We start from the raw sequence: 72089 nt of genomic DNA, 5'->3' as shown, positions 1-72089 counted from the left end.
GTAAAGTGGAACAATTTTCAGCTTGTGTGATTGGAGGATATCTGGATGCATATTATAAGACTGTCCTACATAAATGAGGAAAAGTTGAGGTGCCTTTATTATTCTTTTGTTCCACTCTTTCTTTCTATGGGGAATTTGCCAATGCAATATCACTGTCTTCCTTTTAAACAAACAAACAAAAAGGCAATGGCTGTTGAAAATAGCAATTCCAGTCCTAATAACCACTGGGAAGCATTTCTTGCTCGATTTTATCCTACTTTTTCTACAGCAAGTTACAGTGGATCAGTATATTTGATTTGGGAGAAATGAAGTAACAGCTGCCCAAACTGAGCTTGAGCACTGCTGAATTTTGAGGTGTCCAAATCTGGAAGGCAGGTGCTGGGGGGGCCTGTGGCTCCGCAGGGGAGCACGGCAGCATGTATGCAGCAGTGTGTCTGGCGCTGCGTGGAGCCAGACATGCTGGTCTGAGTGGCACGGTAAGGGGGCTGGGGGGTTGGATGGGGCGGAGATTCGGGGGGGCAGTCAGGGGCAGGGAGAAGGGGGGGTTAGATGGGTCAGGGGTTGGGGGGGCAGTCAGGGGACAGGCAGTGGTTGGATAGGCATGGGAGTCAGGGGATTTGTCAGGGGACAGGTAGGGGGTGGGGTCCTGGGGGGAAGTTGGGGCGGTCTCAGGAGGGGGTACTTGGGGACAAGGAGAAGGGAGGCTTAGATAGGGGGTTGGGTCCTGGGGGGCAGTTAGGGGCAGGGGTCCTGGGAGGGGGTGATCAGGGGACAGGGAGCAAGGGGGTTGGATGGGTCGGGGTTTCTGTGGGGGGCAGTCAGAGGGAGTGGATGGTGGCAGGGCGGGGCTACCCTCCCTCCCTGTGGAGTGTCCTATTTTTTGAATGTTAAAATATGGTATCCCTACCCTTCAGAGTGCAGCTCTCCATGCATAGCAGGCTGCAGCATGAGGTCTCAGCTACCTCACTCCCTCTCCCTCTTTCCTGTTGGTAGTGGCCAAGGGAATGCTGGGAAATGTAGTTCTTTTCCTGCTCCAGGGCTGGCTCTTTAGGCAGGGAGCTAACCAAGGAACTACAGCTCCCAGGACCCCCTGTTGGTTCTCAGCTCCCATGCTGGATCCCTGCTGCCCCTGCAAATGGGCTGCCCCAAAAGCATGTGCTTGCTTTGCTGGTGCCTAGAGCCGCCCCTGTCCCCAGCCATTTCTGTCCCAAGGAGATGGTGAAACTGAGAATCAGATCCCAGTTCCAGTGTTCCCAAGTATTTGGGTACCCTTGGACTTAATGAGTGCACTAACAAAAATGATAAATGGTTTAGAAAACTTGACCTATGAGGAAAGGTTAAGAAAACCTGGTCTGTTTGTTCTTCAAAAAAGAGGACTGTGGGGAGGGGAGAGAACCTGCCAACAGACTTGAAATATGTTATGGACTGTTATAAAGAGGACAGTGATCAATTGTTCTCCATGTCCACTGAAGATAGGACAAGAAGGAATGGGCTTAATCTGCAACAAGGGAGATTTAGGTTAGATATTAGGAAACACTTTCTAACGACAAGGGTAGTTAAGCTCTGGAATAGTCTTCCAAAGGAGGTCGGGGAGTCCCCATCATCAGAACATTTTAAAAACAAGTTGGACAAACACCTGTCAGGGATGGTCTAGGTCAGTAGTTCTCAAACGTTTGTACTGGTGACCCCTTTCATGTAGCAAGCCTGAGTGTGACCCTCCCCCCAATAAATTAAACACTTTTAAATATATTTAACATAATTATAAATGCTGGAGGCAAAGCGGGGTTTGGGGTGGAGGCTGACAGCTTGTGACCCCCATGTAATAACCTCGTGACCCCCTGAGGGGTCCTGACCCCCAGTTTGAGAACCCCTATCTAGACCAATGTCCTGTCTCTGACAGTGGCAGATGCTTCTGGCAGTTACAGGTTTAGGGACAGCCAGAGCATGGGGTTGCATCCCTGACCATGTTGTCTAATAGCCATTGATGGACCTGTCCTCCATGAATTTGTCTAATTCTTTTTTGAACCCCTGAGGGTAGTTTTTATTTGATGCACATCATGGATTTGTCCATCCCCAGCCTCCAGTCTAACTTTCCCCACCGCCGTGCAGGGTCCAAGCCAGCAGGAGACCCTTGCTGCCCCCTGCTGAGAAAGCACTTTGCTGCTGCTGCTGACTGAACAGTGACTAGGAGGGTTCTGGAGTGTGAAAGAAAAAAAAGTGTCCCAGCAATAAGTCCTTTTATTTCTAGTCAGCACTTAAGTATGTCACACAACCAAATCCTTCTGCTATTTAAGCCTATGTTTCACTCAGAGCAGGCATGACTGCCCCGCACTTATTAAGGATAGTTTCCTTCTCTGTGGGATGCTGGGAAACCCAGAATCCCCCTGCAGGCAGCACCTCACTATACTGTGCTGCTAGGCACTTTTTGGGGCTACGCTCTGGCTTGGAAGTGACTGTGAATGTGTAGAGGACAGGGAGTTAGAATTAGACAAGTTTATGGAGGTTAAGTCCCTCAATGGCTATTAGCCAAGATGCTCAGGGATGCAACTCACTGCTCAGAGCATCCCTAAACTCCTGGGGGAGTAGCTCTCTCAGCCGGCACCTTGGTGGTGCCTCTCCTGCCACCTTCTCCGCCTGCAGACCTGTCTCAGCCCAGGAACCCCAGCATCCTTTTCATGACTTAGCCCTCCAGCCATGTCACCATCTGTGTTTTTCCCAAGGGTGGGGGGAGGGAAGTATCCTCCAGTTCTATAGTTTAGCCACTTCCACAGTGGTGAGTTTGGGGGGGCGGGGAAAGAGGGGGAGAACCCCGTCCAGACACTACTCTGGGTCCCGGCCCCGGGACCGTGTAGATAACTCTGCTGCCTCTCATTAACTTCTCAGTCAGAGTTGCTTCAATTCCCTGGACCACTTCCCTTCAGTCACATCACCTTCTTCACTTTCTTTTCAGGGCCTCCAGCCAGCATGTCCCAATAGCCAGACAGGGGCGCCCTCTTGCTCCCCTGGTCCCTGCCAGCAACTGCTCCATCCAACGTGCTACCTTCCTACAGCCCACTAGAAACACAGTCCTCTCTCCTTGCACTCCCTGCAGCAACAGACCCTGTTCTGCTCAGCAGCTCCCTTTTATGTGAGCCTTCTGGGCTCTGATTGGCTGCTCTGTGCAACCCCTCTCCGATTGGCTGCTCCCTGTGCAGCTTCTCTAGGCTGCTTTTAACCCCTTCCTTTCTGGTGTGGTGTGAACACCCCATCACACTGCTAGAAACTGGGATTGGATGATAGGAGATGGATCACTCCATAATTGTCCTATTCTATTCACTCCCTCTGAAGCATCTGGCACCAGCCACTGTTAGAAGACAGGATACCATTGGTCTGATCCAGTATGGCCATTCTTATGTTCGTAAACAGGAGCATCGGGTTTTACAGCACGGAGGGTGGAATTCCTGCAGTTAATGAAACATGCGGATACGGCCAACTCTGGTTAGAGCAGTAACTTTGAACATGGGGTAGGCAGGGAAGTGAGTCAGTTGAAAGGGAAGGAATGACATGGGGGGAGGAGTGGAAGTGGGGTAGGAGAGACCGTGCTTGTGCATTTTAAATTTGAGGTCAGCAGCCATGCATTCTGCAGGAAGGCTCCAATTCAGGAAAGCATCCCTGTTAGAAGAACAGGAGTACTTGTGGCACCTTAGAGACTAACAAATTTATTAGAGCATAAGCTTTCGTGGACTACAGACCACTTCTTCGGATGCCTGTTAGGACAGCACACAACCATATGGTTGAGTGGTTTCCTGAACCACAGAGACAGGCAAATAGACGCGTTCTGATCACACACACACAAGTGATCCAACCCGGTGCCCAGTCTTAACCCTGCACCTTTGGAAGTTCATCCTTCTATTGCCCTCGCGCTAAGTTAATTTCACCAGTCTGTCCACTGAGAGCATCATTGAGAAGATCCAACCACAGAGGAGTTAAAACCAGAGTCCAAGATCTTCAGAAGTGCTGAGTGATTTTGGGTATCCAGCCTGGCACATCTTAAAGGGGCCTGATTTTCAGAGAGTGCTGAGCACCCACCCGCTGAAAATCAGGCTGAAGGGCTAAGTTGGGATGCTGAAACTCAGTATTTTCACTTTTAAAGGTCTGGCCCAGAGACAAATGGACTTAGATGCCCTAGGAAGCAAGTCATAAGTCACACTGTTCTAACAGGAAAGGCCAACAGAGAGGGACTATAAGATTGGTGCCTCACCTATATCCCAGGGGGATAAATATCCTGGGAAAGTGCAAGGTTCTATTTAAACCATGGTAGAGGCATAGGGCCAAGTTCATACATAAAAATGCTGCAGTAGCCATACAGTTACAGCTCATAGAATTAAAAATAGCAAAGTTATCCTCACTATAGCAACAGCACAGACAAAGCACAGGCAGGGAAGAAACACTGAATTTACTGAAGGATTCAATTAATCAAATGATCCTCTCACCCCTTGTGCCATCCATGCAGGTTAATAGCAGGGCTCCGCAGGGAAGCTTGTGCTGCCATTGCCCATGCTGTATATGGATGAGCACAGGATTTACGTGCAGCAGGGCTGTCATAGGTTGGTTTTGTTCATTAGCTCTAGAGTTGGCTGAAAAATCCTAAATTTCAAAACATTTTCAACCAAAAAAAAGCTACAAATGATTCCATGAGAATTTTCCCCAAACCAGCTCTAATTAGCATTCAAAAAAATAATCAATTTATTTTAATTAAAGAAAAAGTGTGATTGAGTAGCAGGAAAAATACGTTTAAATGAGCATTAAAATGGACTGATAAAGAGGACCCTCCTTGAACCCTGGGTTAATCTGATCACTGCAAATAGCAGCTCTTCTTGTGCACACTTGGGATTTGCAGTAGTGCAGCTACATCACCAGCTGGCCTTGGGTTACTGGAACTGGGGCAAATTCCCATCATAGACTCCCCAGCAGGTAGTGTCTTGGAACAAGAATCTCTCTAGCACGGGAGGGTGGAATAGCAGAACAATGGACGTCTGTGTCACTCAGACACCGAGCAGCCAGCGGAAAGTTTCATAGGGTGTTGGCTTTAAAAACACCACACACTTGACAGAGAAGAGAATGAGCCCTTGTTTGGAAATTACAAAAAATGACAACTTGTAATCTGGGGAGAGCTGTGGAAGGGGCAGGCTCATGTCCTGGGGAGAGGGAGGATCCAGAGGGCCTCACATTTGTTAAGAGTTAGTGTTTTATGATAGCTGCCTTCTGCAGTATTAGTGGTATGTGCTGCACTGCTTTGTAGGACTTTGTTTGAGGGTGTGAGAATGGTGGACAGATTGGCAGGGCTAAAGACAGACATCTTCTCTCTGTCACAGGCAACAGAGCAGCAAGCTTCCCCACACTGCCTTGCCAATGTAACTGCCCCAGACCTGGAGAGAGTGACATTCCCTTCGGGAACTGGGGAGCTTGGTATCCAACCCCACTGCATCCTTGGCACACTTAAAAAGGCCCCTTTTCAATGAGCTGTGCTCTGGGAACTGGGCCAAGAACACAAACTAATTTCATATCAATTCTTGAAGGACTGTCAGATGACAAGCTTTGTTCACTATTGATTTGGGCTGCACTCCAAACTGCAAATGACCGAGAAGTGAAAGACTATTGACCCTGTGCTCAGAGGTGCCAAACACCTGCAACACACATGAAATCAAGGAGAGCCACAGATGCTCAGCACCTCTTTAAAAAAACCCCACATCATACCTCCTGTTACTGCACAGGTTGCTCTGTGGTGCCCCCCCTCTGACCATCACCAAGAACGGCAGAGTTATCATCCAGCCCTCCCTAGACAAACTCCTAGTGGCTGAACATACTGCAAGTAGACATAGAATATCAGGGTTGGAAGGGACCTCAGGAGGTCATCTAGTCCAACCCCCTGCTCAAAGGAAGACCAAACCCTAGACAGATTTTTGCCCCAGTTCCCTAAACGGTCCCCCCTCCAGGATTGAACTCACAACCCTAGGTTTAACAGCCCAGTGCTCACACCACTGAGCTATCCCTCCCCCATCAGTACAGCGGGGTTCTGACATGGTTTCTTTGACTCTTGTGGGCCTTAATGGAATTTTCAAAAGCACCCTAATGCACCTAGGCTCCTTAGTCATTTGGGCACATAAAAAAAATTATCAGATGTCAAAGTCATGTGTGAACAACTTAACATTCTACCCTAAACATTCCGTTTTACAACATTTTCCCTTACCCGCTAGGACTGTGGCCAGACTAGTATTGTGGATACAGTGGCACAACTGACACTGCACAAGAGATTAACATTCAAGATGGGCTCAAGGTGAACATTTTAAAACAGCCCAAGTTTCAGATCTTGGATTTGGATTTAACCCACTGTAAAAACAGAGGCCATTTGCAACATTTAGCTGCAGCTTGCAAACCCTCCCAGTGATGTTTGGGGCATTTTGGGATCTGAGATTTTGGATGGAGTCTTTCTCCAGTTAAAATGCCTGCCATAAATACAGCTCACTCAACATAGCCACTGTGACGCTGGCAGACCAGGTGCCAGCTCTTGCCAAGGCTTTAGGCCTCAGCTGAGGACTGACAAGTTCATTGCTGGAAACCAGTCCGTTTCACATGTGTGTTAGTATAGTTAAGATGGGTATTGCACTTATGACAATGTGTTTAGTGTTTAGACTTTATGTAAAGCTTTATGTAAATTGCTGCATGCATTAATCTCACTTATAATTTTTTTATCACATACTATTTAAGTTTTTGCTTTGTAACTTATAAAAAATGTTTGCTCTGAAACTGTGAACCCAGTCAGGAGGGATCGAAGTCCTCTCAAAACTAAATGGGCTATCATGGGAGATCATAATACAAAGACTTTGTTAATTGCCCCTTCACACCCATGAAGAGAGAGGTGCAAAAGGGCTCCTCCCATCAGCTTGAATTCTGGCAGAAGGCAATACAAATAGCTGACAAGAAAAATTTTCCTTTCTCTTTTTGCTGTTTGGACTCTCACAGAGCTGGAGCTACAAAACCGAAGCAGAGATCCCCAGAGTCAGCCCTAAAAGACATGCAGAGCTGACAGATTGCTACAACTCTGTCACCTTTTACAAATATAGACTGTAACTTATTTGTATATATATGCTTGTCTGCTTTAACCTTGTAATAATTCTCTCATTTCGTTTTTTTTTAAGTTAATAAATCTTTAGTTTATTACAGGACTGGCTACAGGTGTTGTCTTTGGTGAGAGATCTCAAGTACAAATTGACCTGGGGTAAATTACTGGTCTCTTGGACTGGGAGCAACCTGAATATTTTGTGATCTTTGGTGTATAACAACCAAAGTCCACCTTGCCTGGGTGGCAAGATAGGATGCCCTAGGGGACTGTCTGTGACTCCATGGAAAGACTGTTAAAGTGCTTTAGGAGTTCACACTTGTTACGGGGTTGGTGAAATCTAATTATAGAAGATACAACAGTTTGGGGTCCCTGCCCTGGTTCTTGACAGTCTGCCCTTAGGTTGGCACTCATAGTCGTGAGCCACTCCAGACAGCGTGACAGACACTGCTGTTTATGAAAAAGTTTTCCAGTGCTGGGAGGATGGTGGGAGAAACTTCACTCTACAAACTTATTTGTTTTCAGGGAGATTAAATATTTTTACTGTCTGTTTACTTCCCAAGATTAGGCTCCTCTGTGTACGAGCTGCCAGATCGGTTAAAGAGAACTCCTGCATGGCTTGAACTAGGGAATATTTTCCAAAGAGTGAGATACACATGGATCCCATGGTTCACAATACCTGTATTCTGGTACTAGACACAGGAATTGGGGACAAGAAAAAGTGGCTTCAAGCCCCCTTTGTGTCTCCTAGCATTTGGAGCCTGGCCAGAAACTTACTGAATCCTTAGGTGGATGTTAGAATCGCCTCTGAGTCACAAGTAGCCAAGAATCGCCAAGACCACATCATATTCTGGCCACAACTCCTCTTCCTGCAGAGAATCCAGCCCGATATTTGCACAGCTTCACAATTTGTAAGCCATATTAACTGTGTAACTCTGTCTCCCTCTAGTGGAGAGTCCACACAGAAGTTTCAGCTTGCAAGCTGGGATACCTGGTTCTGTGGCTCAGCCAATAGAAGCCCAAACTTTTTAGATTCAGGAAGTCTAGGCACAATCCTCACTAATAGTGACCCATGCAGGAGCAATGCATTACATAATCTTGTTTTTGATGTGGGTGTGTCAAATTAATGCATCCATTTTCCTTTTAAAGGACCATGGAGATGATTGGAGTTTGAGACTAAGGCCATCAAGCAGTCTCTATACTCATTACATTCACTCACTTGAGAACTTGAAGCGCATCAATTTTTCGCTCTGGAGGGAGGGCGTCCATGGGGTGCAGGGGAATATTCAGGATTTTAGTCTAAGAAAGTGCCCTTCCAAAGCTCTGGTGCCCTTGACATGTTTATAAACATATGTTAATGAATAAGCCTGTGCCCTCAATGTCCTCAGGACTCCCTACAGCAAAATCTGAATGATTAACCACAGAAGATGCAGTTTCCTGCAGGCTAGATGTAGTAGTAGGATTTAATGTATTTTGTATAATTTAAAATAAAAAACAATAAAATAATAATGTAGCATGTATTCAATATATTGATGTATAATTTGACCATATCCTGCTAGCCACCCTTTTCAAATAGAAGAAAAAAAAAGGCCTAATACGCCATTGGTAGAAATGCATCAGCCAAAATGTCATGTGTCTGGACTAATTTCAAGGCAGTAACAAACCTTTGCCAGTCACCAGTTTGTTGTAGCTTTAGCATTTTAAAATAGGTAAAAGAATGCCACGATTGTTTTCCTTTGCATTGCAACTTGATGTTCCTGTTCAAAATGTTCTGTGTCAATTAATTCTGTTTTGTGTGTAAATAAAAAATGTGTGTGTTAAAAAATAAGTGTAAATGCCATCGCTGAACCAGATGGTCTAGGGAGGAACCGGAGACAAACGCAAGAGCACCAAGAGGCTGCTACACACCCCTATTGAAATGTCAGAGAAGGGCAAATTAATGACTCTAAAAATAAAACAAGCACCTATCAATGGGGACAAAATAGCTGTAATCAAACCCAGCATAAAATAACTCCCTAAAAAAATTAATAAAAAAACAATTAAAAAAAACAAGCAATTGATTACAGCATGACGGTGCAAAACTCATAAGTCACAATAAAAAAAATCACTATATAAACAGGGTACCTTGCCATGAAACTTTGGGTTTGTCCTGCCAAGACTTCCCTGGAGCATCGTGTTGTGACCGACAGAACCCGGCTTCTCCCTACCTGTGATCAACCTAGCTGGCCACTAGATTGATCCGGACCCTGGACTAGTAACTGTAACATCGACTGGAGGGACAGTGTGTGTGTGTGTGTGTGTGTGTGTGGTGTAATTAAATGCATATGCTAATTGTTGTATCTTCAATAAACGCGGCATATTGCCTTTTCCCCTAAAAATAATCCCATGTCCTTCTTACAAGCATAACATAGAAAGCATTACAACTATCTGTATAACCATGTAAACCCCTGGAGAGAGACAGAGGGAGCAGAGAGGTGAGAGCAGGCAAAAGATGTGGGGAAACCAATGGATTCACTATGGATTCTGGGATGAACCCTGAAACAATGAAGCTACTGTAGCTGCACAGGAGGCAAGAATCAATCTATGCCATCAGAGAAGCTGCTAGTCTTTATGGGCACTATTTGCCAGGTTTCTGGCTGTGAATAAAGAGGTTCCCTGAGTTTATACAAAAGGGCCTTGCGTTTTAGGTGTGCACCAACACCACCACAGGACTATTCTTTAGGTGAATGCAACAACAAATGCCCATTTGTATTGTCAGACTCAATCCAGCAATGTCAGAACATTATACGGTAAAAGAGGTGTGTCTGCATCATGGGGCTCAGGTTGTTCTCTTGCTAGTCCTCTCCCCCAGAGCCACTATACTTCCAGCTGGCAGTAGGTGAGCAGATCTCCCTTCAGAGTCCATCTGTGCTGTTCCTTGATCAACTGCAAGCATCAGCCCTGTGCACTCCCAACTTCTGCTGGCCCAGGACAAGAGAACCAGACTGGAGAGAAAATTCTGGCCATATTGATTCTCTACAGAGATGGGTCACATCATAGAATGAGGCCTCTCAACCCAGACTCATGTTACCATCCAATTGTCACACCAGTTCCTCCAAGGATGAACCTATTCCTCTGTAGAACTGCTGAGCAGTTCTCAGGTCCACGTTTTCCAGATTTCCACCCCTTCCCCCACCAAACATTCCTGCATCTCCCACCTGCAGGTGGAAACTTGTTCAGCTAAAGTGTGGCCAACCCCAAGCATTTGAAGTCATGACTTAGGCCCACAAAAATCCATGAGATTTTAAAAATAAATTAGTTTTGGGGGGTTTTATTTGCCTTGTGCTTTTTGAGCCTTCATATTTTCAAGCTTTTCTCTGCACCCAGCAGGGCTAGAAACTTACTTTTTTAAATGACCAGAAACTGAAATTCTCATGTAGTCAAATGACTTCAGGAGCTGGGGCTTTGCTTTTCTTAAGCTATTGAAAGGCAAGATAAAACTGCCTGAGCTGACAACCCTGCAGTTATGCCTTTGATATGCTGAGCATCGCACTGTGCTGAGGGGCTGATCCCCTCCCATATTTCAGCCCAGCATTTCTGCACACAAGCAATCCTTCAGTCACTCTTGTAACGTGAATTCTGTTGATCTCCACAATGTTTGCCTTTAGACCCACTGGGGTGAAGCCAAAAACAGTCAATGAATACAACAGGACAACAGCCAGGACCAAGGTCACCCGGGAAGTGTGTGTCAGGAGCGTGGCAGGCAGGACTTCAAAATACAGCAATGGCACCAAATGACAGACCAGGCATGAAGGCAGGAGCTGATCGGAAGCAGAGTCAGCAGTTTTTACTCAGCAAATAGTGGAACAGAGACTGTCAAGGCTACGAGGCCAATAATGCTACCAGCCCTTTCACCCTGTTATATGTTTGCAGAGTTCACATAGTTCTTCCTATGCATCTTTCCAATCACCCACTTCAATAGAATTCTTATAAAAATAAGAAATCGTGCCACTGCCAGCACCACACCCTTATGACAGCAAATCAGTGTGAGCAGCCCTTACAAAAACTCTAGTGCAGTAAACCAGCATGTGTAGCCCAGTGCTCAGGAACAACCCTACAACTAGTCAGGGTCATGATACAAGGCAGTTTGTTGCTCCTGTTCTGAGCACACATTTTGAAAATCTTGGCCATCTCTGTTTTTTACTCCTCTCTTGGTGCCATGAACTCACACTAGGTAATAGCACAAAGAGAGGGCTGTATGGTGACATATGTGCCTCTGACCTGTAGGGGAATCTGGTATTGGGAACTTTTATAGTTTAGAAGGATTCAGGCTCGACAAGGACTGGAATAAAAGGAATTCACAACTGAAGATATAAATGAGGAATAAGACGAAAACAACAAGCAACAACATAGCAAATAGTTACACCACTAGAGACTAATGAGCCTTACAGCATGTAACAGGGATGCACTTAACAGGGATCAGTATGCATTCTTCTAAGGGAAGTAAAGGTTAAGGTGAAGCTAGCCAAAGCTTAGCTAGGGGTTATGGGGAAAGGCCAAGTAAGAGAGTGCCACATAAGGAGTGGGGAGATCTGGCTCCCCTTCCTACACCAGTTTCTGGCCCCAGCCCTTCTTAATTCAAGTGCTGGCTTACACAAGTCAAGGCTAGTAATATACCTTTCTGACATGCATTTCAATCCTCGCTACCAATTCACTTCTGAAGAGTGGCTAAGGAGTGACATGGGAGTTTCCATGTTAAAGCACCACAATGACTTTTACATCAAATGGGTTCATTTTTCTACAGTTAACACCCACTATTGCTAGCCACTGATGAAGCTACACTGGTTCTCGTGCAAGATCTCAGAGTCAGCAGAAACAGAGCCTGCGTGATATTTAGTCTTTTCTTACCTAAACTGTACTCCTCAGGACAGAGTGTGTGCCTGTTGTCTAATAAGTGTCATGTGAGTCTATGGTGCTTTATTCAAAATAAAAGAGTTATGAATAAATTACTGGAAGTGGTTTTCATGAAAACTGGTGATTCGTGAAACTGAAACGCATTCAGAAGTTCTTCTTGGAGCAACTTCAGTTTCATTTTCTATTTTTTCTCATGTTCCTCTTTTTGGGTCTTCAGATGACTGTCACTTGGAGAAAGAAAGAACACAAGTGTGTTGCATCACTGATCAAGGCAATTTCTTAGCACAGTTTCTCATCATAAGAACATAAGAACGACCGTACTGGGTCAGACCAAAGGTCCATCCAGCCCAGTATCCTGTCTACTGACAGTGGCCACGGCCAGGTGCCCCAGAGGGAGTGAACCTAACAGGTAATGATCAAGTGATCACTCTCCTGCCGTCCATCTCCACCCTCTGACAAACAGAGGCTAGGGACACCATTCCTTACCCATCCTGGCTAATAGCCATTAATGGACTTAACCTCCATGAATTTATCCATTTTAAACGCTCACTGGACAGCCCAGTGGGTTATTCTCTGCTTCAGAGAGTCTTAAACTTTTTAAAAAAATATATAAACACATAGCCCAGAGAACAGGAGCCATGACACCCTTCTCATGGACACCGTGGAGGCCATGGACCGCGTGGCCATCTCCGCCACATCCGACACTGCCCGCAGGGTTGCCCTGGCAGCTGCTGTAGCCTTCTCCACCAGCGCTTTGAACTCCTTCCTGTCACGCTCCTGGAGGGAGTCCTTGAACTTGGGCAAAGAGCCCCACAGGTTGAACTCATACCGGCCCAGAAGAGCCTGATGGTTCGCCACCCGTAACTGGAAGCTCGAGGATGAATAAATTTTCCTTCCAAATTAGTCCAGCCTCCTTGAATCTTTGTTTTTTGGAGTAGGGGCTGGTTGGCCCTGCCGCTCCCTGTGGTTGACCGACTTGACCACTAGGGAGTTAAGGGCAGGGTGAGTTTATAGGTATTCATGCCCCTTGGAGGGCACAAAATACTTGTGTTCCACTCTCTTAGAGATGGGGGCCAGTGAAGCTGGTGTTTGCAATAGGACATTTGAAATTTTTGCCACCCCTTCATGGAGAGACAAGGCCACCCTGCCCGGTACCGAGGCAGACAGACGTTAAACAGGGAGTCCGAGAGCTCTTCCACCTCCTCTGCCTGGACGTTGAGGCTTGATGCCACCCTTTTAATAGTTCTTGGTGGGCCTTAGAGTCCTCCTGTGGGACGGAGGGAGGAGGGGCCATAATCGCCTCACAATGGGAGGGCAAGGAGGCCGGCACCATACTTTGCATGTCCACTGGTCACCACCACCTGGTCAGTCTCCGAGTACAGTGCCGAGACTGTACATCCCACCGACTCTTTCCTCGGAAGCCGGGAGAGGGAGGCCGATGGCCCTTCTGAGGCTCCGGCCATCGAGCAAACCCCCACCGGGGGCTGCATCGAGGGCCATGGTGCCCACTGGTACAATTGTGCCGGCCACGGGGGCCGGTGCCACTGCACCCTCTGTGGCACCGAGGGGGGGGGGCTGTTCAGCTTGGCTAGCCTGACCCATCGATGGACAGCTACAAAGGGAGGCCGGGCTGACATATGACCTGCCACTATCGCTGGACTAGGAGGAGCGGTGGCGCAAGGAGCGGTGCCAACCCCGAGACTGCGACCTCGACGTGGCTATCGGCTCCGACGAGCGGATCTGCGATGGCTACTCACCGGCAATTGACGCCCAGGGCTGCAGGAGCAGTGCCGTGGCAGGGTTCTGGAGCAAGACAACAAACGGGAATGGTGTCGACGTTCGTGTAGCGACCAGCTACGATAGCTCCTCCAAGACAAGGACCTTTGGTGGCGTCTGCCTCGGTCCCATCGGTGTTTGCGCCTCAAGGTGGAGCGGTGCCTGGAGTCTCGGTCAGACAACCCGGTGGGAGTCAACGGCGACCCATGTGGACTACGCATGGAATGGTTGCTGAGCGGCGAACAGCGTCAGGAACATTCCCTCGACCGAGACGGGGGCGACTGCGGAGATCCCAGTGGTGGCTTGTCTCTGGAGCATGGGGCCAACATTGGCGGTGCTCCTGGTACTAGCATGGACATGACGTCCCGGGCCGCCTGCAGGGCCTCCGGCGTGGAGGGCATCCGGACATCTGGGGAAGCCTGCTCTGACTGGGCCGGGCCACCCCGCTCGACTTGAGTCAGAAGCCTAGAGGTCGATGCGGATCGAGGACTGCCCAACACGGGTCTAATCTCTGCCCCAGATTTACTCCGGTGCCGCGGCAGAGAAGGCCTCTTCTTAGCCTTCTTGGTGTGCCCTGTGGACGGGGAGTGGTGCCGACTAGTAGATGACGCCGGGAGGGTCACCATGCACTGACATTGCGGTGCCCAGTGCCGACCCGGAGCGGCGTGCCGGAGTCAACGTCGACTCAATGAGGACAACCCAGAGCCTAATGTCTCTCTCTCTCTCTTGGTCCAAGGCTTAAACAACTCGCAAATCTTACAGCAATCGCTGAGATGAGTTTCACCCAAACAGCGTAAAGAGTCTGCGTGTGGATCATCTCACTGGCATCGTGCGCCTACAAGTGTCGCACGACTTAAAACTCAGGACTCGGGGCATGCCCTGGCCCAGGCGCTCTAGCTAAACTAAACTAAAACTAATCAAGTACTAACTACATACAGGTACCATTCACTGAACGAACAAGAGTTCTGGGGACAAGCTACAGCAAAGCTGGAGCAAAGCAGTTCCGAAGCACCTTCACTGGCGGCAACAAGGAACTGAGGGTGGGGAGAGTGCGCAGCGCCCCTTATACCGCACCATGGAGACGTCACTCCAGGGGTGCTAGGGGTGCTCCCCGACGGGTACTGCTAGGGGAAAAACTTCTGACATCAGTGCATGTGGCGAGCATGCACACCTACTGTGGAATACACATGAGCAATCACTCGAAGAACAACTATTTTATTTTACCAGGATAGAAGTATTGGGACTCTCACACCAGGGTGAATTGCCAGACCTATCAGACTTTAAACATAAATCCCCTTTAGTCTCTTCCTTAAGAAGGTAAATCTATTATGCTGCTCTCTGCCTTGCTTTATATGTTAATTGCTACAGAACTGTATTTAACACAATGGCTTCCATTTTCCCACCCTACAGAAGTGGCCAAGACAAAATCAGGTAAAGTGGGCCAGGAGGGAGAAAACTCATATACAGACACATTGGCAGAGGAAGTTCAGAAAGACGTTAGCACTACAATACCACAAGTTTACAGCATCAAGAAACAGTAGCTGTAAGTGTTACAGGTAAAGCAGGATGGCGGACTCCTGAGTCATCAAGGAGTCAGTGCCACTAGTTGAGTTGTCCAGGTGCTTTTCACAGAGCTTCAGATAGACTCCCTTTCCTCTCCTGCCTGCACCATCACAAAGGCTGCTGGGCATGAGGAGATTGCTGTCCCCAGAGGTTTATAGTGGAGCTGGAACAGCATTCCAGCACTTTGCTGTGTGGAGCATGCCATTTTCCTCTCAAAATGGTGTCCTCTGCACAACATGAGACTAGTGGAGGCATTCTGGTAGCTAGGGTTACCATCCGTCCGGGTTTCCCCGGACACGTCCGGCTTTCTCAGCGTTAAATGGCCGTCCGGGGGGGATTTCTAATCAAGTAGAAATGTCCGGGATTTCCCCCTTCCCCTCATGCAGAGTACGGCTCGGCTGATTGGATGGCGGGACCTGATTGAAAGCCGCTCGCAGCCACTGGGGCCTCTAGCAGCCAGAGTCCCTCCCCCTCCTCCCCAGCAGAGCAGCACAGAACAGTGTTTGAGTCCACGTGGAGCCTGCAGCTCTCCCTCTGCCCAGTGAGTGGGGGAGCAGAGGCTGCAGGGCGAGGAGGATCAGGGCAGGCAGGGGCATAGAGGCGGCAGGGTGAGTGGGGAGCAGGGGGCACAGAGGCTGCAGGGGTGGGGGGGTGCAGGGTGAGTGGGGAGCAGGGGGCACAGAGGCTGCAAGGATGGGGGGGTGCAGAGGCTGCAGGGCAAGGAGGAGCAGGGCAGGCAGGGACATAGAGGATGCAGGGGCAGGGGGGTGCAGGGCAGACGGGGGGGTGCAGGGACTGCAGGGCGAGTGGGGAGCAGGGGTCACAGAGGCTGCAGGGGCGGGGGGGTGCAGGGACTGCAGGGCGAGTGGGGAGCAGGGAAGCACTTAGCAACCCCCAACCAAGATCAGAGCGGGAGGGGGAATGCGGGGTGATCAGAGGAGGGGGCAGAGTTGGGGCAGGGACTTTGGGGAAGGGGTTGGAGAAGGGGCGGAGTTGGGGCGGGGCCAGGGGCGGAGTTGGGGCAGGGCCGGGGGCGGGACCGGGGCCCCGTGGAGTGTCCTCTTTTTTAAATGTTTGAATATGGTAACCCTACTGGTAGCATACAGCCATTCAGGACTACACCACTGGCTGTCCCTCCCTCCTGCATCCCCCGGGGTGGCTCCATTTCAGGCACATAAGTATTTTATCCTGAAACCCCTTGAGGATCAAGCCACTGCAAAGAAGTGTGACATTCTGAGTGTTTTCTCACCCTCGTTTGACCCCTCCGAGGGCAGAATGATAAATACATCCTCCACATTGACAGGAGCAGAGGTGGATCCTGTCCTAGCAACAGAAAAGGGACTAGGCCAAGTCAACAGTGCTAAGGATGTAATCCTCCTCTTCTGCCGCTCAATCTCAAATCCCAACAAGAAAGACAGCCAGAGTTTAGTCCTATTTATACATAGAGAGAAGCCACTTTGTACACACCTGTCATTATCCTAGCAGCATAAAATACCAGGTCAGCCTAGAACCATCTTTCTGTGGGCACACTGAAGTTGTTTAGGTCTGTTGACTCAAAAAACAGATCAGACAAGAACCAGATCTATAGCCAGGGAAGGGGAGATATAGCACAGTGGACTGTCCAGCATTACTAATTCCATTCTGGGACTCACACACAGGACACTCAAACAAACCAAATCTCAGAGTGGGAGACCTCCCACATTTATGATCAGATACAACTTTCATAGTCAGCCACCTCCTTGACCTTCCTATAAGGCCAGCTGAACAGAGAGACGTCTAGGCTAGTAGAGCCCTGCAGGGACATCCAGCCAGATCTTTGCAATACATGCAAGGCCAGAAGCATCATTTACAGAGTCGTGAAATCACAGCCACCAGAGGACTCACCGCCAGCGACCTTGCATAAATCAGCATGAACGATAAAGAAGTGCACTGCTGTCCCACAGTTCCAATCTCCTTCCATAAAAGGAAGCCACCTTCTCCAAGAGACCTTATTCATTAGCACTAGATATCACTAAACAAAGGAAGCCAGACTCCCATGTCCTGCCCAGCATTCCTGGGTTGGCTACTTCTATAAGAAAAGCAGAATATACATAAACAAAACCACATACAGAGAGGGCTAGATTCCAAGATCTGCCCAAGCCTTCTGAGCAAAATGGAGGGGCCCTCTAGCAAGTTTTTTCCTGAATACAGTGCGCTCTCATTATCAGCCTCTCTATTAGGAATGTGTGCAGCAGGGAAATCGTCAGTGACTCAGGTTCAAAGGGTTCAGGTGGCCTCTTTCAACTCTGTGCTAGGAGAGCAATTCCCCTGGGTCCTAGCTTTCCCTGTAGCTCTGTTTAGACAAAGAGCAATACATACATACAGAGTAAAACCCTTTCAGCCGCACAATTGATCTTAGAAATGAAACTAAAATCTCTTCCACAATAGATCTTTGGTGCTTCCCAGGAAATCACAGCTCAAACTGCAGAAATTCAGCTGCATTCTCACATCTGCGCCACAAACAGCTCTCTCATACACACATCACAAGTATTTTGAATATGGAAATAAAGCTGGCCATGTGCTTTCAAAAATACGTCATACTGGTAATGTCCGACCCACAATCATAATGGAAAACAAAAATAAAAGAACAGCTAATTAAAAATAAACAGCATCACAGACATGAGTTTTTAAAGTTCTACGAAAATCTGTATTCACCCTCAGGAGTTCCCCTGGTAACCAAAATGGACAGTTTTTGAAACCATAACAGTTCAAAGGAAAAAAGGACATAAAGTGCAGTTGGAAGCAGATATCATCAAAGTTCAAAATGTCATATGGGCCTTTCCAACTGGCTAATCTCCAGGGTCAGCTGGCATTAGAAGCCAGCTCTGTAAATCTTTTCAGGAGTTTCTATAGCCTTGAATAGTTCAAATGTTCCCTCACTCTCTTGAACAGGGAAAATTGCCCAGTTCCTGCTTGGAAGCCAACACATCGATACTCCTGAGAAAAGATGCAGATCTAGAAGACTGATCTTCATATTGACCAGTTTATATCATTAACTAATTTAGACAATAAAATGCTGCCAAAAAACATCTTAGCAAAATGCTCTCTCGCCCCCCTGCTACTAATTCACACTGACCAGCCTGATTTTATCCCAGGGAAATCATTAATCATAAAATGCAGTGACTACTAAACATCATCCATCAGATGAAGGGAATGAATAGAAGTGATCTTCTTCTTGCATTAGACACAGAGATAGTGTTCAGCAGAGTTCTTTGAGAAGTGGTGTAGTCCAATGGAGAGGTCACTGGACTGGAACTCAGGAACGTTGGTTGCTGTTCCTGACTCTGTCACTGACCTGGTTTGTGATCTGGGGCAAGTCACTTTCCCTTGCTGTTGCCTCTCCAGTCCTTGTTCAGTGGGATTAGGTACTTTGTTGATGTGGGTCTTAAATTGGCAGTTGGCCCAGAGATTTTCTCCTTCGGGTGTAGGCCTTGATGCAGTGATCTGTGCATTTGTCACTTCCATACTGGATTGCTGCCTTGTGCTGAAGCAATTAAGATCACTTGGATATTTTAGCTAGTGTCATATGCAGCAGCCCCATGCTTTATACAGGAGGCAGATTATACTGGTGCTCCAGCGACTGCACTGGCTTCCAATTTGTTTCCCAGTGCAATTGAAAGTCTTGGCTTTGATCTATAAAGCCCTTTAAGATTTGGGTTCTTTCTGCATACCTTGGAGACTGCCTATGTTCTCTTTTGATGGATGAGGTAAGATGAGCTGCTAAAGCTCAGAGAGGATGGTTTTGTTTGTGGTTAAGGGTGGAATCCACAAAGCTATTTAGGCACCTAACCTCAGATTTAGGCATCTAACTTGACCTAGAGGCTCAATCCAATAGGGGCCCTCTGAGCACATCTACTGAATTGGAGCCCCAGTCAAATGCTGGCTGGAGGAGGAGCCTACCTTATAGCCCAGTGGTTACTGCACTCACCTGGAATGTAGGAGACTCAGGCTTAATTCCCAGCCTTTTTGCCAGAGGGGTAGAAAGGACTGGAACAGGGGTCTCCCATCTCTCAAGAGCATGTGCTAATCACTGAGCTATGGTGTATTTTGTTAGGGCATGCCCTCAGTGTCCCCTGTTGAAGCTGTTGCACTCTGGATAACTAAAGAAAGAGTGACTGGAGCAGGGGAACTTGACTTAGGGTCTCCTGCCCGCAGCAGGGTGCCCTAACCACTGGACTACAGAATCACCCCCACTGTCTCGCTCTGGCCCAATCACTCTTTATTTATCCAGAGAGCAAGGGCTTTACCAGGAGAGATTGAGGGAGGCCCCACATCAGAATAACCTGTAGCCCAATGGTTAGAGGTAGGTGCTCCCAGTTCAAATTCTCTCCCCCTCCCCACCAGGGAGGGGGGAATTGAACCTGTCTCTCCCACATCCCAGGTGAGTACTCTAATCACTTGGGAAAAAAGCAAAAGATGGGCATTACCACCACCACCACATCCTCCTCTAGCCATTTTGTGTAGAGCAAGGGAGGTACCAAAGTCAGGAGAAGGGTTCCTGGTCATGGATCACTAGCAGTGCTAGGCACCTCCCTGAAGTCTGGATTAAGGGACCTATCCCCGAGAGAGGGGTGGGGCTTAGCACTTTGGTGGCTCCCTACTTAGGGTGCTAGCTATGCAGATTGCAGTCTAAGGCACCTTCCCCTTAGCATATGCGCAATGTGCCTCAGATGGCACGTGACCAGAATTCATCACTATATTATGATTATATTATAAATTTGGTCTAAGGCACCTCTCTTTCCCCATTCATTGGATAACGAACCTAGGTGCCTAAGTTGGTTTTGTGGATCACAGTGTTATTCCTGTCATTTTGTAGGTATCTAAAAGTTAGGTGCCATGATGCTCAGCGTTGCAATGCCTAAGCCCCTTTGTGGATTTGACTGAAACACTAGAGCAGGACAAAGGAGATCTGCATTCAGTTACTTGCTCTGCCACTGACTTCCTGTGTAACTGTGGGCAAGTCACTTATTCTACCTGTTCCTCAACTGTGAAATGGGGATTTATAATACTCCCTTTCTCCCACCTACCCTTTGTCTAGTTAGGTTGTGAACTCTCTGGGGAGGGGCTGTCTCTTCCTATGTGTTTGTGCAGCATCTAGTGCACTAGGGCCCAGCTCACATTTGAGGCCTCTAGAAGCTGCTCTTACAATTCAGTAGAAGTGCCCACATGCAAACAGGAGGGTGCTGGTGGCCAGGCATTTTAAGTGAATGATCTTCAGTTCTCGAATTTACTACGCTCATTGGGCTGACAGAGACCAAATTTACTGAATGCCTGGGCATGCTGCAAGGCCTTTCACCCAAACTCTCCCTGGGGGAGCGGGCTGGGAAGCTTTGCTAGGGAGCTAATGGGAAGAGTCATAGGCATTGAGCCAATCATGATCTTAAATTGACTTGCACATGTACCTTGAGCTTTGCAACACTTTAAAAATCTGAATAGGCACATAAATGTATCAAAGTGTATTGGCTGATCCCGTTTGACTGAGATTAGTGGATAAGGCTCACATAGATGGGAGAAGTTCTTTCCCTGTTTGTTTATGATAATGGAATCACACTTAATCTTTAGTCAGTGGGCGATATGGGTGCTTTCACAATCAGAGCCATAATAAAGCCAGTTTCACATCTGGAGAAACAAGTAGGCAGTTGGCTACAGAGCAGCTTTGTTGCCTGTATAGTTAGTACAGTAGCTCCTTACTCTTCTATGCCAGAGCCCTGTAAGTGCACTTCTGTATTTTATTTCAGTCTGGAACCATTACAGCTATTTATCCATCTCTGGTGAACTACTTCATTTATTGCTTCACATGGATTCAGTCTGGCATGATAGATGATCTCAACTGCATCCTGTACACTGTGGGAGCTGTCACAATGCTACTGCAATGATCTTTCAGGAGTTGAATCCCTGAAAGCCTTATTGTCTCTGTAAGGGACAGCAAATAGTGCCTCTCCTCCCACTATGCTGCAGAAAGACTGTATGATCAGCCTTGCTGTATTGACTGACTGCTCCTGTCAAATCATGGGGCCAGCTTTATTTTCACCTTTTTATAAATAGCTCTCTTGTGCTTGAGAAACAGCATCTCAGGCCCTAGCTTGTTGGAGCGGGAAAGAGACAGTTACAGCTACATTTAGCTGCTGATCCTATAATTCCTGAAAAATTGCTGACTTCTTGTAGATTGAGGACGTTGGCTGACACTTGACATCCCAGATAAAATAGCGGTCAACTCTACCCATCTCCTCTGTTCTACACCCACAAGACCAGATTTCAACTGCTGTAAATTAATACAGCTTCATTAACCCAGCCCAGATTCATTTCACTAAGACTCATCTCTGAAAAATGATTGTAAAATAGTATTTCTGCATTTATTGCCCTGCAATGCTTTTCAGATCAATGAGCTTGGGTGAGAGGACAGGTTGATATCTTCTCTAATTGCCAGCTCACCAGGCTCATCTTAGGCTCTGAGAATCAAGCTGGGTGCTGCCCATCACATTATCACCAGTAATAAAGGACAAATTAGGGCTATGGAGACTACTGTGCAATAATTGCCTCTGGAGGTTTGCACAGCTATTACTGTCTGGAACTTAAACAATGACATCCATCCCATTAAATTGTGCTGGCTCAGCCAGGCTATTAGAAAGGAAAAGCAGCAGAAATGTTTGTCACTAAACTTGATGGATCTGATTCTGAACAGACACAAGGAGCTGATAGGTGTAGCAAGAAGGTACCATTTTTCACAGTCATTTTCCAGAGCACAGCCACACCTCAAGCTGCTTTCAAAGAGCATTTCCACAATACATGCAGGCCCATGCTAAACTCATCTCTTAACATCTTCAGTGCTAGGGGAGTGGGCTGGCTAAAGTGCTGTAAATGATTTCCAATAAATGGCTATTTAGTGACCTCACGCCCACTGTTGCAATTAACACAACTTGGTGCTTTGAGCAGAGTGGCCAAGGGTTATGTGGGCACTGATTAATTTAATAGCCCCCAATTCCTATCCCTAGCACCTTTTAATCAGGGTTAGCACATTATTAATGGGGTTACATAGGGAAGAGGTTTCTTTTGTGGCACATGCTCCATAGAAATAGAACATCTGTCTCCAAGGACCATTAAATAAGCTGATGTATTTTTTAAACAAATTTAAAATAGTCTTAGAGATGTGGACAAATTGGAGGGCATCTAAAGGAGAGCAACAAAAATGAAAGTTTTGAAAATGTGGCCTATGAGGAAAGGGTTTAAAAAAAAAAAAACATAACATATTTAGTCTAGAGAAAAGACTGAATGAGGACCCAATTGTCTTCAACTATATTAAGAGTAGTTATAAAAAGAACAGCAACCAATTGTTCTCCATGGCCACTGAAAGGAGGACAAGCAGCAAATCAGCAGCAAGGGAGATTTAAGTTAGGTGGTAGGAAAAGCTAACGATAAGGATAGTTAAGTACTACAATAGGCTTCCAGGGCAGGTTTTGGAATCCCCATCATTGGAGGTTTTGAAGAACAGATTAGACAAACACCTGGTTTACGTATACTTCATCCTGTAACTGTAAAATGATCTTAAGCATGTTACCTATATTCCAAGAGGAGTGGAGACATAACATTCAGTAACCCTTTCATGCAAAGCTCAAAACCTCACACAAAGCTCAAGAGTTCAGGTGACAAAAGCACCAGTCAACACCCTAAAACTGTTTTTATGAAAATGCATGTCACTGCAGCTACAACTGCTTCTGCACTGGCACTTTTCAGGAAGTCTCCCACTTGTACCCACATTTCTGGTGAACTCTACCAGTGCAAGCACTAACAGAGTAGCTGCTAGGGTTTGTTTTGTTTAAGTCTGATCACATCAAGTCTAGATGAACTGTGATCAAGAATGCCAGCAGCAAGTCTGCATTAGAGTTTCCACCAATGCTAATATAATATTTCCTTGTTTATGTTGATAACTTCTAGATCTATGATTCTCTAAATCATTCAGTGACTTTGTTCTAACTGCTGCGAACCAGAGCTGTTCAAGAAAAAAAAAAAAGTGAGTTTTTCCTTTCTGGGCATGGACTTCAATGGGAACAGTAAACATCTAAAAATCCTACATGAGTACCTCCAATATAAATTCATTAGAAAGGGGTACGCACCTTGTATAAGAAGAGCGAATTTCCTCTCCTAGAAGCTATTTTTGGGCAGAGAATTCTGTAGCATTCAGCGAACAACTAACATGCTGGAGTTAACTGTCCCACTCTCTGAAAAGTTAGCAATTCTTAGGTCTCACTCTGCATTTAGGTGGATGTGCGAAGCAATCCTAACTAATAGATGCTGCTGATGTACTTGTGCAAAGCACATTTCAGGTGCAGTGTAGGTATAGCATAGTTGTATCTCTGAAGGTTAGTTGGCATCTATGAAGTGTGGCAGGGACTCTGTGTAACATGCATTGCACAGCAATTAGAACAGTATTCCACTGACTGGCAAACTGCCTCAATCCCATGTTCTAATTAAGAGTCCCATGCTGCAAATGTTACTTACAAACCCAGTAGTGCTGTCAAAGTGAGCCCTTAATCTATTTCTTAATGAGTTTGATTCTTTGGACCATGTACTGTAAGTATCTGAAGTTAAAAATTACAATTGCATTCTCCCAAAAGGACCTTTGCTTTTCCCTTCAGCAAAGTTCCTAGATTTGTTACTACTTGATCATTCTGCTTATGCCTCAATTTGTTTCACGTAATGTTTCTGCAGAAATGTTAGTTTTCCCACTGTGTAACATCTCCCCCTCTCATTCCTTGCTTTTTAGCTGCCTTTATGATTAACTTTTGTGACTAGTTAAAAAGTTAGCTAGCTAACTTGAGTGGTACTTATTTTCTACTGAGGTTTGCAAATACATATTATATTAAGTTTGGGAGCATCATGTTCAGCTGGTATATAGAAGGGATGCCACAGAATGGACTCATTCACTAGACAATTTAAGCCAGTCTGCCTTCACGGGCAGGTTGGTATCAAGGTAAGGCCTTCAAGGTGAAATGTGATCTTAGATGATTTGGGTCTGGCTATCAGCACTCATTCTTCATTGCTAAGATATGAATATGATTTCTAAGGAGTAATGTCAGCTTCAAAAACCACAACCACTGGATTAAAGGTGTTATACATTCAAAATATTTGCAAACTGACCCTCTAAAGAATCAGAAACGGCAATTTGAACAAGTCATGCTATATAGCAAACACTGCACACTCCCTCAAAATGTTTTATACACCATCTTCCACACAAGCCTATAAGGGAATACTTAAAAAAAATTTATTGTAATATAATACAGTATGTCTTAGCAGAAAGCACAAAAACAAATAAAACAATGGCCAAAGTAAAACAAGTTCCCAAAAATCTAAAGATTTCTCCAGAGAACATTTACACATATGCTGTAGATTTCACAGATATATACACGTTTCAACATCATGTTACTGTTTCCCACATCACTCAACTTTACTGGATTGCTGGAACAAGATTGAAGTCAGAGGTTTAACAAGTAAAAAAAGCGACTTAGAAGCCAATATGCCTCAGTTGGTCAAAAATGTGTCTCCCTCCCATCACGCTCTGAGGGAAAGGGGATTATCTTCTGATTTCCCCCATTCCCTCCACCCCAACACACCTTTCTTACAGGCCTGTAATGTGGTAACACCCCTCAGTTCAAGGAGAAGGGCTGGCTTCAGCGGGGGGTATTGTTAATGCCAATCCAGTCATCAGGGTTGCTAGAGTAATTCAAGGCACTCATTCCAGTGCTGCCAGACTTTTATACAGCACATTGCAATACTGCTAGATAGCCAGGCTGACCAATAAAGCATGTTCTTGGTGAAAGATGTGAAATGACTAGATTAGTCATCCCAAATCTCTTCATAATTTCCAGTTTAAGATTCATCTGTATTTCATTCTACAAAGACATGTACATGACGACAACTACATTCATCTATAATTTAGATAACACTTGACAGCAAATTGCTTTAATGTGTCCTTTAACCATTTTGCTGTATGTAGCAGCAGCTTTCTTGAGACAATGTTCGGGGACACAATGAGGCTAATACAATTAACTCACAGTAAGGCCTTTCAGCCAGCTTCACAGTATAACAGTTGTCCTCAGACAATTGATCTTCCCATTGACCAGTAGTGTCTACAATGTATTACCAACTACAAGTGTTCTCGTCACAACGTTCACTAGTATGTCAATAAAACCCCTAAAAACAAAAAATTAAGTACCAACAGTAACACTGTTTGCTCTGGATGCATGTGGTATTCCACACTTAACTGTAAGCTTCCCCATAATATAAAATACCCTTTAGATTAAAAGGATTTCAAGATATTGCACTGCTGTATTATACTTTTGCCTCCCAATCTCATTCCAAAAGATTTCTTATGAAACTGTAAACAAATAAACCAAGTGATTTTTGTACAGTCTTCACAAATTGTATATCTGCATTCCAAAAAAACTGGAATCCACTGAAACCTTCATTACAGATACAGTAGCCTAAGCACAGTGGAAGTTCTGTCCAGCTGCTTTCTTTGTACAGTAAGATTGTCCATTCTTCCAACATTCACACTTTAAGTTTCCTCTTCTGGTCAAAGTATGCATCAAATCTTGACAGCGCATAGTCCTAAATAAAATGAGGTAAATAATCAATTTCCTGAGAAACAGTGACAGTTGTGTGCTGCCATGATGTACATGCATTCTTGTCTACAGTTTGGGAGACTACATAATATGAATATAGATAGAAATATTTCGATATTATCCTCCTGGCTTCACCTTCCAAGAGTATTTGGGGACAAAGGAAGAGACTTTTTAAACAAGTTAAAGTGTCACGTTAAAGTCTAATTTCAGGTTTAGTAGCATTTCTGCAGCCTAACCAACCCTTGGCTATTAGTTTCATGTCAGTTAAGTTTGTCTAGCAACAAAGCAGGCCTTATAGCCAACGCTATAGCACTATTCAAGTGTACTAAACCTTTATCAGCAGTTTCTCCCTGTAAAGTAACTAAACAGTAATATCTTTACCATTCTTAGTCCCAGAGAGGAAGCCTTACTAGAGAAGTTTGAGAAGAAAGCTATGGAAAGATTTGTTTTTCCTCCAAAACAAAACTAGTATTAAAACTAAAATCCACTGTTCATGTGTTAGTCAGGTACTGTGGAAGGTAGATGCTGCAACCCTTTCAACTACAGGAGAATACATCTGGAAGTGTGAAAGTATCATCTCACTGGTGAAAAATAATTCCACTTCTGTTCACTACTGGACAGAGTATTAGCAGCAGTTATTTATATTACCACCTGTAGTATCATTTGACTTAGGCATGGTAACTGTACAGGAGGATGGACAATTATACTCAGAAGAAAACTAAATGTGGGAGAGGGGAGTGGGGAGAAGAGAGGCAGGTAAATTTCTTTTAAGAAAGCAACACTGACTAAGATTACTAAATTACTCTTAATGTGCATTAAGGTTTACTTTTAAATTAAATGAAAGGTTAAGATTTTACTCGTTCAAAAAACATACCATGTATCCAAACTCTATGGATGAAATCTTCGCTTGTATAATGGACCACAGGCCCCAGAAGAAGTGTGATGCCAGGGCAAACCTGCAAGTTACAAAACAAAATGGTTGCTGAAAGACTTCTAGTGTCCCACATTAACTGCATTATTTAGCCCACCTAGAGTCAAAATCAACAGTGCCAATTTTATTATTATAACTTGCTATCTTTTAAAGGAGCTCATATATATTATATCTGAGCATCCCAGAATAGAGTTCCTTCTTGGTCCAAGCAGTCATGATATGACATCAGTATCCCATTCACTAACCCCCCCAAGAAACTTGGAAAAAGTGTACCTTTATCTTAAGGTAGTTTTTCATAGCACAGGTTAGTTATTTGTACAATGCCATTAGCAACTTCTACAGCCTACTATTTGCATTGAGCCATAACAGTTTTGACATGAAACAAGGACTCATTTACAACCATTAGGGGGTTTGTTCTCATTTACCCTAGAAAAGCTATTTAAGGCAAATCCTAACTAGAAATTTCTCAGTGATGAAAGAATGTGAATCCTATAAAGACATCAAAATGCAAGTGTTAAGCAAGTGGACTGTACACAGAATGCCAACACTGCACTATCACTACAGTAAATATAAGTAGTTACCTATTGACTTCCATCAACATATCTTCTTCTGTTTTGGACTTGTCTTCATTACTTAGATTTTCAAATCCATTTTGAAATGCAGTCAGGTAACTGGAGATAAAATGAAGCTAAAGACAATAGTGATCATGAGAACACATCAGACAAGTCTTAGACGCAAGAATGGTTAATATCAGCATGCTAAATCTTTATAAAGACCCTAAGAAGTTTAGCTTTTTCCAAGATTGAAAATTTGAGTATTGACCATTCTGGTTCATTTCAAAACCTGAGCACCAAAAGTATGCCACTGAGTAACAGATTAGAAATTCAGTATATAAAGACTGTATCCCATTAGTTTTACAGATACCATTTTGCTTCTGGTCTTAACCCAGTTACTGAAACCAGTGGAACATCAGGACCACCTTTGTATGTACATGCGGGACCACAGTAAGTGTTCTGAAAAAGCTATTGGCAGCAATGGAAGTTTATCAGGGCTTTTTATTTTTTAAAGCATTGTACACTAACATCACACTAAGTTTATGAAAGAATGACTACTACATCCAGTGACACAGTGAAAGGAATTTTGGTGGACAGGATGTATAGTAACAATCAAACTGGTAATTAGGAAGGACAGATCAGATTTGAAGCTTGCAGGCACTGACATTTGAGTGTAACTCTACTTTCATGTACCTACCTGTTGCATCCTTGTGGGATACTTCAAAAAACTGGCTTTGAAGAATGGGTATTTTTCATAAGTGTAGTCATACATCCATTCACAGAAGTGATTTGCAATGTCAAATCCTCTGAAAATTAACAGTTCAATAGTTAGGGCAGATTTCAAGTTTCCATAATATTTACATATTTGCTCTTGTTTAAATCAATACAGTCCTGAAATTTTAATCTTATAAAGCATGATGAGAACATTGGTATGAAGTACTTTAAGTTCTACAAATAGGAGATCAGAATTGTCAGTAAAAACAAGTTTATTGATAAAAAACACAAAAAGCAAATAGCACAATATGCATCAACTAGCCTTTTGTCTTAAAGCTAGCAGTAAAACCAATGTCCTTATTGTCCATGCAGGAGAACTTGCTACTGCTGTTTGTGTAGAGTACATTAGCAATACTAGAATCTGTGACCTTAACTCAAAAACCAAGGGTCCAATAGACTGAAGAATTGAGAACTATCTGCCAACATTTTTTATGGAATGCAAGAGGTAATTTAGATCACAAGTCATTTATTAATACTGTAAAAACCCACTTCTATATAGGTGGCTAATACTCCACTGGCATTTTGAGTTCAATTAAGTTTGTTGTGATAAGGTTTAATGGAGTAGTACACTTATATCAGTTTTTGCCAAGTTGAAAAGTATGCTCTATGGTATTACTAAGACTAAATCAGAAAGATGCTGAATGAAGAGGGCATTTTTGAATAGTCCTGTAACATCCCAATAGATAATCCTTGCACATATGTCAGGAGGAAAGGAGTTAGACAAAAGGATTGAGAGAAAGGAAAGCAATGTGGGGAGTTACAGTTGCATCAAGTAGCAAGAGCCCTTATGTTTACAGAAATTGCTAAATTAGTTAATTCCACAGATTTTCATGTACAGGAAGTGGAAGCTTGTGCTGCACTTGGATACATTCAGAACACCAGTAACTCGACCATTTTTCTTAAATACAGTAGGTGGCTGTAGGTGAGAAAGTTCTTTGAAGTTGCCTCAGAACAGAGTAACAAAATGGTTCATCTTCCTATGATGGAACAAGGTTGCTGCAAGAACTGATTTCAGAAGAAAGCAGCAAACTACAATGCTAGGAAAAGGTTTTGGTAAAAATAGCCAGGACAGTGGAAGTAATGATTAAGATAAAAGATGGCTTGTGTTCACAAGTCATCTCTTTAGCAGAATTTTTAAGGTATGCAGTAAAGATTTCAGACACATTACTTAGATGTTACACTAATGACCACATCTTTCTGATTAATAGAGAGATCTCTTGCATTTTCTAAAGAGATTTTATTAACTTTTCTGCTCCATTTATGGAAAAAATACCCAATCATGTCTAGGAGGCAAGCTATCACAAGCCAAATATTATGCGAACTGAACTGCAGCAGTCTGGCTTTTCAGACTTCTGCAGATGAATTTGATTTCAGATACACTGATTTAGGCACCTGCGAGCCTGCCAATTTGGCCTGTGCTCAGAGCTTTTGGCACTTGCAGTTTTGGTGAATCAAAGGCAGGCCACAGAATGTAATGCAGAGAAATACAACTCATTGGAAGAGATTAGATTTAGAAAAAAGTCTTATTAGCATTTCCTTTTACTGTAGTTTATTTAAAGACGTGCCAACCATGCCACACAGGAAAATCTTGCTATGTTTGGAACAATTTACCTGTAATTATAGCTGCTGTATTCAAAGTCAATAAGCATTAGCTTTTGTTTTTCAGAATCCTCTCTGCCTTCCAAGAGCAAGACGTTACCTGAAGAGTTTTGAGAAACACAAAGATGTAGTGAGCAGAATCACTGGATGTGTTTGGATAAAAATTCAAACAATACTTCTATTATAAAAAAAAGTTTTCAAAAAGCTTTGCTCAAGGATCCTGGTGTTCCTTTTGACAAAACAGGAAAGGAACACATGAAGGCATTGGGATACCTATATTTAATTTGTAACAAGCTTGTCAAACCCCTACCCTTCCCCCAACTCAACCCATCATCATAATCCAAGGTGTCAGAGTTCACAGGATTGAGTAGATATATAGCCCAAAACAGCATTAGTAGAAATCAAGCAAGAAATAATCAAAGGCTGCTCTTAGCACTACAGTATTAACCTAGTTGCCAAAGTAGTGCCATCCTACCTTCTTGGCAGTCATTGTGGCAAAAGACAACTGGTGATGAAGTAGCTTCAAGCATAGATCTGAAAAACCAAGAGCAAAGAGCTAATTATGACAAAAATGTTTCTAGACCCAGCTAAATGTAAAACTTGTTTTTTGTTGCAAGAACTCCAGGTTTCATAGTATTCCTGACAAAAAACTACATTTTAATGCTGTGTGTAGGCTGAGAATTTAAGTGCACAGAAATCAGGATACTCAGAGGTAGGGCTCTACTACAACCCATTCAGCACACTATTACTGGATGCACCACTATCTGTTTGTAAGCATTACAAACAAGGGTCAGTTGTGGAGGCTGTGGGAACCATATCAGTTTGACCTGTAAATGCAAGTTTATTGAATTCAGAGAACTATATTAATACATCATTGTTACATATACAAACACTCTAGTGTCAGTGGTAATTCATAAGTTAATGTAAAATAGTGGCAAAGAAGCTAAAATCTTACCTTAGGCTTTTCATTTCCTGGGGAAGATTGTAACTGAGGATTTTATTCAATTTTCTAATCCGGGATTCTCTGGTAAATTTAATCCTCAATACTTGGTTTAGATACCTACCCAAAAATAAAGTTAATTGTAAAACAGTGTACCAAGTTTGAGTACAATTAATATTCCAAGGCTAGAATGCCAATTCTACTATATATATATATATAGTTTCAAAATCAAGATGCACCAAATTGAAACTTCTGGAAAAAAGTTAAATCTTCTCGACTCCCCCAGGTAAAGCTGTGTAGAGACAGCAAGCCTCCATCCTTACAAAATACCTGCCAGTTTACAGAAGAGACCCTCTAGAACAGCAAGATTTCTATCCATTAAGATCATCATTGGCTGCTGTCTCCCCCCCGTTTTAAAAAATTTACAATAAAAGGTGAGAAGACTTACTTTTCCATTGTCCCAAAAAGCCATTTAGGTTCTTTATTAAATGGCATTTTCATACCATGAAACCTGGCCATTTTCTCAGCTATTTCTGCAGATATATCAGGTAAGCCTAGTTCTTCAGTGTCTAACTTTCTGCTCTGTAACAAAATAAAGCACATTTGAAAGAGCTGATAAGGACAGAGAAACATGAATATCATCACTCAATAGCTTTGAAGTAACAATCAAAGTTTAAATGGTTTCAGGAAGGTTCAGCACAATTATGTTTGGGAAGAAGTTTAAGTTAGCTGGACCATCTATTAAGTATTCATTCGGTAGCCTCTGATCTTCTGTCCTATAAGGTCAATGGGTCAAGTCCCACCCGAAGTCTTATAACCTTGGACAAGAGTCCAGGGAATACATTAAGGGTGTCATTGAAGAGAACGAAAACAAGTCTTTGTGTGCCATTCTTTTGATTCTTAACGGAATGGCTGCTCTCAAGCTCGTTTCACTCCATATTTATTATGGCCCAACATAAAACTACAGCTGGAAAAGAAATTTTTAGAGAGACATCTTCCCTCCCCACAGAGAGATTATAATTAGAGTCAGGAAGTCTAGTTATAGCAACAAATTAAGGCTAACAATTACAAGTACCAAATATTTCATTCCCACGTCTCTGCTTTTGTATACAGTCTAAAAACACACTGGTCATGTTCAATTACAACATCTTACAGCTACTAGCCTGTTGACTAATCATGAATGTGACTCACTGGAATGAATTCCTCTAATCGGCCTTGTGGAAAGATTCCATACAGCTTCGGGCCAAGATTTCTCTCTGCAAGAATGGCAAACATAACACTCTCCAGTACCATGGCTTCTGCACCCTGCATAAAATTAAGGTAACAGAAGTTTACACACGAGTTAAGTTTATTATGTTTAAGAGCAAAGCTCCCAAAGTGAAAGTTTGTTTAAGATTAGTTTTTAAATAAATTCTGAGACTAGCGGATATAGGTTTTTTTTAAAGTGACTAAAGAAAAAAGGTTGCTCAATACAAGAAGTTAATATGAAAGCCATGCAGCATTACAGCTTCAGGAGGAAACTTTAGTGAGTGAAATTATGAGAGGCCCATTGGTGCCTATTGGCAAAGCGTTCACTGTTCTTTACAAGCAACTCCTGTCAAACTTGAACTCACCACACCCTGAATACCACTTTCATGGGTATCTATCCATTAAAGATAGCATGAGGTCTCTACTGAAAGGGTATGACTTATCAATGGTCAATCATTGCACAATGTGTACATGGTTAATATTTAAGGAACAATGTAATTATATTGAGAAAAAGACTCACTCATGTGTATTGTAATGTTTCTTCGAGATGTGGGTGCAGATGTATATTTCACTCAGGTATGAGCACACCCAGTGCACCAAAGCGAAGCCAGAGAACTTTGTCTAGCAGTACTTGTACGGAGCAGTGATCATACCCTTGTTAAAGCCCCTCCCATGGCTATATAAGGGCAGCACTACCCCGACCTCCCTCAGCTTCTTTGCATGAAAGTCCCAGGCTGGAGATTCCAGTACAGAGGGCAAGGAGAACAGGTCATGGAATACGTATCTGCAATATCTCAAAGAACAGTTACAATACACGTAACAGTCTTCTTTGGGTGTTTGCAGATGTGTATTCCACTCAGGTGACTCACATGCAGTACTCATAGGAGGTGGGGCTTGGAATTTATTTAAATAGAGACTGCAAAACTGCCTTCCCAAAGTTTGCATCAGGCCTTAATGCCGTGGTTATAGCATAAGGTCTAACAAAGGTATGCATGGAAGACCATGTTGTAGTCCTGCAAATTTTCACTGTAGAGACACTGCTAAAAAACACAATGGATGAGCGCTCAAGTAACATCCAATGAGCCCACAATGACTGTGGGAGTGTCATATGAGCCACTCCATAGCCTGTGGTAACACAAGCAGTTATCTACTTGGAAACTCAGACTACTGAACAGAAGAAAGGCTGACCAGTCTCCAAGTGATATGAAGAGCCAAGGTGATGAACAAAATTTTGTCCTCTCAATAGAATGCTAAGCACCACCTCCCATCTAAGGTATGGAGACTTTTCTCCTCTATCCTTGAATGTGGTTTGGTTAAGTAAATTGTAAATTAAGTAAACTTGAGGTGAAACATCACTGGGGGGGGGGAGGGGGCGGGGAAGAAGGGGAGAACTTCAGGTGTGGCCCTAAAGCCACCATGTCCTTGAACTGATCACATGGAGGATCTGCCATCAAGACTAGCAATTCTTGCAGATGTTATAGCTACCAGGAAGGCAATCTTCTGGGAGAGAAGAGCCTATGATTGTGTTGCTATCTGCTCAAGTGGCAGGCTCAGTGCTGCCAGCACCGTATTAAGGTCCCACAACAGCACCATTTCTTTCATTGGTGGAAAAAGGTGGACAATACCCTTCAGAAACCTCACTATTATAGGGCTTAAGAATATCAACTTTCCTTGGATGGGAGAATGAACATAACATAAGAAAGGCCATACCGGGTCAGACCAAAGGTCCATCTAGCCCAGTATCCTGTCTGCCGACAGTGGCCAATGCCAGGTGCCCCAGAGGGAGTGAACCTAACAGGCAATGATCAAGTGATCTCTCTCCTGCCATCCATCTCCATCCTCTGACAGACAGAGGCTAGGGACACCATTCCTTACCTGTCCGGGCTAATCGCCATTAATGGACTTAACCCCCATGAATTTATCCAGTTCTCTTTTAAACTCTGTTATAGTCCTAGCCTTCACAGCCTTCTCAGGTAAGGAGTTCCACAAGTTGACTGTGCGCTAATGGAAAGCTAAGATCACAGCTAAGCGAACCTTCAGGGAGCCAAGAGATAGGCCTAAAGATTTCAAATACAGTAACTCTTCACCTAACGTTGTAGTTATGTTCCTGAAAAATGCAACTTTAAGTGAAATGATACTAAGCGAATCCAATTTCCCCATAAGAATTAACATAAATGGGGGGTGGGGAGGTGTTAGGTTCCAGGGAAATTTTTTTTTGCAAGACAAAAGGCATTACATACACATTTTAAACAAGCAATTTAATACTACGCTGGGGGAAGTAGTGTGCATGTGCTGTGTGTTTACAAACATACAGTACATTACTATAGTTGGGAAGTTACGAAGTGTCCCTGCCTTACCCTACACAGGCACAGTCCACTGGCACTGGAGATGAGGCAGGCAAGGAGGCTGAAGGTGCTGTAGGCTAGGAGAAGCACATTGCGCAGCAACGGCAGCTTCCCCTACTCTGCAAGCATCCGGGGTGGGGGGGCTCAACCCTCAGCCTGCCCACTCCCCCCCTTCCCCCAAGCCCTCATCCTTGACCTGCCTCTTCTCCCTTCCCCCCCGCCACCTTCTCCCCCTTTATTTCCCATGCTGTGTCCTTGCTCCTCCTCCCTCCCTTCTAAACACCGCAAGACAGCTGATTGCTGCTGGCAGGAGAGGGAGCCTGCATGCTGAGTCCTCGCTCTCCCCCGCCACACCCCAAAGTGCTGCAACCCAGCTGATTGCTGCGGGCGGGGGGAGGGGGAAGCGCTGATCCATGGGGGTCTGCCGGCGGGCGGTGCTGTGTGTGTGTGGTGGGGGGGGGGGGAGGTGTAGGGAGGCTGCCAGCTGTGGAGAAAGCAGGCAACCAAACAAGAGTGGAGCATTGCACAATTTTAAATGAGCATGTTCCCCCATTGATCAGCAACGTACCAATGAAACAATGTTAAATGGGACAACTTAAAGTGAGGAGTTACTGTACAGCAAATAGTCCAAAAAGTCTTGAATCTGCCCAAATAGAAAACTTTCCATGTAGGGAAATTCTGCTTAGTAGTAGAAAACCAACCCCTTGTGAGCAGTCTCTTCTCATCTAGCCATGCAGCACCCAGTGTCAGGTGCAGACAGTCCAATACCAGATGAACAACTTGGCCATGAAGTTCAGACAGCAAGTCTCGAAGCAGAGACTCTGGAGATTGAGGATATGCCATTCCTCTCCTCAAGTCTAAGGGTGGAGATCAAGAAGTACCAGGAATAAAATCCTTTTCCAAATGAGGAATCTCCTCTATAGCCCCCAAAGCAGACAGGGATGGACCTGCTGTAGCAGCAGTGATTCATGAGAGAGGTTCCTGAAAAGGGACAGCCAGAGAACAATCTGCGCTCTCAAACTCTAACATTGTCTGAGGAGCTTGTACGATGGAGGTTCCCAGTGCTGACAGGCCTTACATAGCCAGCCCCATCAGATGCTGCTTAAGTCTCAAGTCCCTTGCAACCTGCCTTCTCTTTTTGAAAGATTTGAAGATTGAGCACCTTTCTTTAATGTGTCACTCTCAAGCACAGTGAACAACCTGTGTGTGGATCAGTGTTAAGAATAACCACGCCACAGGATAGACAGTTTGACTCCTGGTGAAGGCATTTTACTAGTAACACCACTAATTAACCAGGATACAATCAATATGCTCAAGCTTTATAAACTATTTACAAGAAAGCCTAAGACAAATAAAACCAACATCAAGAAAATGCCACATTGAACACTCCAACTCTGGCCATGGGTAATAAGAAGGAACAGAGGAGGATTGGAGCAGCACCATCTTTATATAGCCACGGTAGAGGGTATGAGGAAAGGACATGAGCATCACTGTTATAACTACTGCTAGGCAAAGTTCTCTGGCTTTGGTGTGCTGGGCATGCACAGATCTGTCTTGTATACATGTCTGCAACCGCTTGTAGTAATAGTCCTTCAAGACCATAAGGCAAATTCAGTCAACAAAGAGTCAGATCTGAGATCCCCATTCAAGTGAGAGGGAGGAGATGTCCTCTTTTCCCTGGTTAGTCAGTAATGTAATGCAAAGTTCCATTGTTTATCCTTGCCTTATCCCCATACAGCCAATGGAAAATCAAAGACAACTGCAAACCACTGAGACCACTTGAGGTGAAAAGAAACATTTATGGCAGGCAGCAGATTCCCCTGGCTATGAATAAAGTTTTCACTAGAACAGTGTAAGGAAAGGTGTCCTGTACCCATTCACTGTAGAGCCATCTTGCTGAGCGTGGGTGTTTCATTAAAGAATGGATCCTGGTTCCTGTGAAGTCTAACTCAACAGTCTAAACTTTTGGGAGAAACCTTTCCTATCTAATAAAGAAGGTTAACTAAGGACCTAGTTTGCATTTTGTTTTGTATTGTAATGACTTGTTTCCATCATACTCTAAGAAGAGATGGAGATTTCCCTAAAAACAATAAATAAACCTTTTGTTTTATTTTAAGTGCTCACAAGTGCTGTACATCATACAGGAAGCCATGATGTAAGATAACTAGCAAACTGGGGTATGCTTTTCCTTTGGGAACAGATCTGGGATTTTTGTGACTAGCCAGCACCAGGGGTTGGATATCACAAGAATATGCTTGAAGGGTACTAGGGGACTGGGTGTACTTGTTAACCTTCAAGGCAAAGATAGGGTTGGCACAGCCTGGAGGAGAATGCTTGAGTGGCTGATAGCTAGTTAGGTCGCGAACCGCACCAGCCTACCACAGGTAAGACTCCCTTTAACTGTAGGTAGGGATAACAAGGTCACTCACATTCCTGGATACCCTGAGAACCATCAAGTATTTATGGTAAGCAAGTCATTGCCAAGGCTAGGTTACACAAAACTGATGTACATTAAATCCAATCAACTTTGGTTTTCCAACACCTCCATCTACAATTATTCTACTTGTGACAACATTGCAGACCATGTATGAACAGGAGGATGGTAAATTGAACTGGTGCTATAAATACTAGTGAATATCAGCATTAAGGTATCCTAACACTCTAAATCAATCTCATGCAATACAAAGTCATAATACTATCTACACTTAACTATGGTGCTCAGCATTTAAAATAGAAGTGCACTAGTCCAAACAGCCATAGACAAAGGTGAAAATTTTACTTTGAGAAACTAAATTTAGTGACCCAAAGTGGAATACTCAGTGTATCCTTAATTGGCACACTTCAGACCAGTTTTCCCTGCACCTTTGCAAATTTATTTGGTCATTCTTTATCAGCAACATACCTAGTTATTTTTAGGAATAAGGTAATAAAAACCCTTTGCAAAACAAAGGTGGGAAGGAAAAAAAAAAAATCAATGTCTTATAAAACCCTAATGCAAATAGATTTATATTGAGACTCTGGCTCCATCTCTAGGATACAATAAACCAAAACTCAAATCTATAGATTAGATATGCAAGTACTACATTTGAAAAAAACATTAAAAACTTCTACAAAAGCCACCTCTCCTTGGAAACATCCCAGCAGCAGCATGACATGAACACAGTCAACTCCAGTATTTTTATATGGATGGAAGGGAATTAGAAGTCAGCCATGATCTGTCTAGTTCTTTTTGTACATTGCTCAACACTCAAGGTCAACATCACAGAAGTTGAGCTGCCACCATGTGCAAGATTAGCTCTATAAAGATGTACAAACCATAAAAGTAGAAGAGACCACTTTTGATCTGCCTGTTATGGCAGTTATTTGTACTACAGTAAATCCCAAAGGGCTAATCAGGATACTGATGAAGTTGTACAAACATAGGAAGACAGCCTCCGCTCAGAAGAGTTTACACAACATAGGGAATGAGGACAAATTTTCATACTGTGCTCTTCATAACTTTTGGCATTACACAGGTTGAAAAAAGTGGTTTCAGAGAGTGGTATGCAGAATGCCTTTTCCTTGCAAGTGTTTTAACAGGGGCAAATACACTCTGGAGTCTGCCTCTTCCCTTGCTCCTGCATCCAGCAGCTCTCTTTTGGCTTTGTTGGGCTCCTGGCTCATGTCTTCTCCATACTTCTTTAGTTTCTCAGAGCTTTGACTTCACAATGCTTTCCCTGGCCTCACTGTATTTGTACTGTCATTTGTGCTACAGCCATATTGATTCAGGCTCTAGCCCTCACAGCTGAAAGAAAAATCCATGAGCACATGAACCAAGTAGGGATACACTGGTGTCTGCCCAACTACACTGACAGTCAAACATCTAGGGGTCAGGATAACCTCCAATATGTCTAAGGCTTGTAGGCGGTGTATGGGCATCTTAAATCTCTTAAGGTCCTCTTCCCCTCCTGCAGCCTTCAGGAGGTCCAAAGGAGATGCTCCCCCGATTTCTTCTGCTGCCAAATCCTTTGCTCTCAAAGACCCTTCCCCAACATATCAAATATGTTTGCAGAAACAGTGGGAACTGATCCATCTTCCTCTGCAAAATTACTCCTAACCTGAATGTTAGAATGGCCCCCATCAACGTGCCCTCAGAAATATACCATCAACACTGGAGTCTTAGTAAGCAACTTAAATCTAGGTTTGGGAGGTCTTTTGAGGGACTTTTACTTTGAAATGTATGTACATGGCAATCAGATACTATAGTGAGTAACCTTTAGAATGAAGGTATTCTTGTCAGGGAAGTTTTTGTACTAGTTTTAAGGTGTTCTGGTGAAAGCCTTCTTGCAAATCTCTAATATTCTACAGTGCAAGATAGGAAGGATAGAAAGACAGGTATATCCACAAGTATTTAGCATATTGAGTTAAAATACAAGGAAAGATTTCAAAATACTTCCAATGGCAAAGCTGATGAGTAGGGTATGTGCAGCACATAATGGTTGTGCCCCTTTCTTTCATGCAGTGCTTCTCCATCTCAGTTTCCTGAGGCAGAATTAATGCATTTAACAAACACACACTCTCCATAGTTTCACATGCCCTTGCTGAGGCTTTGCCAAGCACCAAAATTCAAGTTAGTATAGACATTCAACAAGGTAAGTTTTAGCAGAGGCACCAGATTTTTAACAAATAGCCTATTTATGACTATGCACCCTGAGGCATCTAAGTTTTAAAGCTTCAAGTAAACTGATGCTGTAGATCCAAAATGAATGACATCTGGATAGTCACACTTGCATATTTCTAGGTGGTGAAGCAGCACACTCCTCTGAAGGTACTTGGATAATATGGTGATGTGGCCAGGCAAGTACCCAATTAGATATTTGCTTAGACAAAGCTGAAGAGACTGCTCATCTAATTCTATATCTCTGAAGATATTTGACTGGATTTCTACTAATCCACCCCCTTTCCTTGGACTTAGGTCTGTCAAATATTCCTTGGGCATTAGATATTTTGACTGTTTCATCCTAAGGAAAGCTGGGAGGGAAATGTGCACATGGTTTTACTGCTGGACTAAAAATTACATTAAGAACAGGGACTAGCCTGCTTTAGAACAAATTATAGGACAAGTTCTGGAAGACTGCATTAGAGATAGGATAACTGTTAAGCTAGGTCAGTGTGGTTCTTCTATGGACCTTCAAAAACAGAGTGGCTGATGAACCTTTCCTGCTTCTCTACCTTTCATACACTTAATCCACCTGTATTCAGAATTAGTGAATAAAAGGCACACTTGAAAATCTGGTCACATTACCATACAGATTGATATTTACAAAGCCTTACTATTTATCTATACTGAAATTTTTCCAGGTCTAATGTTGCAGTTTAAACCTAGAGGCAAGCTTATCTCAAATCTGATTAAGTGGCCCTTTAGAAACTGCCATATTACTAGGTTAATGATTTACCCAAATGCCTTTGAAAAAAAGATTCTGTATTGTATTTTAGGCAGTATAACATGACCTGTTAATTTTTAGCCTGCAGACATGAAAATGGCCCTACTGGGTCAGGCCAAAGGTCCATCTAGCCCAGTATTCAGTGGCCAGTGCCAGGTGCCCCAAGACACAAGAGGAATGTCCTGAAGCCAATTCTGTGGCCTTTATGGCAGAAGACTAAATCCACAATCATATCAAATACCCAGAATAGACATTTTGTCAGAGCACACAAATAGAGGGTAGAAATTCTGGAGTCCTCTATACAGTGCTGCATGGATTGCATCAGAGCTGTTGACACTTATCTTCTACCTTGGTCTTTTATGTGGAGCCACCAAAGCAGGTGCCTAAATGCAAAAAGATAACCAACCACCAGAAGACATGCCAAGTGCTGGAGGCAAAATACTTAAGAATTTAGAAGTTTCAAATGGAATGATTAGAAGGCAAGGGGGTATGAAAAAAGGTGTTGGTATTTTTACATTAGAGCAGAGTTTACGAGTTTCCTTTCCTCTCCAACCACGGTCAAGAAGAAAGTGACTGAGGGTAGCAGAAGGGTATTGAACCAGGTGCTCTGCAGGCCATTGTGCATGTTCTACTGCTCTTTACTCAGGACAAAGGACTGCCTAGGGAGTTCTATCAGTCTGGTACCAAGGAGTTAAGAACTAGGAATGAGAATCCTGCACAAATGGTATTTTATATAAGAGTAAATTCCATTTTAAACATTATAGAGGATTAGCTTATATGCAAGAAATATTTTGACAACTCCAAGACAATGTGTAGGACTTAAGTGTTATTCCAGTCACAAGTCTCCTTGGCATGCAGACAGAAAATTGAGTCCAAGTTCTGGATTTTAACCAAACGCACTGGAGGAATGAAGGAAAAGATTGGGAAAGGCAGCAAATAGCTGAACTACCTCCATTTTTGTAGATCAGTGGCTCAGAGAAAGGGAGACTATTCCAAGAGCAACAGTGGTCACACATACCCATGTTGAGACAGGCTATTAGACTGTCTGGAATGATGAGCACACAGGAGACAGAAATGTGCTCCTATTTTCACCTCTATAGAATGCAAAACTAACCAGAGGTATTACTTACCTGCAAGTCATTTTCCTTCTGAGCCTGTCCTGATCCTCCTTTATTACAGGACCTCTATGAATGAGAAAAATTAAATAGTGAGAAGATGAAAGCCAACATAATTAGCAACCACCAGAATAGAGGGAATAAATAAAACCAGCTACAGTTAACTATTTAACTCTCCACTGACTTAATCAGTAATATCTAGTCTCCAACATCTGACCACACCGCTCTTATCTCACTACATACAGTAGTTCACGCCAAAGCTTTCAAAAGGATGTGCCATTGAGATCAAGCCACTCCCATAATATACTGGAAGCCAAGTATTTTCCAATATTTCAGACAGAATTTTGATTTGTTATTGAAAGTTTAGAAGAATCTTTTTAAATGTTAAGTTCTTATTGAAATGTTCATTTTACTTTGGAAACTTTACTTACAGGAGGGATCTTTAACAGTGAAGACATTTAGGCCAGACCTACAATACAAACTTACACTGGTATAACTACATCGCTCAGAGCTTTGAAAAATCCACACCCGAGTGACGCAGTTATACTGACCTAACCCCTGCTATAGACAGTGCTAGGTCAACGGGAGTGCCTCTCACATCAACATAACTACTGCCTCTTGCAGAGCTGGATTAACTATAAGAAAAAGCTCTCCTGTCAGCATAGTAACATCTTCACTAAAACGATACAGCGGCACACGTATAGTTGTACTGCTGCAGCCTTTAAAATATAGTCCTACCCTTAGATACATCATAGCCAGATTAAATACAAGTCTGAAGAGAGAAGTACTGGCAGAGTGACACTAGAAAGCTTGCAGAGTACCTGTTTTGCTATATCTAGATAACCAGATTACCTTTTAGCTTTCAGGAATACTAAACTTGATAAAGTTTAATCACTAAGCTCTACTATATGTGTACGCTATTTGTTACACGTACTGTAGGTTCTTGTAAATCTAGGACTTAAATTTTCCAACAAAGTGTGTGCATATATGTGGAGGGTGTCCTCCACATATATGCACAAAATTTGTTCGAAAATAAGATGCCTTGATGAAATTGAATACAAGCAAACAATTAACCAGTTCCATGCATAATGCATGGTGCTATGTTTGTTAATAGCCATCATAAAGCAATTTCAAAACATTAACAAGTCATGCCCTCAGCAGCTGAACCCTCAGTGGCACATGCTTTTAATAAATTTGTACATTTAAAATGCAAATGGGAATAAAAACCGTAGTCTCTTAAGGGTTTGAAGGCAAAGCAACAAGTAAGCAAATATTTGCTTAGTTCTATTCAGCATTTTGTGTGTGGCTGCTATTGATGTTGCAATTCTGCTGCAACATTGCTGTTTGGGTATTTAAACCACACTAAGTGTGAAGGCCCATAAAGGAAGCCTCCATCTCATGATCGGAATAGAAACATTTGATTCATGGAACCGTGAGTATACCATTCTGTTTCAAAGCTCTAACAACATAGCCGTACCAAGGGTGGAAGTGTGGACTGAACAAAATACAAGTTAAGCATCACCATCTGTCTTAAGTACCACACAGCAAACTAATGATTTACACAAACTATACAGCTACAGTATTTATTTCAAAAGTTACAGCAAGGATGTAGTTGATATTATCAAGAATCTGTCAGAAAGTACTTCCTATTCCACTAAGGTACTAAGCTCCTAGCAGACAACAATATGAAGGCTACTAAATTAGTATATATTCCTTCCAATGAAATTAATTAGTCTTAAACACCCACTGAGCCTAATGTGTAATTAAGCAATAATGTTAGGCCTTGTACAAGAGGACTCCTCTGAAAAGTGTGTCCTATGTCAATACCACTATTGCATCTTACTGAATATTCTTGGAACAGCCAAAGGGTTACTCACCATCCAGGAGTCTTTCCTGCTTCATGATGCTCCTAGAATGGTTCAGTTTATCAGAAGTTAAGTGGATTAGATGGCTTTTTCCAAGACCTGAATAAGTATCACTTTCAATTTATTTGGTTCATACCAGTATCAAGAGACTGGTCAGTACTCTTGTATGAGTATTCTTCAGATGGGTGCCTGAGAATCTTAATGGCATCTACTGTACTATATCTTTAGGAGAAAGTAATGACAGCTGTGTACTGCAGATTCATCAGAAAATGAGACTTCTGCAGCATTCCTTCTTTTTGGTTACCTCAGCACAGAATGTTAGAAGTGTCCAAGCAAGGCAGAAGATGAAATGTGGAAAAGTTATGAAATTAATGGTTTGCAATTATGAAAAGAGGGTTAGAGTTGAGTAGTACACAGATGGCTATCCATCTAGTCATGGTGCAAATTAGATAAAGCTCCTGTTAGTCTGTCAAGGAGGCTCTTTAACTAGTGAATACTTGTGGACTGAGCTTTTTGTGAGAAGTTTCTTTAAGGCTTAGATATTGGAGGTTAAGAAAAAAAATCTCATTTTAGTTGAGATAATCAGGAAGTCACCTGTAAAAATGTTTGAGGCACACAATTATTTTCTTGCACCACCAGTCAGAACAGACAGTGCATGTAATTCTCCTACTCTTGACCAAACAGCCATCAAGAACGCAGTTTTCCCACAACAGAGCTCACGTCACAAGTGATCAGAAGCTCAAGAAGTGCAACTCTAGTTTTTAGAAGAGCCAATGCTATTGATCTTATGTTTGCTTTAAGAGCAATGAAGAGATTTTTAGAAGTGATGAACTATTTGAAGTAGAGAACCAGGATTGGCTCCCAAGATTTCTGTAGGGAAATATTTTGTTAACTGTAAAACACATAAAATGGATTTCAGAACATGTATAAGGTGGTCATGGGCCATTCCTTAAAGTAGGACTATAGAGTAGTGTTCTTGCAGAAAGGAGTTTGCTTATAAAGCAGATTAAAAGTAAACCTAATAAATTCAAGGTTACTAGGTGCCAGTGAGGACAACTATTTAATACTAAGATGCAGGGGGGAGGGGAGGTGGGGTGGTAGAAAAGTTGCTGCAAGTCTTTAGAGCTAGTAGCCAAAGGTGATTTCTCCCCACCCGCCCAAAACAGACCCTTGATCTTGAGTAACTAATCTTTAAATTTTTCCCACTCCAACCCTATACAGAATCTATTAACCTGTGTTGAAGGTTTCTGTTAGATGGCAAAGATTGTGTCACTGTCTAAATTTAAGTGTTAAGAACATGACTGATTTATATCTATACTGATCACATATGCTAGTTTGACAAGCAGAATTTAAATTTTGCATTTTCATCCTGATATCCCAGGATTTACTGGACAAGTTGGCTTCTATTGGAAGATGAACTAACACAACCCTGAGTCTTTGGAGGAAGTTTGTCAGCTAGGGTGACCAAATGTCCTGATTTTAATAGGGACAGTCCCGATATTTGGGGCTTTTTTTTTAAAATATAGGCTCCACTAACCCCCACCCCCGTCCAGATTTTTCACACTTGCTGTCTGGTCAGCCTATTGTCAGCACAAGCCTATAAGGGTGGTGAAGCTTGTTATGCTTTAGCAATAGTCCCCAGCTCCTTGTTTGCAAGCTCATTTCTAGGACTGGAACATGCAACTTTGTGGATTTATTCCCTTGGTGGTGACTCTTGGTTTCAAGTGGCCAAAAGAATTAAATGCATATTGAGTCACAGAATGGAAACATTTTCAAACCCTGAAATCTGGTCAGTACAACTCATGACCAAGAAACATATTGTGTATAGTACCAGCAGAAACCTGAAGTCCTCCTTGGACTCTAAAGTCTGATGGTGAAAATGGTATGCAAGCTACCAGATAAGAGGGATGCCCAGAGTTCTCTATTAAGCAGAATGGAATAAATATATTGATTCAGACATTGAGTTCCACCTGAAAAGAATTATAGCTTGTGTTGTGTTGTCCTTGTACCTAGGCAAATCTGAATGAAATGAAACCAGAGTAACTTCATCTAAATCTTAGCAACTGGGAAGTGGTGGGTTGTTTTTGTTTTTTAGGACCTCCAGTAGGAACTCTGCCTTATATCAAGACATCTCTAATCCTCTTGACTTCAGACAAAGTTACCATTCTCTAATGAGGGAGCAGAGGAAAGGAATGGGGACTATTTTGTGCAATATTTTGGTATTTGTAGTTACTCTTTACATATTTAGACAGCATAAATAGCAGCTGTACTACTTAAGTTTTACTATTTTCTAAACATATCAAAACCTGGAACTAAAAAAAATGAAAGCTGTAGAGAATGCTCCAACTTCAGAGATCTCATACTATACCGTGAATCGTGTCTGTCACCTGGAAACCAGAGTGCTCTAGGCACGATCGCATGGGCAAGCCTGCAGCAGAGAACACATGCATATACAACTAAAGTGGTACATTACCCTCAGAACACCCTTAACTCCACCCAACACAAATATATCCCCTGTAAGAGGTGCTTGGCTTCATTCAAGCTATCTGCCAGTGCCAGGGATTTCTAGTTATTCCATGCTACAAACAGACATTAAAAACAGCAACAATCACAGAAAACATTGATAATTACAGTTACACAGCAGTCTGCATTTTATTTAGTTACAAAAAATAAAAGGCAGCAAGGCAGGTATGGAACAGTTTTTGACAGAAATGTGGCAACCATTTCAATTTGTTCAGTTGTTTGCTTGAATTAAAGGTTAGAGACCAGATAGAACATTAGAGTTCCCAGGTCTTCCTTTTCTTTATATGTAGGAATTTGTTCTGGCTGTTAAACAAAGCCTCAGTAATGCTGAGTTCATACTTCTTTTGACAGAAAAATGGGAATGTGAATCATAATCCCCCAAGTCATCTTTTGGTAGGTGAACTTACATAAATAAAAAAATTAAGTTGACGTTATACTACCAACTGTTGTAGTAACATGGGAGCTTTTATGAGGGAGATTTAATTCTGAATTTAAATAGGAAAACAGCACACAATATTAGAATGTTTGCATATAAAATCTAGTCTCAAAGTCCAAAACATTAAGTGCACTTTGGCAAATCTTTCAGTTCAGTAGTTTATACACCAAGATAGACAACAATTCAATAGTCACTTGGTTGCACTGAGAAGTTTTAAAGTTAAATGCTCCCATAATAATTTAGCTCTGTGGGCAGGAATGAGAAAAAAAAGCAGCAAAAGACATTAGTTTACTTTGAATGTATGTGACATATCTGCATTGTGCCTCAAACACTTCAATTTTAACGTGGTTAGTATTTTTACCTTTCACAAGCACAAATACTTGTCCTCTTTTAAAAAAAAAATAAAGATCTGCTCAAGGATATACTCAAGAGAAGTCCTTGATGTGTATAAACATCCATGCCAGTAAGACCATTCATAATGGCCAAGCCAGTTCAGCTCCACCCGCCACCCCACATTCATGCACACAGAAAATTTCTTAAACATATAAACTGTTATGACAGAGGAAGGACAAAGCTATCCTTGTGTGGCAGCTTTAACCAACTGGCATGGTTTATATTTGATGAGTTATATGTACTGACATTTGTGTCTTCCAAAATTCATAATAGCAAACTGGGATCATTTTTTATTAGCAATAAATGGTTCTCCCAAAGGTGGCTGGTATTGGAAGTAGTGGTGCCAGTATCCTTCATTTAAAAAGTCAGTGTCACCTACTTTTCTCTGTTTCACTCCTTTATTATTTATTATGAATACAGTCTTCACTGAATGAGGGGACCTAGCATAGCTTGCTTTGTGCACCAATTTCAACAGAAATTGGAACTGACAAGTGTTCAAAACCGCTACAGCAAAGGCGGCAAAACGAGTTAAAACTTACAAGTGGTGACTTATTTTTCTGAAACTATCACTGGATCTTAAGAAATAATTTTAGGGTTAGGCCCCAGAACTGACAAACTTCTCAACTAATGTCCCTATTTCTAGATAGATAGATAATATATATATATAAAATCTATCTATCTATATATTTTTTTAACTGAGCAAGTGCTACTTTTTAATCATCACTAAAAAGGGAAGAATTTTGTTCACGCGTTCTTTATAACCATGCTTAAACATTTTAGTTTATGCCACCAGAAATTCACTACAATCCTAAGTGAGGCTTTCAAAATACCCCAATTAAAAAAAAAATGCAGTTTGCTTGTTTTAATTTGAGTTTAAGATGTAGGTGCTGGAAGAGACAAATGTTTGTCGACAGAAATTGTGAACCTCAATGCAATCCGAAAGTTTTACCTTGGGACTTTCACTGCTTACTTAACCCTTAGTGAACTGCACCAACAAGAGCAGTCATTTCACTGCCACTACGGAAATAAAGGAAGTTAGACATCTCAAAAGATCCTTCAACACCAAGACGAAAAAGTTAGAAAAGTTCTGAATGTACAGTTTCAAATGATTTAACCAATTTAGACAAATTAGTCCTTAGATTTTAAAGCCCAAAATCTTGTTTTGATTCCTTTATGAACAGGGCAGAAAAGAGGTAATCAAGAAAAAACCCAGAGGGAAAGAGGCAGGTGACTAAGCTCTAGTATTTGTAATTTGTTTTTCTAAACTTTTTCAATACACAATTACATTTGAAGCCTCTTGTTACTAAAAGAGATAGAAGTTCTGCTCTTCCATTACTCAAATACAGAAGTTTTGCAGTCAATTTTCCTACTCAAAACTACTGACATTTTAAGATAGACTAAAATTAAAGCTATAAAATTAAGTTATTCTACTGTGAAAATCATTTACTGAATTATACTAATATCAATCTCTATAACCGATTTTGTAAATGGACTATGGATTAAGTTTATTTTAAAAATAAAAAGTTATCTTTCAGAAGGTTTAACTAAAACAGAAAGTTATTAAAGCTTGGCTTAACTGAATACTATGTATTTATCAAATACAGACTGAATTCTTAATTTAGGTCCAGCTGTGCCTGGGTGGTCTCAGACCAGTGGATAATATATGGCTGTTGCCGCAATACTTGGCTACAGTGGGCCAAGCTAAGAATAAACCCTTTAAAATGAATGATGGTCCAGGCTTTCAGCAATCAAAGTCAGGACCTGAATCTCATTTTTATGTTATGTGTATATAAATAAGATGCATTTTGTGATTAGTTAAGTGCCACCTTCAGGTTTAATTGAATGCTGTTATCACTTCCTGGTCAAGTCACAGCAGGAGGAAGCATGGATTACATTTTCAATAATAATTAACTGATGGAATACCTTCAGAAGATTATTCCAAGGAAATGACTGGGAATCAAAGGAAATTGCCACCAACTAATGGTCAGCAAGAGACAAATTTCAATCACATGGGAAAAACTGAACATTGTGTGAAGTGTCAAGAAAGGTACGGTAGATAAGATTAAAATTTGTTCCATAGTTATGCACAGTTTTAGCTGATAATTTTATAATAGGTCACCTTTACAAAGTGTTTTGTATATGCCATTTGGAAGTTCACCTGTTAATTCTCTTTTAGAGATTGACAATTACGTGGCAATATTTACAAAGGGGTTTTAATCTTGGTACTGACCAATTGGCAGTGAGAGCAATATTGAAAGAATGTTTGATAAAGAGCTCCATGTTAGTAAGCTGCTATGGCAGTTGTAAGATCTAGCATTCATTCTGAAATACAGGTTTTGGAATGAGACAGCTGCAGGGTACTGGATGTTTGGGTCCAAAGTTTTAATGCTATTAAATACTGTACATCAATAGGTTTTACAGTAACCATAATAGACATCTACTCACCATAGGTCTCTACAAAATGCTCAAAGACTATTCAGAGTAAGTTTGACAAAGCTTCAACTTAAACCTCAGAAGGGTTTGTGAAAGTGAGGCTAAGATTTAAAGGATTTACAAATTTAGTCCTTTGAAATCTTATTAATGATACCAAAGAAATTCCTATAGATTACACAGCAACAGATTTTATACCTTGTTTTGGAATACCACACTCCAAACTCTTAATACCAGAAATAAACATTATGGACCAAACCAACAGCAAATGAGCCTTCAGCTGATACACGCGAGCCAGGATTTCTGTATAGAAAGGAGTACAAGTTCTAGGCAATGACAAATAATAACAGAAACGGACAAACTAGAGATCTATTCCCACCACCACCAAAAAACATTCCCCAACAGTAAGAGTAGAACACACTTGCCTTTTGACACTGATATTTCAAGAGACAAACTAATTCTCCAGATATAAACTATAGAAACCCCCCCACTCCCAAAACGTTCTATGTACTCACCATCTGTAGGATTGCACCATATAAGCGGAGGAGAACTTTTCGTGGCTCATCTGCAACCGTCTCCATGGTGTCAGGTAACGAGCACTGGAACAGCATGTTGCTGAGGCCACCTCTATCAAAAGAAAGGTGATGTTCATAAAGCTTACTGATCAGAAAACTGTACATTCCTCCCAGATCAGTGAAGAGTAGATTCTGCTTTAGTACATATTCCAAGGCTTTGGACTGTCAGATCTGGAATGAGTGACCAGATCTAAACACCGACCAAATTCAAACTCTTCAGCACATCACTAAGACACAAATCAGTAAGAATTTTTTTAAAGACTGCTCATAACATAGCTTGCCATTAGAGACAGAAATCTAAATTTTTATTTGGGGGAAGAAAAAAAATAGGTGTTTTACTTATTACTGTGGGACAGTGTTTTTCTGCTAAAGAGTTACATTGGAATCTAGCCTGAGGAATGAAGACTTTTCCACATTTTCAAATGCCAATTTATTATTTAAGTGAACAGCAACAGGATCTATTTGGGGAAAGGCTCATGAACAGAATAGTAGATATGAAGGTCAGGACTGACATGTTTTAATGAGCTTCTCCCCCAGTAGCTAAAATGATGCTGTTCTAAGCTGTACTTGTCTCTTCATAAGTACAAAACCTCCAGAAAGATTAGATTTAACAGTCACCGAAAAAAGTTCAGTTATTTTATCTTGAGACATGCAGTTATGAACACAGAAGTTTGGCAGAAGTTTTCATTCACTTCTGCAAACTTGATTGTGTACTATGCTCTCTCCCTTTATTTACTTGTAATGTCAGATATTGAAGGATACCATCAATTAATGGTTTAATTAGAACCCCAAAGAAATTGCATGATTTCAGCCCTGCTTACCCATAGTAAAAATAAAATAAAAGTTTTACATGGTAGTTTCATATGCAGAAACCCGTAGATCTAAAATGTATTGAAATTTGATTTGCACTAGCTGTCAGTTTAACTAGCTGAATATTCATTTGGGGAGCCCTACTATAGTGGGACTAGCACTTGTTACAAGGGATTGTGAAATAAACATATCTACTATATGCTCTGCATGATAGGATTAAAAACCACACAAAAAGGAAGCTCTAAGCTTAATGAAATAGGTTCTCAGCTTGTACCCCTTTTACTAGGGTAGTTTAAAATTTTACTTGAACAAAAACTTCCAGTGCAGCTTGATCAGTCAAAAGAAGGCCTATTTAACTATCTATGGACAACAAATTAGTGTGACGGCATGTCAGCTCATTCTGCAAACAGACTAGATTTACAGTCTGTAGCTATGGTTGCAGTGGTTAGGTCTTATGAAGTCCAGTAGTAAAATATTTTCATAGAGCATTTTTAAATGTAAATTTTTGTATTTAAAGAGTAACCAATAGTGTCAGAGGAGAAAAACCGCCTACAACTGTGACAAGAGTTTTATTGAGGGGAAATGAAATGGAATACATCTGGAGTGATTTTCCTCTGCTGGTGGTCCAACAGCAAGCAGAATATTTGTCTGATACCCCTTTTATAGACAAAGAAAAAAAATGGAATTACAAGGTTGATAAAGCTAGGCAGGTAGAATAGGATGAAAACTGAAAATATTAGAATTGGTTCTCAACTTCATAAATGGGACAGCTAAAAATGATAGATGGCATCTAGGGTTATTTTTGTTCCTTGTGGTTGGGTCAGAGTGATGAGTTTGTCAATTGTTCTAGTTCCAAAAGGAAGATAATAGTTGGCATCTGTCAGATGCTGAGAGGGCTGCAGTTTGGCACTTGTACAGTCAAATGGATTCATCTCGATAAGCAAGCCTGGCATTTTTAAATGTTTATATTACCATAGACACTCACATCCCATCTAGGATTGGGATCCTACTGTGCTAGGTAGTATACCAATATATGATCGAAGACATCAGGGAAACATGCAAAACCTGAGAAATGAAGATGGTGGTCAGCTTGCAGTGGTAATCACAAGAGCCTCAAAGAACTGTGAGATGTTGGGTGAGCAAATAAAAGTTCAGAGTTAGGCATCCCCAGGAAGTTAGCATACTTTCAAAAATCTAGTCAAATTAAAATATGGTACCTCAACTAGCTATAGCTGGACAGGCATCTGTCAAGAGAGATTCAGTATACTTCTGGTTCTCTCTCCCATATCAGCAAGATCACATTGCTTTGTTATCCTGGAGCTAATACTGCTTTGTGTACCCCAATTACAAGTTCATCTTTTGAAAGCCTTCAAGCATTTAATTATTTTGGAAACAGCCTGGTTATCCAGTATCTGGACCAAGTTTATTATAGCAAATTGAACCTCCTCCTTTAAATCCTTTCAAGATAAAAAAATTAGATTGAACACTTATGCTCATATCATACCCCATTTATGCTCACTTATTTCAAGCTAAACAAAGTGCTACAGAAGACTTTACCACTACATTTACATATTAGAAACAAGAAGGCAATCAGTGATCTGATTACCTTGAAGACAACCATACCTTTTTTCCCCCCACCCAGTAAATTATTCATAAGGCAGCAGCAAAAGATTGAGAGGGAAAGAAAAGAACACTAACTGATGCCACTCACAACTGCAGGATTTTCCTAAGTTTCAGTTATTTATGATTACAGATGTGCATCAACTCTTACCTAGAATGCATAAAGCTATGTTCATTACAAAATTTCATAATGTCTGAAGTACTGCATTTCAAAGAAAGGTCTTTATGACAGTGTTTTACAAAAATGGCAGCTATTGCTACATACTCCACTTGATATTAGTCTTATCTTTTAATATTTCTAATGTACTGAAATGGCTCAGAAGGGCCCAGGAGAACCTTGTTTTTAAAAACTGAAATAAATTGGTTCAACCATTTAAGTTCCAGTATGCAACATAAAAGTTTGTTATTGTCTCAACTTAGCTTTGATTAATGAGTCTTATTTAAAATGCAGTTGTACCCTGAAACACGACTATCTAAACCTAGTTCATTCTTACTCAACAGGTATGCTCCCTGCATACAATATTCAGAGTCATAACAGGCTGATTAATGAATTGTTACTTTTGACTTCTGTGAGCACTGCAGAGCTAGCAGTCTAGTGAGGTGATTTCAATTCATTCTTGAGCATGACTAACAGAATTGAATACCAAGTTACAGCTGCAGGACCAGTTAGATTTTGCCCACATACCTGTGCAACCCAGTTATCTTCAGTGGGTTTGCACAGCTATGAGGGCAAAATCTGGCCTGTGGAACCTTTTTCTACTGATAACAAGAGAAAGAAAGAGCTTAAGTTTGATTTTAGGATCCCAGGTTGAATTTGCTGGGACAGCAATTAGAAAGTCTTAAAACTGAGCACACCTGATAGGAAATAATTGAGAAACTGGGTAGCTCATGCTGCCATTATTCAGTATTTGTTTTCAGACCACAACTGAGCTTTAAACAAATATAATGGCTGAGGCACTCTTTAGGAAGAGGAGCTTATACAGGCATTTGGTAAAACTGCTAAATTATGGTTGATATTTTAGCTGGGTAAGATGTTCAGGAAATCCTGCAGTCCTTTAAGTGATTGTGCCAGTATCCTGGAACAACTACTTAGTGAAGTGCACCAATATCAAAGTATGACTAAAGGTGACAGATAATGGTTTTAGAAAAGGTTAGCGTGCAATACACATTACTGTAGCCTTTATTTTGCCTCCTACATATTTCAGAACATTACTTAGCAATACTTAAAAGGTTCCTAGTTCCACTTTGCTTTCTGAGGGGGGGGGGGGAGGAAGCTTATATTCACTCACCCCACACTGTCTCTATTATATTGCTTTTCTGCAGCATGTCTTCATTACTGCCTCTCCTATCAGCATTATCTGGAATTTCCCTTCACAGCAAAGAAAAAAATAGTGTAATACAGACGGGAGTATAACTGTTAAGAGTGGATAGGGACAGTGGTAATATGGGCTTATCTTTCCAAAAGTGACCAGGATAAAGTAGTAGACTAAAACTACATTTTATAATTCATTATGTCCCTTAAAATTTGCACTGTATTACACCAATTAAGTTAAATCAATACTTTGTATGTCATGCCATGATCTCACCACTTTACAAAAAGCTGCAGCTCTTTCAGATGCCCAAAAGCTCAGAGGTCTGGGAAAAGCACAGCATGATAGACTGTCATATTCTATTGCTCAGGTTTACCTTCAATGGGATCCTAGGAGTTTGAATGTCAGGCCTACAAAAAAGAGCTGTGTAGATCAGCACTTCCTGAACTTATCTGCAGAGATCTGGCTACTCACATGGCACTAGCTACTCATTTTCAGCTGCTTCAACAGATATCTATGCCCTTTGTGATGAAGTAAGAATGCCTTTAAAAAAAAAGGCACCACTGAGAAGCAGCCAGCCTGTATGCTTCTACTGGGGCTGTTGACTACACAGAGAAAACAGCAACAATCCTTTGGAACCAGAACCATCTGTGGGAAACGAATATCCAGGGAAACATAGTACAAAGCAACCAGCTTGTATGTTTAAGGAAGAAGAGGACCAGGTGGTCTGGCAACTATCCAGGGAAGTATGTGGCAGGAGAAAGACTAGGCAACTTATAACCATGCAGGTAAGCAGGGGGAAGAAAGTAATAGAAAGATAAGGGAGATCAAATGAAGAGCAAAAACAGACCATGTAGAGTCATGATTACAACACTAGGGCTACCTACATTTCCAAATAGCATTTAACATAGAACAAACAGTTAATGTTTATTTCCCTTGTAAAGCCCTTGAGAACAGGATAATCTGTTTATTGATCTTAGGAAAAACAGTCCTTTCAAATTAATTCAACAATACAAAATCAGGGTGATGGACAATTCCTATGTGAAGGACTGATTTTGAAGTGTAACTAGTCTGGTGCTCTACTGATGACACTGTATCAAGGCTCAGGAATCCTTGTGCTACTCCATTTAGCTTGAACTTGACTTAACTATGCTTGGCAAGGGCAATAGTTTCATGCACTTCATCTGTGAAAAATTTAATCAAGGCACATCATACAGGAGACCAATAAAGGCTTTCCTCATGACAAGTCACTTGAAGCTGTAAATACAGCTTCTGAATACAATACCAATGTAACTATGAAAAAAAAAAAAGTATGTGAAAAGGCAACAAGATTCAATGAATCTGCTTCTGTGGCACCGTATGATTTGGCACTTCAAACAGGGATTCCTTTGTCAGCATGTAGAGAGATGTCGGATAGCACTATGGTCTGCTACTCTACTCACTAAAGGTTGGCATACACCATCCCTGCTGCTGATTAATGGCCACAGATGGGAAAAGAAAGCAACACCTTCTTTGAAAGAGAAAGTACTACCACTAGTTGAAGGCCAATACCAAAGATGAAAGGGTTATTCACAAGTGTGATGTTGCACCCCATAAGGCTTTATGGAAATATGCTTATGAATGTATATGACATAACTGGAATATGTTTTATGCTACATATGCCATGCAACATCTCTGTAAAGGTTGTGATCTACTGAAGCTATTCATCCTATGTATATGCACGTGTCATTATTGTATTTGAAGTTATGAATATTGGCAGTATACTGCTTTGATTTTAAATAGCTTTAGTAAGGCATTTGGTCAGCTTCTTTAGAAAGAAATATGCAAGTTAAGCACCCAATCAAGAAGCACTTAATGGACAATGGATCTTGGAAGGCTCCAATCCACATAAGAAGTCTACATGAGGACATTCAAGGTAGCATGTGAACCATGGTTGCTACCTGTAAGTTCTGAGTCATGCATGGACATGCGACTTGCCCATGTGACTCCAAAACTCCATCTTGTAGCTGGAATTCTATACAGGGGGAGGGAGGGGTATCCACCCACAAGAGAAAGTCTATTTAAACCTCTGGGAGATCCCTCCATTTTGTCTTCAGCTGGCTCAAGAGATAGCCTCTCCACCCCCAAAGGTTACCTGAAAGAGACTGGAACAAAGGACTGTAACTACAGGGGATGTGAGTGATTGCTGGACCCAGACTAGAAGGAGACTAGTCTGTAAAAGGAAGCTTATTGAAACACCTCTGAGGGTGAGGTTTTATCTGTATTCAGTTTCTTACTGCATTAGACACAGACTTGCGTGCTTTATTTTATTTTGCTTGGTAATTCACTTTGTTCTGTCTGTTACTATTTGGAACCACATAAATCCTACTTTCTGTATTTAATAAAACCAATTTTTACTTATTTAACCTAGAGTATGCATTAATACCTGGGGGTGGGGGTGGGGGCAAACAGCTGTGCATCTTTCTCTATCAGTGTTATAAAGGGTGAACAATTTAGGAGTTTACCCTGCATAAAGCTTTATACAGGGTAAAACGGATTTATTTGGGGTTTGGACCCCATTGGGAGTTGGGCATCTGAGGGTTAAAGACAGGAACACTTCTTAAGCTGCTTTCAGTTAAGCCTGCAGTTTGTGGGATGTGGTTCAGACCTCGGTCTGTGTTTGTGGCCAGCAAGTGTGTCTGGCACAACTAGGCAGGGCTCTGGAGTCCCAAGCCAGGAGGGAAAGCAGGGGCAGAAGTAGTCTTGGCACATCAGTTGGCAGACCTAAGGGGGTTTCTGTGATCCAACCCGTCACAATAAAGTTTAGAGGCAACATCTCCAATGTCTCTGCTCAGTTTTCCAAAGCAGAGCAAAAAATGGCATGATTGTCATTTTCACATATAACTTTGTTCTGAATAGCTGTGCAATTGGCCAGAGTAATGTCATTCACTCTGCTATCAATTCACAATATTTTGACCCTCCCTGACATCAGGAGCTACGTATAAACTGGTAGCAGTTTTCCCATCATCATGTTCTGGCATTTAGGGGCGTCAAAGCTCCTCCACTCCTGTCTGTTTCTGGCAAGTCTTTCAATGGTTCCCCAGCTGTGCCCCAGGTTTTTCAGATCGGCTTCCACAGCTCTTTGCCATGTTGTTTTCGGGCAGCCTCATTTTCGCTTGCCTTTAGGTGTCCATCTTATTGCTACTCTGGTGATGGAATCAGTTTCCATCTGAAGCACGTGACCGATCCATCTCCAATGCCTCCTGGCAATGACGGTGCTCAGAGCCTCTTGGATGCACTGTGTCAATAGAGCAGTTTTCCATAAACAGCCATTAACAGGAATACCCAATTTTGTTAATCCAAGACTCACTGAATCAGAGCTATGTTCTCCGTAAGAGGGAAATGGAGTCCAAGAAGTTCTATGGCAGTAGAGTGCAACTGCTGGCCAGCAAAATGCAACAATTTAAGGTATTTTTTATCACAGCCCCCTTCCCGAAGAGAGCTGCCAGCGCAAAATGGCCTGGATAACTTGTCTCAAAGGCAAGAGGGAAACCTTCCAAGAAATGCAGGAGAGAGCACCACAGTCTGAGGCAAAATGGAAACGTTTAGCCTCACTCGGTGAAGCAGGTTGACAAAGAGGAGAATAACGTGAGTGGGTAGATGAGAGTAAAACAATACGTATCCAATGTAGTAAGAAGAAGATTATTCGATTAACTGGCAATGAAAGGACTTTTGGATAATGTCACTCTGGTGACTATTTGCAGCCATTTGGACAGGTAAAGTCAGAATATCAGGAAACCACAATGACTGTGATCCTTTAATGTTTAAATAACTAATTATGGTCTCTAAATTGGATGTTTTCTATATCTGTATAAAAAGTAAAAAAAATAAAAAATCAGACACCGTCTTAGTTTAGTGTAACTCAGAAATTCAAGTAGAGTCTTCATTTTACTTTGTATACTCTATCAACTCTGTCTAGTCATTTCCACCATTTAACCTGAATAATCAGTGCTCTATATAGGGAGAAACATTTAAAATGGAACATGTTCTAGAGCCACAAAAAGTGCCAGGGGGCTCAAGTACAAGTGTAGCTTCTGAAGGTCAGTTAGAGAATTAAACAGTACTAGATTTCAAGTTAAAATATTTTAGGATCTTAATTAAACTTGTTGGGCAAATAATTTTGAAGTCACAAATCCCTTTCACGTAGTGGCTTTAGAAAATGCAAACCCTTAAACCACAGTAATGGTCAGAGGTACTTGGGCATTTGGAAGTATTTAAGACTCATGTAAAACAGATACTACTCTCTTCCACTGTTAGAGAACAGTTCCAAAATACATTACATACTGTTGCTGACCAAAGAATCCACACTCTAACTCCCCCATTTTCATATCCAGGCCATACAAACCTGGTTACTCCATAGTAACCAACTGACATGCTGAATCACAGCACTACAGAAACCTAAAGATGACTCACAATGCAGGGATTTGCACCACCATTTTCAATTTACAGGATGAAAAGAAAATGAAATTTTGGACACTGAAAAAAAAGTCAAGACCACCAAAAAACCAAGAGAACAATTTGAGTGTTTCAAACTTGTTCTAAATAGAGAACAAGCATTTTTAGGCAATTGTATAAGCAGTGCAGGAGCTCCCACAAACTCTGGTGAGCCAGGAATGAAGCATATTTTGGTAACCACCCAGAGCACCTCCTCTTGGCTCAGAGGAGAGCCATAGATGTAATGGTGCCAACCGCCCTTTACTTTGTTTCTGGATTCGATACCATGACTTAACTACTGAATTTCAACTGATTTCTGCTGCCTGGCCACCTATACCGCCTGGGCTTTGGAGGATGCAGAGGAAAGTAGGTCCTCCCTGCCCCGCTCCCTCGGGACTCTAGGCGCGTTGGCCGCACTGACCTTGCAGCTGGTGAGGAGAAGAGGAAGAATCGAGCTGAGGAGCTCAACCAGCCTGTCTGCTCCCCCCCCCCATACCTACCACTAACAAGCAGCAAGGGGGGCTTCCCTCATCTAGGGTGACCAGACGTCCCGATTTTATAGGGACAGTCCCGATTTTTGGAGCTTTTCCTTATATCGGCTCCTATTACTCCCCACCCCCGTCCCGATTTTTCACATTTGCTGTCTGGTCACCCTACCCTCACTGCCCTCCCTACAGTGCCCAGGCCAGGAGGAGAAGGCAGGTGGGAGAAGGTCCCGGCGCCCTCAGCCCCATAGTGCCCATCACCCGGCCAGAGGGGGAGGAAGGGGAACCACTAGCTCCCCACCCCCTCAGGCCCAGAGCGCCCGCCCGCCACCCCCTCTCCATAGTGCCCGCCCTCCCCTGGCCCTTACGCGCTGCGCCCCCAGAGCGCCCTTGATGTGGCCCTAGGGCTCCCTGCCCCGCCCCCCAGGAAACACTGACCTGATGGGGCTGATGCGCAGCTGCTCCTCCCGCAGCCCCCGCCAGGCCCCGGGCAGGAACTCCTTGCACCACAGATACGCCTTGCGGCGGGTGCGGGAGTCGGGCTCCTCCTCAGGTGGCGGCAACGTGGCCGCTGGCTGCTGCTGCGGCGCCCGCACCCCCGCCAGCTCCTTGCCCTCGGCCTCAGGGTGAGTGGGCGGCGACGGCGGCTGCCCCGCGGCGGGCAGGACCACCCCGGGGCCGGCGCTACAGCCGAGCAGCAGCCCCAGCGGGGAGGGTTCGGTTTCGCCGTTACAGAACTTGGTCTTCATAGCGCGGGCGGACGGGCGAAGCAAATCGGTGGGGGGAGCTGCGCGCGCTCGACTCAATACCCGCAGACGGAATGCAAGAGGCGCGCGCCTGCTTCCCGTTCTTATACCCGCTGGCACGCGGACCCGCTCACCTCGCTCACACCCCCTTCGCCTCCCTCCCCCTCACCCCCCGCCGCCCTTTCTGATTGGCTCTCGACCCGCACCAGTCGTGCGGGCTCGGGCAACCGACGCCTCCTGATTGGCACAGAAAGGAAGCAGCGGCGCCAGCTGCCGCAACGCAGGCTTTTGTGAGGGGCACACAAGCAGCCGATTGGCTGCTCCCGGTTGCCCCGGCGATCGGTGCGGCTCGCGCTCGCCTCACAATGATGTGGCGAGAGAGCGGAGCCAGAGCAAGGTGATTCACCCCCGAAGGTCAGCCCCACCTCCCCCCGCCCCGCGCTCAGCCTCCATCCCCCTCCCCTCTGAGCTCCGCCCCTCAGGCCCTCCTCTGGGCTTAGCTCGCCCTCACTGTGTGATCCGGCTCCACCACCCCCTTCCTCGTGAGCTCAGCCCCCAGTGCCTCCATCTCCCAGCTGTGCCCACCACCCCTCCCCTCGGTACTCAGGCTCCATCCTCCCGCTCCAGCTGTGCCCGCCATCTCTCTCTCACCCTCCTAGCACAAGGATGCTCTCCTGCTGTGCTCAGCATCCACCTCCCAAACAACAGGATTCTCCGTGGGTGTGTGGGAGGGGGAGGACATTAAGCCTTAGCAGAGCTAGGCAGTCACTGGAGAGGAAGGCAAAAGGTGGGGCATAGCTAGAGGTGTACTGCTAATAAGCTCTGAGTACAAGCTGAAGAGGGGGACTGGGGCCAAGCTGAGGTCACCTTGTTTTAGGTTTGTTTTAACACCTGGGAATTTAATATAACATTACATCATTCAGTAGCTAGTGTTTAATTGACTTAGTATGTCCTGGGGTGTTAGGCTTGGGGTGGCAGTGCCATCTGTCCAATGCAGTGAGCATTGCTGGAGCTGCTGCTGCGCAGGACAGATTGGCTCATGGTAACCAGGAGTTCCTTTAGCTCAAGCTCTTCTGGAAAGATGCAGGCAAATTAACAGTCTTATTCAGTTGGAGCTGAGTCACAGAGGGATGACAAACTGCACATCTTTGCCCTGTACCGGAAGGTGAACTCCTGAGAAAAAATTGTTTTTGTGTACATCGCTTTAAAGTTTAGTTGTTTTTTTTTTAATCCTTTTGTTTTTTACATTGGAAATATAAGAAATATCATGCTCTGACTTTGTTTTCTTGAAAGACTGGCAGTATTTGCCGTATTGGGATGGTGACATCCTAATCAGCTGAAATCAGTGGCAGCTTTCCTAACCCTCAAGTGGAGTGGGAGGGAATGTTAAAATTGCCTAAGACTTAATATCTTCTCTTGTCATAAAAGAGCAATAAAGGAACAAGCCACCTTTGCATCGCCATGATCCTGAGCTACCTCTCCCTCAGCCAGATCCCCCAGCATACATAAGAACATAAGAATGGCCATACTGGGTCAGACCAATGGTCTATCTAGCCCAGTATCCTGTCTTCCAGCAGTGGCCAATGCCAGGTGCCCCAGAGGGAATGAACAGAACAGGTAATCATCAAGTGATCCATCCCCTGTTGCCCATTCCCAGCTTCTGGTAATCAGAGGGTAGGGACACCCAGAGCGTGGGGTTGCATCCCTGACCATCTTGACTAATAGCCATTGATGGACCTATCCTCCATGAACTTCTCTAGTTCCTTTTGGAATCTTGTTATAATTTTGGCCTTCACAACATCCCCTGGCAACCAGTTCCACAGGTTGACTGCATACATCAGAGCAGCTGGAGGGCTCTTCTAATACCAGATGCCAGCGGCTTCAAGGGACCAGTATAGTAGCCAGGGCCATCCCTAGGCATATGCAGCTGTGTAAGGCACCAGGAAATTTGGGGCACCAAATTGCACCAAATTTCACGGTGCCCTAGAACTGCGTGCTGCATATGCAGCAGCACCAGATCCAGCGGCCAGCCCTATCCCCCAGTCGGCCCCCCGGTGGGCTGTGCCTACTGCAAGGGGCAGGGCAGTCCAGGGCCCTGGAGGTGATTTAAAGGGCCTGGGACTCCCCGCAGTGGCAGGAGCACCGGGCCCTTTAAATCTCTGCCTGAGCCCGGCTGCCGGAGCCCCAGGAGCCAGGATCCGGTGGGCATTTAAAGGGCCCGGGGCTCCCCGCAGCGGCCGGAGATACTTCTCTCTGTCACTCTCTACCTGGACTGCTCTGGGGATTAAGTCTCTACCCCAACTCCTGCCCCCAAATTTCAGTGCAAAACCTAAAGGAACAATTATCCAATCTGTTAATGAACCCTCCACACTTTCTTAGACTCATTTGTGCATTTCCCACTCCAGCAGGTTTCAACCTGCCCCCATCAATCTTTATGCTATTCTCCTGTTGGTAGAAAACCAAGTTGGCTTGTCCAAGGAGCAAGCAAAGGGGGAAATACCTTTTTTTTGTGGCAATGTCTCAGCCTATCCTCTGCTACAAAATGGTCTCCCTGGTTCTGGCCTGTTCATGGTGGCATCAGGAGAGCATGCTCTGGTCTGTTAAATTGAAGACTGGGTCTAGGAAAAAAACACAACCTGAAAGTAATCTAGTTATAACAATCCAATTGGGGGACTTACCCCAAAGGAACTTCTTGCGTTAAAACATTGGGGGAGTGGGAGAACAAGGAAAGGTAGCTACCCTTTGTTAATAATATGGCTCTCTATACAGGGTGCTGGAACAATTTTTATAGTGGGAGTGCTGAGAGCCATTGAACCAAACTGTACACCCTGTATATAACGGAAACCACAAGCAGGGGGTGCGGCAGAACCTCCAGCACCTATGTCTCTATACCACCCTTTATCTGAGGAGCTTGGAGTGTGTTGTGAGGGTTCATTAGCTGGTGTTTGTAAGTATTACAGGAAACTGAGGTCAATGATTTTCCTAACATCACAAGACAAGTCAGTGGCAGAGGTGCAAGTAGAACTTAGGGATGCTTACTCAGGCAGAATTCACATTCACTTCAACAGTTGTCTGAGTAAAGACTTAAGAATTTGGTCCAAAATACATACAGGAATTACTTTATCGCTGGAATGCAGCTGTGGGTGAGGTGGAAGGCAATAACCTCTGGACAACTGACACACACTCAACCAGTTGTGGGAGGGGAGTATTTTTTAGCTAAGGACATGCATCAAATACTAGTTTTCTAGTTTATTAATACCCATTCTTTATGATGAAAAGGTGACCAGAAAACAATCAGTGATAAGTGCTCATGGGAGCCTAAACTGTGCCTTGAACAGGAAGAACATTATTTCATTTTGTTTGTATTGATTCCCTCTTTGCTTTTTCTACTGTAGCCATACACTGGGCTAATGGCTGCCAGGGGTATATGGTGCTGTGGTGAATCATAGAATATCAGGGTTGGAAGGGACCTCAGGAGGTCATCTAGTCCAACCCCCTGCTCAAAGCAGGACCAATCCCCAGACAGATTTTTGCCCCAGATCCCTACATGGCCCCCTCAAGGATTAGAGCTCACAACCCTGGGTTTAGCAGGCCAATGCTTAAACCACTGAGCTCTCCCTCCCCCCACCAAAGCTTCTGCTAGCAATCTCACAAACCCACAGTAAGAATGAGCGTCCAAAACCAGCCCAGGTTTCATTCAGTAGCACCTTGCATGCAATCTATGTGCGTGGTAAGGAGCATGCTCCCATTGGCAACGTGTGTGCTGGGGGGAGGAAGTATGCTTACAGTGGTGGTGGTGGGAAGGGCCCAGATGAGACATCTGTCACTTGTTAGAGTTGTATGTTGCACCCCTCCCAAGACTTATTCACGTCTGTCAGTAATAGGGTGACCAGACAGCAACTATGAAAAATTGGGACGGGGGTGGGGGGTAATAGGAGTGTATATAAGAAAAAGACCCCAAAATTGGGACTGTCCCTATGAAATCTGGTCACCCTAGTCAGTAATGTTTCAGAGGCAGCTGATGCTGATTGCCAAAGGACTTGCCTAAGTAACATTAAGATACTTCCGTGTGCAGATGCTTCGAAAATAAAACAGCCAAACCAGTTAAAACTCGCCTTCCCATGTTCAGGTATTTCTTGTTAACAGGTAGTAAATCCTGTTGGATTTCATTTTAATATTTACTAAACAAACAGACTGCTGGGGGAGGGAGAAAGCTCTGTACTTGGACAAACTAGTACATACCTAACTAATTCAGTTGGCAACTAAAAGAAAAACATTAATAGTTCCCCTTCCCTCTCCAATTTCTGGTAGCCATGTCTATTAGATAAAAAGACCTCACTGCCCCCCCAAAATTGCCAGACCTATTTCTGTAACACTTGCTTCAAAGTCTGTTGTCCTGTGCGCATTCAAACTATATAATGAAGTAGCTCATAGGCTAATCCTAGAATGATTTGGTTTACCATATAATCAATTTTCTTTTCCCCATAAGAACATAAGACTGGCCATACTGGGTCAGACCAAAGGTCCATCTAGCCCAGTATCCTGTCTTCCGACAGTGGCCAATATCAGGTGTTTCAGATGGAATGAACAGAACATGTAATCATCAAGTGATCCATCCCTTGTTGCCCATTCTCAACTTCTGGAAAACAGAGGCTAGGGACTTCCAGTGATGAGCTGCCAAAATCTTAGGAACCGGTTCCCTACTGGGTGTTCGGCGGCACAGCTCCGGCGGGTGAAGGACCCGCCGCCGAAGACCCGGTAGGGAACCACCCGTTGAGTACATTTCCCCCCCCAATCCGACACCCCCCCCATGTCCTGCCCCTGACTGCCCCCCTCAGAAACCGCAACCCATCAACCCCCCCACTCCTTGTCCCCTGACTACTCCTTCCCAAGTCCCCCCACCTTAACTGCCCCCAAGGATCCCACCCCCTACCCAACTCGCCCTGCTCCCTGTCCCCTGACTGCCCCGACCCCATCCACCACCACCCCAACAGACCTCCAGAATTCCCACGCGGCGCCTACCCAACCCCCCCCTTCCCCACCCCCCGACCCCCCCCCCAGAACCTCTGCCCGATCCAACCCCCCCACCTGCTCCCTGTCCCCGGGACTCCCTGCCTTATCCAACCCCCCCGCCCGGCCCCGGCCTCTTACCATGCCGCTTACCCCTGCCAGAGCCGGGCCGGGACCGGGGCCTGGGCTGGAGCCGCGCCGCCCGCCAGAGTTGGGGCCAGGGCCAGGCCGGAGCTGCGCCGCCCAGCCAGAGTTGGGGCTGGGACCGGAGCCATACCGCCCAGCCAGCGTTGGGGCCGGGGCTGGGCCGGAGCCGCGGGGCCGGAGCCGCTCGGCTGGGACTGGGTCAGGGCACTTGGCGGGGGCCGGGCTAGCACCACAGCTGCGGGGCCGGGCTGGAGGGAGCTGCTCGGCTGGGGCCAGGGCCGCAGGGAGCCGCTCGACTGGAGCCGGACTGAGCCGCACCGCGCCTCCGTGATGCCCTCCTCACGCCCCCGCCCGCCCCAGCTTACCTGCCGCTGCTTGTTTCCAGGCTTCCCGCGCGAACATCTGATTCGCGGGAAGCAGGGGAGGGGGAGGAGAAGCGGGGAGGAGTGTTCAGGGGAGGAGTGGGAGGTGAGCTGGGGTTGGGGGCGGGGCGGACAGCTGCCGGAGCTTTACCAATTGTTAAATTTAAAAGCCCTTTTAGAACCAGTTGTCCGGGCTTCTAAATTTAACAACCGGTTCCTGTGAACCGGTGGGAACCAGCTCCAGCTCACCACAGGGGACATTCCTGCCCATCCTGTCTAATAGCCATTGATGGACCTATCCTCCATTAATTTATCTAGTTCTTTTTTGAACCCTGCTATAGTCTTGGCCTTCACAATATCTTCTGGCAAAGAGTTCCACAGGTTGGCTGTGCGTTGTGTGAAGAAATACTTCCTTTTGTTTGTTTTAAACCTGCTGTCTTAATGTTGTAGTTATGTTCCTGAAAAATGCGACTTTAAGCGAAACGATGTTAAGTGAATCCAATTTCCGCATAAGCATTAATATAAATGAGGGGATTAGGTTCCAGGGAATTTTTTTTCACCAGACAAAAGACTGTATTATACACACACACACACACAGTATAAGTTTTAAACAAACAATTTAATACTGGTACACAGTGATGATGATTGTGAAGCTTGGTTGAGGTGGAGGAGTCAGAGGGTGGGATATTTCCCAGGGAATGCCTCACTGCTAAATGATGAACTAGCAATTGGCTGAGCCCTCAAGGGTTAACGCTCACACTCTACAAGGCAGCTAGAATGGAGGGAGGGGAGACAGCTCGCAGACAGAGACAGAGACAGAGACACACACCGCGTGTGTGAGAGAGATGCGCATTTCCCCTTTAAGTACACTGCCTTGTTAATTAGATCAGCTTGCTGAGACGCAGCTGTTGCCAGCAAGCTCCCTCCATCCTGAGCCCTGTTGTGTGTTCCCACTGCTGTATGGAAGATGGGGTAAGCGGGGTGCAGGAGCAGGGGGAGGGGGACACCCTGACAGCCCCCCTCTTCCTCCCTTCCCCCCCGCACAGCAAGCAGGAGTCTCGGGGAGCAGCTTCAAGGCAGAGGGCAGGAGTAGTACATGGCAGTGGGAAGAGGGACAGCTGCAATTGGTAGCCTGCTGGGCAGCAGCTGCACAGGGAACTTAGGGGAGCGGGGAGCTGATAGGGAGGCTGATGGTCCACCCTGGTTCCAAGCCCCCACCAGCTAGCTGCAACGGGCTGCTCTTCCTGCAAGCAGTGGACAAAGCAGGCGGCTGCCAAATGACATTAGAAGGGAGCATTGCACAACTTTAAACAAGCATGTTCTCTAATTGATCAGCAACGTAACAACGAAACAACGTTAACTGGGACAACTTTAAGTGAGGAGTTACTTTACTTTCTCCATACCAGTCATGATTTATAGGTCTCTACCATATCCTCCCTTAGTCATCTCTTTTCCAAGCTGAAAAGTCCCACTCTTATTAATCTTTCCTCATATATCAAAGGGGTAGCCGTGTTAGTCTGGATCTGTAAAAGCAGCAAAGAGTCCTGTGGCACCTTATAGACTAACAGACGTATAGGAGCATGAGCTTTCGTGGGTGAATACCCACTTCTTCAGATGCATGTAGTGGAAATTTCCAGGGGCAGGTATAAATATGCAAGCAAGAGTGAGTAAGGCTAGAGATAACGAAGTTAGTTCAATCAGGGAGGATGAGGCCCTCTTCTAGCAGTTCATAGAATCATAGAATCATAGAATATCAGAGTTGGAAGGGACCTCAAAAGGTCATCTAGTCCAACCCCCTGCTCAAAGCAGGACCAATTCCCAGCTAAATCATCCCAGCCAGGGCTTTGTCAAGCCGGGCCTTAAAAACCTCCAAGGAAGGAGACTCCACCACCTCCCTAGGTAACGCATTCCAGTGTTTCACCACCCTCCTAGTGAAATAGTTTTTCCTGATATCCAACCTGGACCTCCCCCACTGCAACTTGAGACCATTGCTCCTTGTTCTGTCATCTGCCACCACTGATAACAGCCGAGCTCCATCCTCTTTGGAACCCCCCTTCAGGTAGTTGAAGGCTGCTATCAAATCCCCCCTCATTCTTCTCTTCTGGAGACTAAACAATCCCAGTTCCCTCAGCCTCTCCTCATAAGTCATGTGCTCCAGACCCCTAATCATTTTTGTTGCCCTCCGCTGGACTCTTTCCAATTTTTCCACATCCTTCTTGTAGTGTGGGGCCCAAAACTGGACACAGTACTCCAGATGAGGCCTCACCAATGTCGTTCCTCGATCTGCTGGCAATGCCCCTACTTATACAGCCCAAAATGCCGTTAGCCTTCTTGGCAACAAGAGCACACTGTTGACTCATATCCAGCTTCTCGTCCACTGTGACCCCTAGGTCCTTTTCTGCAGAACCGCTACCTAGCCATTCGGTCCCTAGTCTGTAGCAGTGCATGGGATTCTTCCGTCCTAAGTGCAGAACTCTGCACTTGTCCTTGTTGAACCTCATCAGGTTTTTTTCGGCCCAATCCTCTAATTTGTCTAGGTCCCTCTGTATCCGATCCCTACCCTCTAGTGTATCTACCACGCCTCCTAGTTTAGTGTCATCTGCAAACTTGCTGAGAGTGCAGTCCACACCATCCTCCAGATCATTAATAAAGATATTAAACAAAACCGGCCCCAGGACCGACTGAGGTGAGGCTGACTGGCCTGTAGTTCCCCGGATCCTCCTTCTTCCCTTTTTTAAAGATGGGCACTACATTAGCCTTTTTCCAGTCATCCGGGACCTCCCCCGATCGCCATGAGTTTTCAAAAATAATGGCTAATGGCTCTGCAATCTCACCCGCCAACTCCTTTAGCACCCTCGGATGCAGCGCATCCGGCCCCATGGACTTGTGCATGTCCAGTTTTTCTAAATAGTCCCGAACCACTTCTTTCTCCACAGAGGGTTGGTCACCTTCTCCCCATGCTGTACTGCCCAGTGCAGCAATCTGGGAGCTGACCTTGTGCGTGAAGACAGAGGCAAAAAAATCATTGAGTACATTAGCTTTTTCCACATCCTCGGTCACTAGGTTGCCTCCCGCATTCAGTAAGGGGCCCACACTTTCCTTGATTTTCTTCTTGTTGCTAACATACCTGAAGAAACCCCTTCTTGTTACTCTTAACATCTCTTGCTAACTGCAACTCCAAGTGTGATTTGGCCTTCCTGATTTCACTCCTGCACGCCTGAGCAATATTTATATACTCCTCCCTGGTCATTTGTCCAATCTTCCACTTCTTGTAAGCTTCTTTTTTGCGTTTAAGATCAGCAAGGATTTCACTGTTTAGCCAAGCTGGTCGCCTGCCATATTTACTATTCTTTCTACACATCGGGATGGTTTGTTCCTGCAACCTCAATAAGGATTCTTTAAAATACAGCCAGCTCTCCTGGACCCCTTTGCCCTTCATGTTATTCTCCCAGGGGATCCTGCCCATCTGTTCCCTGAGGGAATCAAAGTCTGCTTTTCTGAAGTCCAGGGTCCGTATTCTGCTACTCTCCTTTCTTCCTTGTGTCAGGATCCTGAACTCGACCATCTCATGGTCACTGCCTCCCAGGTTCCCATCCACTTTTGCTTCCCCTACTAGTTCTTCCCTGTTTGTGAGTAGCAGGTCAAGAAAAGCTTTGCCCCTAGTTGGTTCCTCCAGCACTTGCACCAGGAAATTGTCCCCTACACTTTCCAAAAATTTCCTGGATTGCCTGTGCACCGCTGTATTGCTCTCCCAGCAGATATCAGGGTGATTAAAGTCTCCCATGAGAACCAGGGCCTGCAATCTAGCAACTTCTGCTAGTTGCCAGAAGAAAGCCTCGTCCACCTCATCCCCCTGGTCTGGTGGTCTATAGCAGACTCCAACCACGACATCACCCTTGTTGCTCACACTTTTCAACTTTATCCAGAGACTCTCAGGTTTTTCTGCAGTTTCATACCGGAGCTCTGAGCAGTCATACTCCTCTCTTACATACAACGCAACTCCCCCACCTTTTCTGCCCTGCCTGTCCTTCCTGAACAGTTTATATCCATCCATGACAGTACTCCAGTCATGTGAGTTATCCCATCAAGTCTCTGTTATTCCAATCACATCATAGTTCCCTGACTGTGCCAGGACTTCCAGTTCTCCCTGCTTGTTTCCCAGGCTTCTTGCATTTGTGTATAGGCACTTCAGATACCTCATCGATCGTCCCTCTTTCTCAGCATGAGACAGGAGTCCTCCCCTCTTGCGCTCTCCTGCTTGTGCTTCCTCCCAGGATCCCATTTCCCCACTTACCTCAGGGCTTTGGTCTCCTTCCCCCGGTGAACCTAGTTTAAAGCCCTCCTCACTAGGTTAGCCAGCCTGCTGGCGAAGATGCTCTTCCCTCTCTTCGTTAGGTGGAGCCCGTCTCTGCCTAGCACTTCTTCTTCTTGGAACACCATCCCATGGTCGAAGAATCCAAAGCCTTCTCTCCGACACCACCTGCGTAGCCATTCGTTGACTTCCACGATTCGACGGTCTCTACCCCGGCCTTTTCCTTGCACAGGGAGGATGGATGAGAACACCACTTGCGCCTCAAACTCCTTTATCCTTCTTCCCAGAGCCACATAGTCTGCAGTGATCCGCTCAAGGTCATTCTTGGCAGTATCATTGGTGCCCACGTGGAGAAGCAGGAAGGGGTAGCGATCCGAGGGCTTGATGAGTCTCGGCAGTCTCTCCGTCACATCGTGTGTCAACATCACAGTTGAGGTGTGAACACAAAGGGAGGAGAAACTGCTTTTGTAGTTGGCTAGCCATTCACAGTCTTTGTTTAATCCTGAGCTGATGGTGTCTGGTCCTGAAGTTTTTTTGCTGCAGGATGGCTACATTTAAATCTGCTATTGTGTGACCAGGGAGGTTGAAGTGTTCTCCTACAGGTTTTTGTATATTGCCATTCCTAATATCTGATTTGTGTCCATTTATCCTTTTACGTAGGGACTGTCCAGTTTGGCCGATGTACATAGCAGAGGGGCATTGCTGGCATATGATGGCTTATATTACATTGGTGGACATGCAGGTGAATGAATCGGTGATGGTGTGGCTGATCTGGTTAGGTCCTGTGATGGTGTTGCTGGTGTAGATATGTGGGCAGAGTTGGCTGACATGCAACAAACCTTCGTTATCTCTAGCCTTACTCACTCTTGCTTGCATATTTATACCTGCCCCTGGAAATTTCCACTACATGCATCCAAAGAAGTGGGTATTCACCCACGAAAGCTCATGCTCCTATACGTCTGTTATCTATAAGGTGCCACAGGACTCTTTGCTGCTTTTCCTCATATAGAAACTGTTCCATAACCCCAAATAATTTTTGTTGCCCTTTTCTGAACTTTTTCCAATTCCAGTATATCTCTTCTGAGATAAGGCATTGCTCATTGTGCAATAATTTACTATGCTAGCTATGTATGTTAGGATAATAGGTTTTAATAATTGAGGCTGAAATAACATTTGTAATAGCACTTGTGACTCGAGAGCATGGTTAGTCACGAGTGATGCAACTCTTTCCTCTGTTTAGAATGTGTTTAGAGAGCAGAGTCTAGCTGCTAGAGCTTTAGCTCAGCTGTTGCTATTTGTGTAACTTTCTTGAGGTTTGGCCTAGCTAAAGCCATAAAAGCTGTTACAAATAGGTTTTAATAACCCAAAAGGAAATAACCTCACATATATAATTAGCATAGTCATTCAATTCATGGTGCACAAATTTGTTGTGGGGGTGGGGGTCTAAGTCTATTGCATGCCTGAGACTGCAGTAATGGTTGCGGTCGGACTGTGTGGTCTGGAGGGGAATTACTCCGTCACTTCTGAAGCTCTCATCACAAAACTATGCCTGCTTTGAAAGTGTCCTTGCTGACAGATGTCATAGTTGCCACAAGCTTTTGTGGAGGGGCTTTGGTTGGAGAGCAACTTAAATGGCAGCCTTGTAGATAGTCTGAGTGCCACAGCTCATCCATACACTCTAAAGGAGTGCAACATTATCTTAAGTTAGCCAAACTTTTTCATGCCTGAGAACGCATCTCTGTATTCATACCCTAATGTAATAATCTTTGTACAAAATGAGCCTTGTGAGGCATCTTTTGAAAACTAATAACTTGCTGGTCAATACTACCATGTTGAAATGTATATAGCAACATTATATGTAAAGTTATGAACCTAAACTGAAATCATGACAGAAGTGTGTTTACTAGACAAATCTGGTAAGTGCATGAATCTGTTTCTCAAAGACAAAGGACAAGTTGACACACTTAGCCAGGTGTCATCAAAGTTAGCAGGCCATTATCTATCAAGTGGCCATTCTTTGGCATGGAAGGGAGCGGGAAGGCAAGAGATAAGGCAAATCTGCTTTTGAGCATACACAGGTGAAAAGAAACAGCATGGAACTTCCTCCACCAGACTCCATGTCTCCTTGCTCTTGGCTGGAAAGAATTTTATTTAGGTGTTGCTCTCAGGAAAATGCATTTTAAAGGGTGATTGAACTATAAAAGTGAGGGGCAAAAATACCCCAAGTTATCTCTTCCTGTCCATTTCTCTATTTTCAACTAATATGACAAAAGAAACAGCTGTTGGACCTTGGGAGAAGATCCGTACCTGAAACTTGTTCAGCAATGCTAATGAAAACCTGTAGTAAGAATTTCACTTTGAACCTAGTCTAGTTTGTTAAGTTTAATACTAGGAAGCATTTTATCTTCATTTTTCTTGTAATCACTTCTGACTTTAATGCCTTAATATGTGTACTCACTTAAAACCTATCTTGTTGGAGTTAAATAAACTTGTTTTATTCTTTAATCAAAACTAATCTAGTGTTGTGAACTGTCTGGGTAACTCCATTTAGGGTGGCAAATTGTTGTATCTTGAACCCCTTAGAGGGGCAATAGACATAATATATCTGGACTGTCTGAGAGGGCTGGACAGTGCAGAACATATGTTTTTTTGGGGGGAGGGAGGGAATTCAGGATTGGGAGTATGTTTGGGTCACCCTGCATGTAATAACCAGGGCTGCTGGAAGCCAGAGTGCGGCTGGTGTTTGCTAACAGGTTGCTAGGGTCAGAATTGCTGAGCCAGGGCTGTGGCTATACACAGACTCTCAGGGTGCAACCTGCATGCTGTTTGTGAGGAGCCCAGGTTGGGAGCCACAGCAGGAAAGCATTGCAAGGCACTCCAGGTTGCAGGGCAGATGGTGACATACCCCCTCACTGGTCTGGATTGCACCCCAGAATGTCATTCTGAGTGAAGGGTGAGGTGGATTCAGCTTTCATTCTGGACAAAAGCTTTGACAGTTCATATGTTACCCAGATGAGGTTTATCATCTTTAATGATAAACTAACAACCAACAACCTGTAGCTAGAGGGCCCGTTAAAGTTACACATTTAGAAACCCTTTCTAACAGTGAGATCATTTAGAGAACAACTTGTCAAGGAGGAAGTCACTGGGTTAAAAATATCACTTAGAAGTGTTCTAGAGCAGACTAGATAAAGGCCAGAGGATCACCAAATCCAAGAGATTGTCACAGGCTGCTTTTCATCCTTCTGAGACACACGTTAAGTTTCAATTGGTCTTGGCTCAGACCTTAAAAACTAGGGTCTAGTCAGGTCTGCATAGGCACTAATGCTGAGGTTTTTAACTCTTCCTAGAGAATCTGGACACACAACTCCCCGACTGATATCAAAGAGTTGTCTCTAAATCCCTTAAACAGCTTTTAAAATATCATCCTAAGTATCCCAAGGCATTTGTAAGAGTTGCTTGCTCTAGTATCCTTAGCCAACATTTCCCCTTTTTTCCCCACTTCAGAAGTGGCTGAATATTATGATTGTACATATCTGAGGCTTGACTTTCCATGAACTTCTGTGGTGTTACGCTGACATAAAACATGTGTAAAGGAGTGGAGACTTGGGCCCATACCTTGTGAAGTACTCAGGGATCCTTCAGGACAAAAGGCATTAATCAGTGTCAAATAT

General features: G+C 43.8%; 1 protein-coding gene across 1 annotated transcript; it reads right to left on the bottom strand.

Annotated features, from left to right (window-relative positions):
- Positions 1-24613: 24613 nt before the first annotated feature.
- CHKA (choline kinase alpha) lies at positions 24614-58676 on the bottom strand. Its single transcript, XM_034770367.1, has 12 exons — positions 58277-58676; positions 49081-49192; positions 40934-40987; positions 31979-32092; positions 31236-31369; positions 30803-30907; positions 30323-30381; positions 29860-29947; positions 28172-28280; positions 27502-27608; positions 26864-26945; positions 24614-25975 (listed from the first exon to the last, which is right to left on the bottom strand). Exons 1-12 carry the CDS (start codon positions 58585-58587, stop codon positions 25916-25918), a joined length of 1335 nt encoding a protein of 444 aa, XP_034626258.1. The 5' UTR covers positions 58588-58676; the 3' UTR covers positions 24614-25915.
- Between the last annotated feature and the right edge of the window lie 13413 nt (positions 58677-72089).

The sequence above is a fragment of the Trachemys scripta genome, chromosome 4 (genome assembly GCF_013100865.1).
Source record: "Trachemys scripta elegans isolate TJP31775 chromosome 4, CAS_Tse_1.0, whole genome shotgun sequence".
Classification (NCBI taxonomy): domain Eukaryota; kingdom Metazoa; phylum Chordata; order Testudines; family Emydidae; genus Trachemys; species Trachemys scripta.
Note: the sequence above shows the minus strand (reverse complement) of the source record. Positions and strands in the feature narration are given on the sequence as shown.

Excerpts from the sequence above, each read along its gene's own strand:
- CHKA (XM_034770367.1), bottom strand. The coding sequence starts at position 58,587 with ATGAAGACCAAGTTCTGTAACGGCGAAACCGAACCCTCCCCGCTGGGG. Across the intron at positions 49,193-58,276 it reads CTGCGCATCAGCCCCATCAG|AGGTGGCCTCAGCAACATGC; the intron begins GTCAGTGTTTCC and ends TTCTTTTGATAG. Across the intron at positions 32,093-40,933 it reads AGAAGGAAAATGACTTGCAG|GGTGCAGAAGCCATGGTACT; the intron begins GTAAGTAATACC and ends AATTTTATGCAG.